The sequence below is a fragment of the Triturus cristatus genome, chromosome 8 (genome assembly GCF_964204655.1).
Source record: "Triturus cristatus chromosome 8, aTriCri1.1, whole genome shotgun sequence".
Lineage (NCBI taxonomy): Eukaryota > Metazoa > Chordata > Amphibia > Caudata > Salamandridae > Triturus > Triturus cristatus.
In genome coordinates this window covers 792,979,172-793,051,260 of record NC_140591.1, presented here as the reverse complement: position 1 = coordinate 793,051,260, position 72,089 = coordinate 792,979,172, and positions in this window count along the sequence as shown.

The following is a 72,089-nucleotide window of genomic DNA, read 5'->3' as shown; positions in this document are numbered from 1 at the left end:
AAAGTTGATGTGTGGGTTTCTTCTTTTTAATACAAAAACTCACTTCCAAGGACACAGGAACTGGAATTGGCATCACTTGGCAGAGTTGGGCTATCAGCAGAGGAGCCCAGGAGCTGCAGGCAAAGTCTTTGATGGCCCTGAGACTTCCCAAAAGAGTGCAAGCTCAACTTAAGCTCTTGGAGAGGCTTTAGACAGTTGGATGCAAAGAGCAAATTTGTCATCTCACTCCCAAGGCAGAAGCAGCTAGCAGCAGGCAAACACAGCAAAACAAAGCAGCAAGGTGGCAGTCCCTCCTAGCAGCACAACAGCTCTTCTTCCTGGCAGAATGTCCTCAGTCAGGAAGAATTTTGAGTATATGGTGTCAGAGGTCCAGTACTTATACCCATTGTAGCCTTTGAAGTAGGGAAACTTCAAAGAAAGTGTGTTGTTGTGTACAAGACACTGCAATTCCTTGCCCTGGCTCCAGACACACTACCAGAGGGTATGCAGCTGTTTGTGTGGGTACAGGCACAGCCCTATTCAGGTGTAAGTGTCAACTCTTCCCACCACTCTAGCTCAAAAAGACCCATCAGTCTGGTGATGGGCCATCAGGATATGCAGGGCACACCTCTGCTCCCTTTGTGTGTGACTGTCACAAAGCCTGACTGTCATCCAACCAAGATGTGTATTCTAGGCACAGGCAGAGGCACAGAATGGTTAACGTAGGAAATACTAACTTTCTAAAAATGTCATTTTCAGGCCTGTAATTTAAAAACTGCTTCCAATTGGAAGTAATACTTGTAAAGTGTTATAAGGCAGCTCCAATGCTAACCTATGGGAGGGTTAGCCCTTGCTGCAGCAAAAAAACAATTTAGCAATTTTTCACTACCAGGACATGTAAATCATAAAACCACGACTTACGTTTTAAATACACTGCACATGAGGCTACATAGGGCCTACGTTGGGGGTGCCTTACAAGTATTAAAAGGGAAGGCTCAGGCCTGGCAGGTGAACGTGCCAGGTTGACATGACAGTTTTAAACTGCACACCCAAGCTTTGCAGTGGCAAGCCTGAGACATGTTTGAAGGGCTACTCATGTGGGTGTCACAATCAGTGCTGCAGGTCCACTAGTAGCATTTGATGTACATTCCCTGGGCACATGTAGTGCACAGTACTAGGGACTTATAAGTAAATTAAATATGGTGGTCATGGAGAAACCAATCATACCATGTTTAGCAGTGGTAAAGTGCCCGGAGTCTTACAGCCAACAAAAAAATAGGTCAGACAAATGGGTTAAAGAAAGCAACAAGTTTGGGGATAACCCTACTAAAAAGGGCCAGGTCCTAGACCTACACCCACTAACATCTTTCTAGTGGACTTCAACATGATCTGGAAAAATAAGCAAAAACTGGCATAGTAAAACTGAAAGATATCCGAAATTTCTCAACTAATTGCACTGCCAACTTATAACAAGGGCCATATACTAGATGTAATCTTTTCACCCACAAACCTCACGAAGGGTAAATATTCGAACATAAATGACAGGTCAGATATCCACAGAGGACCTTTTTACAATATCACTGCACCATCAGAAAACGGTGATTAATTTGAAACAATAAAACACTTGAGCAGACCTCTAAAAGTTATAACCATAGAACAACTCTCTGAAAAACTATAAAACAGCTCAGTTTATTCAATCATCTGGAGTTTCACAGACAATATCACAAACTATTACACTGAAACCAATAAATAAACCAACCTCAAAAATAGTTGAGTTAAGCAGAAGAAAACATTTGGCACCACTGTCCTACAAGACTACACTCACGGAAAATAAAAAGTTTTAAAAAACTTGAAAAATGCCAAAAATTCCTAATACATCTCACAGAATATTCTCCAAAATAAAGGTAAAGGATGACTTAAATTGCTTGGGAACATGCTTCAAAACAGTAAAACAATGCATAAAACCCACTTTTACTGCAAAAATCTAGAGCACAACCACAGAGGCAAATTACCTTGCTAAATTGTTCTCTGAAAAGGTACTAATTATAAACGATGAGAACAAATGAAAAGCTCTGACTGAGTCTGTGTTCATCATTATAATAGAAAAATACCTGGTCACTCTTGAATAATTTGATTTAAAATCCCTGTTAAAAATAATAGCTACAAAGAAAATCTCCACTTGTGCAGACACCCCGACCTCACCAAACCTGCTATAATTCTGGGCTAACAACATCAGTCACTTAAGTCTCTGTGGCTCTGTGGAGAAGCAGACAGGTACAGCGTTATAGGAATTAGTGGGTTTTATTGGCAGTAACAGGCCAGCAGTATGGGTTCAGTACATAGTAAGCCAAAAAGTCAGGATCTCAGGGGTCTTGGCGTGACGTTCGCCTTTGATTCTCTCCTTCTTTCTTCAGAATGGAGACAGGAGTGGAGCCCCAAAGCGTCCGGTGTCACGGTATGCCGATGTAGCTCCCCAAGGTTTGCCAGTGTTCAGAACATAAAATGGAAAAAAAGAACAAAAATGTCCCGTAAGGAGGAGGTCTTGTCTGTGTAGGAAATGTTGGGGATCGGGGAGTGCAGGGAGTAATCACCCAGGACCAACACCTGTGAGTGTGCGCAGCTTTCGCGCAAGCAAGAACGGCCCCCTTAGGCAGTTAGCTCCCTCCACCCAGGCCGGGTTTTGTAACCCCGACGTCCCTTCCCCATGCAGTCCCTATGCGGGTCCGTACCTTGTTTTGCCACGTCCCTCCTGGGACGCGGCCGGTTTCTTGGCAGTACCAGATAGGGTCCGGTTCTCTCTCAGGGTTGTGGCGGGCGAAGGTGACCTCTTCTGCTGGTCCCAGTACTGTCTCGCTTGTGTCTTCAGTCCCTGGCGGGAACGTCGAACCCGGGGGTATGAGGAAGGCCTCGGTGCGTCTCACGTTCTCTTCCTGCTCCGCTCTCTTCGTCCTGGGGCTTCCTGAGGAGAACGCTTCCTGAAACGCCTCTTCCGGCTTTATCCAGACCGGATCTCTCGATGCGGTGACATGACCGGAGAACGAGCTCTTTGGAGGTGCGCTGTTAAAGCGGTAGAACCAGCCATCCTCAGAGGTAGGAGCCTGTAAGCAAAGGAGGGGACAGGGAGAGAGGTAAGGGGAGTCCGGTTCTAGTCCCGAGGACGGAGTGTCATTCCAGGGAGGTAGCGCTTCCTCAAAGTCTCATTATCATTGACTTCTCGCTCAATAAATGAGTTTTTCCCTCCTCCCTTAAAGTTAGTCAAATTACACTGGCGCAGAACCAAACACAGACCAAAATGGCTCTATAACCTAAGATTAGATTCCAGCTTACCATGTCCAGGAATCGTTGAAAAGACTGTTTCCTCCAGATGTTTACGGACACTGCAACGTGTATATTTTGTAGTAACAGCGTCAATCAAGGTGAGACACATGTGTTGTGTCTGCTAAATTTACTTCCGTTATATGAGATCAAAACGTCCTGGCGGCTCCACAACAATCCTAAATTGTTGTGGAGCCGCCAGGACATTTTGATCTCATATAACGGAAGTGAATTTAGCAGACACTACACACGTGTCTCACCTTGATTGACGCTGTTACTACAAAGTGAACTCTTATTAGGATCACAAATCATGGGAGGATTTTTTCCCAGGTTGTGACTGTACAGGTGTGATTTTACATAGCGGCATTCCATTTTTAAGACTGATCTGTCTTTTCGGAAATACACAAGTTGACTGAGCAACATGTTGCCGGTTTGGAATTATCACCGACATCACGTTTACGCCATCTGTGGCCTTCACCTGACAGTCACCTTTTTCTAGTGTAACAGAACCTTCTGTGTTGACTGATTTGTGCCCCACCGGGTTGGAATTATCACCGATTCAGGGAGTACACCGAGCTTGGATCAGACCATACAGACCTGAAGAGTCAGAGACCACTGTTTCTCTGATGAAACACGTCGGTTGGTTGCTTTCTTAACAACCAATTAAAGAATACCAAGATATCTCCGTTGGATTTTGCTCAATTTGCTTTTTATACACATTTGCATTGCTTGTTTTAATACTGTATGTGTGCACGGGATTGTTGATCTATGTCATGTGGTAGGGTTTCCCTGCACAAATTAAGGGGTTATTAGGGTTTCCCCTTCCCAGTTAGCACCATACTAATTTGTTTGAATCAGAAACACACTGACGTCAATAGGCTGAGCGCCAATTCTTCCTTAATACGAAAACCCTGTTCTTTTTGTACCACCGCAACGTGTAAGCTGACATAGCCTGGCCAGGTTCTCAGGGATGAAAACGGAGTGCAGAGTGGGTGATCCTATCATCGGGATGACCTGAGGCCGGCTATCGTGCATAAGAATGTAAGGCATGTTGGCAGATACTTCTTGTTTAATGATGTACTTGATAGTGTCCATAAAAATATTTCTTTCTTTTTAGCCTTGACAAGATCATCAATAGGATTTAAATTAATGTTAATCTTCATGGGTACTCATAAAGCAATTTTTATATTACTTGCTAAATGTATACAAAATTTTTATTTTATGAACCTTCGGCAGAAAAAACTGCTAGGACGCAAAATCACCTTGTCTGGGTAAAAACCGTGAGAAAGAGGTAAAAGCTAGCAAAGCCCCAATCTCACCAAACCATAGACCAGAAGAAACTGTCACCAAAAAAAGAACCTGTCACAGAAACTGGAACCCTTCACAGAAACCAGGGTCCCAAATGGAGGACCAGTCAATACCTGAAGCACCAAAGGGTAGTTCCCAAGCTTGGACTGGAGAGTGGGTGTAAGGGTGCTAAAGCGAAGGGATGCTGAAGCGAAAAACTCAGCAAAAGGTGAGTCACCCAGGAAGAGACTGAAGCCACAGCAGAACCCTGGAATGCAAGAATAGCAGCCCTTTGGGCACAGAGAGTGGAGGCAGCCAGACATATGACAAAACCATCCCTCAAAAAGTCAAACACCCTGACAGGATCACAGGAAGCAGAAGCCAGATGCTTCACATGACACCAAGAGTCAAGGATCTTCCAATGACGACCATAAGACTTCAGGGTTGAAGACCTGCAAGGCAACTGGATGGTCTGAACCACCTCAAGTGAACAACCCTGATCCCACAAAGTCAACATGGCAAGTGCTTTATCCCAAGCCAGAGGCGCAGGAGAGAGGATGCACGGAGAAGAGGAGCAAGCAGAAGAGAGGGGGACAGGGGAAACTTACAATGGAGACACACTGCCAAACCCTGAAGAAGGGTAAAGCAGGACCTCCGGGACAATTCTGGAACAACCAGAAGAACCTCTGCCCAATCCAGCCAAATCTTCCTGAGGACCCAGGAAATCAAGGAAAGGGGGAAAGGAAAACAGGTGCCCTGGTACCGCGGGATGGAGAAAGCATCTATTGGCCAGGCCAACCATGAAGGGGAGAGGATGTAAAGCTGAGGAAGAAGGGCTGTCTCCTCTGAGGCAAACAGTTCTAGTCAGGGAAGGCTGAACCTGGGGAGAATACGCCAAAAAAGAAGGGGAGACAAACACATGGCCACCGACAAAGGAAACACCCTGCTCAATTAATCCGCAGGCCCATTCTCCTTCCCCAAAAGATAGGGAGAGGAGATTCCTCTCAACACACAGGCTGATTCCCAGGGAAAGGAGAAACAGTGATGGGTGCATCCCTCTGCTGGTTGATTTGCCACAAATGACCAGGTTGTCGGTCTGAAGACAGACAGCCCGGCTCCGAAGGAGGGGACAAGCTAAAGAGGGGCCTGCCAATCCGCTATCAATTCCCTCCAGTTTGAGGACTGGAAGCCCCGAAATGGGAACACCTGCCTTGGGCCTTGGAATCCCCCAGAACTGCTCTGCACCCCGTTGCACAGGCATCAGTCGGCAAGACCACAGAGGGAAGAGGATTGAGGTCAAAATCCAGGATGACAACCACCACTGGAGGGATTCATGAATCTGTGGGATCACAGGAATTAGAGCCTCATAAGCCTGAGAAGCAGGATCCCATTGACGCAGCAGGTGATGCATGAGGAGATACAAATGGAGATGAGCCCAGGGGAGAAGAAGCAGTGTGGAGTCCATCTCTCACTGACTCTGCAACCGGGGACAGGCCAATACATGTACTGCAACAGCACCCAAGAGAGATGCTGGAACGTAGTCAAATCAAAATCAAATCAAAACCAAGCTTTATTCGATTTTAGGAATTAAAACCATAAAAGCAGACATATAGATAAAAACAACAATTAAAAAGCAAGACATAAGTTACATGTAAAAAATATCATTACGCATCACATAGAAATATATTCAGGATAATAAAGTTGGGTTCATGTAGATCATATAGTATTCCATAAGCAATGGTATCACCCTGACTGGATCAAACCTATAACTGATTTAACAGTTTAGTTGTTTAAATGTTTTCTGGCTCGTATCACACCCTTTAAAAAGCCCATCACTGAGCCGGTACAGTAACAACTTTCCAGCTTCTGTAAATACAAGAAGGCGGGGCGGCATTGCCTCCACCCCCCTTGTTTTAGGAAAGGGATCAACCATCTGCGTCTTTCATTAACATGAAATTTACAAAATAAAATTACATGTAATGTAGTTTGCGATGAAATGTTATCACATGGGCAGCGGCAAAGATTCCTCGACCAGTCGTTGATGTTTGGGTGAGTAATAAGGCGATGGAAGGACCCAAGTCTAAATCTGGTTAACAGATATCTGTCGTAACCTCCTGCCACACATGTTAAATATGGTTGAATCTCACTTGTTACAGAAATAATTTGGTGATGAATCACCGTAATTTTGTTCAGTTCCAGGGCTAGCCTGACTTCTTCTAGGTGGGTCATACAGATTTTTTTTAAAATCCTTTCTGTTAGTAGAATTCATATTATCGGGTGAGAAATTAAAATCTGGGCGTCCGATATCCTGCATGAACTTTTTGACATAACTGAGCCAGGGTATTTTATCCTTATTAACCAGTCGCATGGCATCAGTTAAAACTTTCCTATTGAGGCCCGTGCTAGCTGATGTCCAAATTCTGTGCCATAGCAAGATTGGTTGAATTTTAATTAGGTCAGTGATGTAAACAGCTCCTAATTCACTATGGTAGTTGAAAACTGAGGTGCTAACTGGAACTCCCAGGATATACCTAAAAAAACCATTTTCGATACATTGTATCGTCTTACAATCCTGGAAACCCCATATCGCAGCCCCATAGATTGCTATGCTTACGCATTTTGCTTGGTAGATTTTTAGCAGCATTACGGGCGGGCGTTTCCCCAGTTTTATCGAGAAGTTTTTTAGAGCGGCAATAGACTTCAAGAAAAGTAAGCTCCTGGCCTTAACTGCTGCAGTCCATGAGCCTGTTCTGTTAAAAAGGACGCCCAGATAACTGAACAGGTTAGTAGATTCCACCCGGTTACCGCCCGCCTGGTAACTTCTAACTTTACTTTTTATCCCCCCACAAGTCATGACAAAGCTTTTTTTTGCATTCAGCTTTAAGCCAAGCCTATCTATAAAACATGTGTAAAAGGAAAGGGCCCTCTGTAAACCAACCTGTGTGCGAGACATAAGTACTGCGTCATCGGCATAAAGGAGGGAGGCTATCGGGCGTGCGTTAACTATTGGGGGATCCCTAGTATGAGACACCAACTCCTGTTCCAGTGCGTTGGTATAAAGTGAGAACAGGAGTGGTGCCAAAACGCAGCCTTGCCTAACGCCCCTCTCTACCCTGAATGGCGCCGTGCACTCTCCCTTTAGTCCGTAACGAACTTTTGCCCTTGCGCCTCAATACAACTGTCTCAGAAAAAGTAATAAAACAGGATTGACTTTTAATTCATTAAGAACTTCCCACAACTTATTATGTATTACACAGTCGAAGGCGGCTGAGAGATCGACAAAAGCCAGGTAAAGTTTCCCTGGCTTTGCCTGTGTATATTTGCCAATTAATACGCTAAGATTCAGGATCTGCTCATTAGTACCTAGCCCAGCTCTAAAGCCATATTGTACATCGGTTAAACTATCATTTTCTTCTGTCCATGCTTGTAAGTGATCTAGGACAATTCTACCAGCAATCTTCATTAGGGAGTCCAGCAGGGATATTGGACGGTAACAGGCAGGGTTCCCTCGCCCTTTTTAAAAATGGGAACTATAATCGATTCTGACCAGGTGCCTATAAAACCCTTTTCACAGCATGCTTGTAGGACCCTTGTCAGGATGGGCCCCCAGACCTCCAGATTTGACTTATAGAGGTCTATTGGTATCCCATCGGTACCAGCGGCCTTACCTCCACTGCTAGCCTTCACTGCCGCATTCACATCTTGGAGTGAAATATGTAGATGGATTGGTCTAAATTTCTGTTTTCCGCTAGCGATGTCTTGTTCCTCATCGTTGGTCCCCACATCACCCTGTAATGAGTACACATTGGTAAAAAAGTCTATCCAGGTTCTCTCATCGATTGCTACTTCGATGGAAGGTGCATCCAGGTTATTGTTTAAAAATGGGGCATTCACAGCCCACCAGAATTTCGAGCTGTCTTTGCTCTCGGCTGCCTCGCAAAGATTTTGCCATACTATATCTTTCAGCTCAGTCACCCTAGATTTTCTTGCAGCATTGTACAGTTTTCTGCAAGCCCTGATCTCGCTGTTGTCTCTTTTAGAGCTATGTAGAGCTCTCTTCAAGTTTGAGTAGCATCTGGTGCAATTTTGGTCGAACCATCCCTTCCTGGGTTTACCTAAACCATTGCCTTCCCTGGACAGCGTGCTTTTCACTACCTCAGTGATGCGGTCAAAAGCTTTTAATACATCGTCATGCGATGGTTTATCACTTAAGCATGTTAAGATGGGATCTATTGCCTTAGAGACAATTTCGTTATTTAGCTCAGTGGGATCCCGGCTGGCCCATCGGATAGTGTAGCCGTTTTTCCTACCCAACTCTATATTCTGCACCCATGCAGATCTATTACATGATTTCCGGGGTACAGAGTTAGAGGCTGCTAAGTTCACACTAATTGCCAAGTGATCGCTCATTATATTATGATGGATTTTGTATCCTTTCACGTAGCTAGCGTGATGATTTGGAATAAGGATGAAATCAATAATTGATTTAGAACCTCTACCTATGAAAGTATGGCCAAAATCCACCTTGGGCGTACAAAGGCAATTAGCAAAGCCAAAGTCATTTTTAAACATGATCTCATTTAAAAGCTCGCCTTTTGTTGTATGTTGAAAATGGGCCAGGGGATCATTCTTATTCAAGGTCAGTCCACATTTTCCCAGATCCGCAAATGGGCACAAGCTGGTATTAAAATCGCCACCCCAGATGGGGATTAAGATTGTATCACCTCTTAGTTTAAGATTGTTAATGTCCTTATTAAGGTTTTCTAATACAGTCCCCAATTTATCCTTCTCTACATTATTATAAAAGTTGATTAAAACCAGGACGGTGCACAAATCCATATGTATTAGGACAATTTGGTAGAAAGTTTCTGCACGCACCATCTCTGAATTGCATGCCCCCAACATGTTCGATACAAATACACATAATCCCCCTTTCGATCTACCGAAAGTTGATCTAATAGCAGGTGTGTGAAATGTTTTGAAACCATTTATGTGGACTCTGTCAATAACCCAGGTCTCTTGTAAACATAGGACATCAAAACGACTAACAAAGTCCAACCAGGCCGGGTCGTTCACTTTGTGCTTTAGGCCTGCCACATTCCAAAAACAGACGCTACAAGTCCCTGCCTGGTGGTCTATTGGGTCCGCCGTGGTCCCCAAAGTGATGTTTATCCTAGATTCGGTACTATCTTCCTCGTCCGCTAGTTCTACCACGATTTGGTCCTGCAAAATTGTCGAACCCCGCATTATACTTATGGGAGGGGAGGGTGCCCTCTGGGGTTGTAGGCTGTTAAATAGTGGTCATTCGTTCTCGTCTAAAGCAGATAGGGGGCCGAATCTGTTTGACACTGCTAAAGTGTAGTGGGAACCCTCCTTATTCCCTCCGTACTGGGCTTGATTTACCACTGGATATTTAGATGGTAGGCGGTAAAAAAAGTCCAGCGAACGTACTTGGATACTGGTGTTGGAGAGGTTCGAGTGGTAAATTCTTGACAAGATTTCACTAACAAGAGCTGGTGAACCTAACGATAACACTATACAGTCTCCCTTATAAAGTTTACAGCTAGTTCCAACCCAGTCGACTCTCCTCACCATCTTGAATTCCCTAAAGAGTGCGTTTGTTAGGCCAGTCCTATTACCCAACCAATTTACGGTTTTATTTCTTAGGGCCGGCCAGGTTTCGGTTGTTGCTGGATCTAATGTGGGTACATTGACTAAGATGATGGTATATGGGGTAGCAGCCGGAGGGAGATTAAGTATTTGGGCTCTATGGTCCGCCATCTTGTTAATGTCTTCTCCCCCTTTACATTTATCAAGAGATTTATGACCTGCAATGCCCATCTCGTTATTCCTAGAAGGCTTACCGACTACAGGGGAACCACTAGTAGTAGCCGTGGGCCCATGTTTAAGCGAGTCCAGGCAACCGTCATGCCCCCTGGCTGCAAAAGCGCCCCTTACCGGCTCCAGAGCTGCACTGCTTAAGACCACCCTCTCTGTTTGTCCGCTACCGCCCAACGGCCTCTGGGTCCCCTCGCCTATCCCTTGAGCGTCGTTAATCTGGGCCGCTATCATTTTTTCCATCCCTTTTTCCATGCTTTCTAACCTAGTAGAAAAGGTGTTCATTGATTGCGTAACAAAATCCTTTAATTCTTTAATGATTTTATATAATTTAGCTGAATCGCATAAGGAGTCACTGCATGGCTTTTTCCCCTTTGGGGTGCTCATACTCTGTACATTATGTTTGTGTTTTTCAATTTCCCCATGCACTTTTTTGGCTGATTCTTAGTTTGTCTAGGGGTGGGGGTTGGATGGATTATAACCACTTCCTCGTCGGGGGTATTGTTTGCTAGCTTTGGGGTCGGTGCGGTACCTTCTTTGTTAGATGAGGAGGGGGGATCGCAAGCTGTTATTCCTGCAAGGGCAGCATCATTGTTCACCAGAATACACCCGTTGAGCTGTTGGGCGTAATTAGAGGTGCCAGGGAGATCCCTCGTTCCCGCCCCTTTATCCCTTGATAAGTTACTCTCCATTTTCTTTATTTGGGCTGATAGGGGATCTGCAGAGTCGAGATTTAATGTCTCTTCTACTGTGTTGATCTGTCTTTCGATGTCCCCGACAGCCCCTGTTAGGTAATTTAATAGAGTCATGTTGACCTTCCTATGTTTGCTTGGTACTTTAGGCGAATGATTCGCTGTCTGTTTTCTTTTCCCCATTGCAACCTTTTAGGGCGTCTGTGATCTCACAGGAATAGACAGATTTAACACTCAGACAGGGCTACAAAGCGTAATTAGCAGATTTAGTACCCTTGGAGCAAGTATATTCCCTAGGTACTCTTTCAATCGGTTGGTTTACTTAAGGGTCATTAATAATTAAAACAGTTTTAGGAAAACAAATATGACAAGTATGCGCACAAACGTCCAGGGAGGGGAATGTCCAAAGGTGCTAGTTGTGCTAAGTGCCCAATAGTTCCAACTTGCCCGAGTTAATGTCAACAAGCAAAGAAAGGGGGGAACAGAGAAGTGAAATACGCTCCCACAGTAAGAGGCAACGGAAATTATCACAGTACCTTAATCAACAGTCCAAGTGGAGGGGCAAGAATCCAGGAACATACAAGTTAGAGGGGTGGCCCTGCCCTGGCTCCGACTGGCGATGACGGGCAAGGACGGGCCCGCCCTTGGCCCGGGCTTCGCCCGGGCGCGGCCTGCACGCGACCCGCGTCCCGCGCCGCGAGTCTTTGCTGGCGCTTTTATGCGCGTTGCTGGTTGTTGCCGCCTCCCTCCTGGGAGCTGTGCCTCCTGGTAGACGAAGTCCCGGGAAAGTGCTGGTGCCTGAAGGTGCTTTGTGCGCGTCCCGCGCCGCCAGGCTTTGCTGGCGCTTTTATGCGCGTTGCTGGTTGTTGCCGCCTCCCACCTGGGAGCTGTGCCTCCTGGTAGACGAAGTCCCGGGAAAGTGCTGGTGCCTGAAGGTGCTTTGTGCACGTCCCGCGCCGCGAGGCTTTGCTGGCGCTTTTATGCGCGTTGCTGGTTGTTGCCGCCTCCCTCCTGGGAGCTGTGCCTCCTGGTAGACGAAGTCCCGGGAAAGTGCTGGTGCCTGAAGGTGCTTTGTGCGCGTCCCCACGTAGTCAACTGTCATTCAGGAGACAGGAACACCATCCCCAGATCCATACAGAAGAGCGCCTGAGGAACCTCAGCGACTTGGAGGGTTGAAAGGAGGACTTTCTGTGGTTTATCAGGAACCCAAGAGAATCCAGCAAATGAAAGACCCGATGCACATCCTCCAATGCCTGAGAGAAAGAAGGAGAAACAATCAGCCAATCATCAAAGTAAGGATACACTTGAATATTCAGAGAATGGAGAATACCCACGAGGGGGGCCAAGAGTTATGTAAAAACCCTTGGCACTGATGAAAGCCTGAAAGGAAGCACCCGGAGCTGGTAGTGCCTTGAGCCAGCTGAAAAACACAGAAACTGCTGATCTGCTAGATGGATGGGAACATGCTGGTAGGAGTCCATCAGGTCGAGGGAGGAGAAGAAGCCTCCCTGATCCACCGCTAAGGTACTGACTGCAAGGTCAACATCTTGAAGTGACAATGAGGAATGTGCAGATTCACCCTCTAGAGATCCAACATGGGCAGAAGTCTATGGGGTCCTTCTTCGAAACCAGAAAGAGGATGGAATTATAACCCAGCCCCCATTCCAAGTGCAGAACCTTGACAATAGCTTCCTTCTCCACTAGAAGCCGAATACCCTCCAGCATAGCTGCCCACTTGACGGGATTCCGGGGCAGAGGAGTCTTCCTGAACACCCGAGCTGGGCGAGATGAAAACTCGATCTGGTAACCGGAGGTCACTATCCGAACTGCCCAGACATCGGAAAGACCTTGCCATTGGTGACAAAAGAAGCAGGTCGTCACTGCTTTGGAGAAGGAGCGACAGAGGCAGCAGTGGATTGAGACCAGCTCTAGGGGCACCCCAGCCACGAACCCTGCCACAAAAGGGCTGGTGAGTACCCCTGGCCTGAGGAAAATTAGAAGCATGGTGATACCCAAAGCCCCTACTATGAAAAGGAGTGCAAACAGGAGCCACCAGTTTCCAATTTTCATCCGACTGCTTCACCAGCTCCTTCAACTGTGTGCCAAACACCTTCAAACAGTGGGGGCCGCCATGGTTCGTGTGTGGCAGGGTGGGTGCAGGTGCTTGGGGGAGGCGTGGGGGGAAAGGTGGGCAATTAAAAAAAAACAGTTGCCTTGCAGCGCTGGGTCCCGCTTCATCTATCCTCGTCCGATAGGGACAGGACGTACAGCCAGGCTCCCCAGACCAAACACAAGGCTATATGCAGCGTTTTGATTGGTGAGCACCCACGCTTCCCTGACCAATCACAATGCTGCAATTCAGCGTTGTGATTGGTTTTGAGCATCCTGGTTTGATGCTCAACCAGGAAATCTGGGCCTGGGGTTGTTCTCCATGCAGGCTGTAATGCAGCCTCCATGGAGAACGGGGAAAGTGCGCATGACTGGTTTGGGTGGCCCGAGAGGGCTGACCAAACTTTCACTGCGCACTTAGGCGTGGGCAAACCACTCCTCCCCTGCCCTGGTCGGAGAGAAGAGCAGCCCGACACACCTGCCCGACAGCAGAGAGGTAGGAAACATAATATGATAATAACTGTAAGTTATTATAATTTTATTTTTCTTCTTCCTCGCACTTTCTAATAGCAGTGGGGTGGCGCTCCTGTGCCATATCAGAATAGCCACCCCTGCCTTCAAACAGCAATTCAGAAGGACAGATGTCTGCGAGCCAGCCACCTTCCATGTCCGCATCCAGATATACTGATGAGCCGCAATGGAAGTCCCTGATGCCGCAGCAGCCGCACACAAGTTATCGAAGGAGATGTCGGACAAGTAGTGGACCTGGAGCTCCTTCAGAGCCAACAGAGAGGAAGTATCCCCAACCTCACTGGAAATCTTTCAAATGGTACTGAACCATATAATTGGTATAGACGTAGCATTGATGGCAAAATTGGAGGCGGCGTAAGACCTCTTCACAGCACCCTCCACCTTCTTGTCGACAGTGTCAAAAGGTAGGGCGTCATCCGAAAGTACCATGCCCTGGGAAGACAGGTCAGCCATCATGTTATCAACTTTGACTGAGGTAATTGCTCGGAAAACCCGTACAAAGCATTGCATTTGCATAATAAGCGAGAGAATGCAGCGTTATAAATGTCCGGCCATTCATGGGCAAGCATTTTGCTGACCGCACTGTGCAGAGGCAAAGAGTCTGGATCAGGCTGGTTGTACTGGCTAAAAAAATCATCCTCCAACTCTTGCACAACTGGAGAAGAAAAATTCAGATTGCTCCTGACATGTGCAAATAGATCAGATAGCTCAGCCCCCTGCACAAAGCAACCCATCCGCCCTTCTTCCTCATCAGGGTCATCCATGTCTAGATTGGAGTGCATTGAATTAGGGTGAGTCGTTTGGATTGGAGTTGGGTGGATTTGATTGGATTGGCCTTTTGTGGATTTGATTGAGTGGGGAGTTGGTGTCTGCCAGTCGACCAGGCCTAGGTACTATAGTAGGAGGACCATCAGCCTCCCTAACCCTGAATGCTGCCTCCACAGCCTCATTAGCCAAGAGGCACAGTGCATCAACTGCCATTCCCCATGCAGAACCACACGAGACAGCTGTCTCCATGATTGCCACAAGCATGAATACGGGCGATTCCTGCATTGGACGCATTTCTAAGGAAACACTCTCAGACCTCTTGTTGGAGCCACCGCCATGCAGGAAGTAACCTTGATCCCAAAACCAGCACAAGTGGGCGGGCACTTCAATAAAGAGGAAAACCTGGCAGCAGTGTGGCCAGATTGGGCTATTTCCAGTGCAGCAGTGCTACTCATTGGAGGAGGACCGACCCAGGGCCTGCCTGTGCACACATGGCCCCACCCACCCTAGTCTAAGAGCAGCAGCATGCATGCATCACGAGCGACATGTGACGGCGCATGTGAAATTGTGTGTAACACTGTAAGTGTGTAAGTGCAGGCGCACCTGCTTTGCACATGCGCTGCGTTGTACCACAGAGATCACCACCTAGCTTGGTAGTAGTGTGTGTGCGGGCCGATGGGGGTCCCCAGGGCCGTCAACCTTGTAGCGTGCGAAAGTGCTACCAATAACGGCCCTGGGCATCATTTTCGGCCAGCGCCCGCGTGGTTCCATATAATGCTTGGGTGACGTGCCAGATGCCACGCGCGCTCTTCCTATCAGTGCGCGGGTGGAGTAGTGGACTGTAGTCATCTCGTTTTTCTGCCATCGTCAACACGTCATGTGGTGGTCACTCAGGCGCTTGCAGCAGGCAGACTTTCTCCGGACCACGACCTCTCTTTGGTCTGGTGCCCTGTCCAGCAGTCACCTCACCGGTGGCCCAGTACACTGTACTGCACCCTCAGCCTCAGTCGGGAGCGTCAGACAGTCACTCAGGATCATAGTCTAGGCTATACCTGCTGCCTGCGCTGCTGCACAGTGCACCTCGACGGGCCTAGCCCCTGGACCCTGCGGCTGGCCGGCTGCCTGGCAGGACAATCGCAGGATTAGGCTGCTTTTAATCCGCACTGATCCCGTGGCTGAAGGAGGCAAAAGGCCAGAGCAGGGTAGGGACCAAACAAGTTGGTAAGTCCCGCTCTGAGTGACCCCCCCACCGAGCGAAGCTTCCTTGACGTACACTTGTGGCACGCAGAGCGTCGAGCACAAGGGCACGGAGGGCAGCAATGACCGACGCCATCCTCCGTCGCGGGGCCGAGGGCCTCAGCATCAAAAGGAACAGTGAGTACTTCAGAAAGCTAAGGGAGCGCCACAGAGGAGGGGTTTATGTGTGCACAAGTGCCTAGGGAGAGAGAAAGGGAGAGGCCTGGCTCCTACAGTCCATGTAGATCCAGCTTGTCCAGTAACACCGTATATCTACATGGTAATCTTTGTAAAATACCCTGTCGAAATAGGTTTTCTTTTTTCATTTATTGTGATGTCAAAAAGCATACAAATATATTGAATTTAATCCACGTACGGACAATAAAAAATGCTGCTTTTTAAAAAAATCTACTTTAGGAGAACACCTCCTCCATTAGATTTATTGTTAAATTTATCTTACCGTACGCGGATTGATATGATTGTTATGATTGAGGTGGAGTCCATGCAAGCACTTTTGCTACCCTTTGCAACTCCACATTCTTTAAACAGAACTCTCTAATAGCTTGCAGGATTTAATACTTCTGTCAATGCTTGTTACATTTAGCTGCGAGAACTTACCCTGAGCCATTAATTCATTGAGTCATCTTTCGGGCTAGAGATCTTCCTCAGGCAGATGAGACAAAGAAGGTGTGAACAGAATCACTTAGAATCTCGAGAAAAAAAAAATAAGATAAATAAGCAGTGTAATATAATGCATTTTTTGGTCTGTTGAGCGCAGACCACTTCTGTTGTCAGTTTGCATTACAACGTCGATTTGGTGCAAGACAATTGGAGTGGGGCAGATTGTTTTAGCTTGGAATGGGGCAGATTGGGATGTGGAAGAATGGAGTGGGGCGCACTGTTTTGGATTGGAGTGGGGCAAATTTGAGTGGAACAGATTGGAGTGGGTAGGTTGGGAGAATTGGATGGTGAGGGATTTTAGTGCAATGGATTGAGGTGAATAGTTTGGATTGGAGTAGGGTGGATTGTATTGGACTGGGGTGGATTTGATGGAGTGTGGACATAGGTGGGGTAGACAGACGTGGACTGGAGTGAGGCAGATTGAAGTGGGGTGCATTAGGGTGTACTGCACGACTGTGTTAAAGCAGCATTTCAGAAATTACAGATAATACCGACACAATGATACTTTGCAATAACCGAATTCTCATCGTTTGAGAACAGCGCCCACATGCAAAAACAAAAGAAAACATGAGTGCGATGTAAGAAAAGAAGACTTGGTAAAATAAAAGAAAGTTAACTATTGAAAATACATCTTTGCAAGTGTGTTTATCCTGCTGGGCAATTTTTTGCCAGTCACAAGCTTTCTGTTTGCAGGGTACTAAAAGTTAAATGGAACAAAATAGTATCTCAATCATGTCGAGAGCAGCGGATGGGTACTGAAGGGTGCCTGGTCCCTGCTTCACAGAGGGGAAGGGAAATTATTTTAGGCCTGTCTTGATGAATTACGAGCCTTTTGAAGAAGATTGCCACACAAGCCAACAAATGGTAAGCAACAAGCTGGCTCCAAGCCTTTTTTGTTAACAATATTGTCTCGCAAGCGAGACGCATGCGTTAGTGCATACTCTCGCAGGCTCAACATTAAAAACAACCAGCATGGTGAAAGAAAGTTTCCAATTGGAACGCGCAATCCACCAAGATAAGGGATCCCAGTGTCAAAGAATCAGAGCAGAAGGGAGCAGCTCGCCTCCTTCACACCTAGTCTGATGGGATTAGTCAATGGGAGAAATCGAGGCGGCAGCTAAGTAAGTTAAGTATTTTGTTTCTATATGCTAATGCATCTAACTCCTTTGCAAACACCTTTCACCTCCAGCTTCTCTCAATATTGCCAGGTGCTATATTTTCCCTGAAAGTGCTTGAAAAGGTGTTAGTTGCATTAGCATGTCAAAAGGCTATAGGAAGACACAAATATGATTGCATCAAAAGCCATATTACTTGCACTATTACTTTAAGCAAACTCATGAAAACGTCTTTTGTTTAGTGGAAGTAGACCCTATTAGATGTACCAAACCTGGTTTACTTCAACTTCTATTTTAACACACCATTTTGGCATTTAATATCTTGCACCTGCACCTGGACTCAGACTGAGTGAGTCCTGAACCCCCAAGAGGTGTCCCGCAAGTCCTGGACCCTTTTGTTGTGGTGCTAAACATTTTCCAAAACAGAGGACTTAGACAAAAGTTGCCCAAAAGTGCTCTGAGGACCAGGAGAAGACCGGGACCACTTGCTTGCCTATCTGCCTGAGATGTAATATCGGTCAGATTGACTTCACAGCTTCACTTCCTACATTCTTTTCCTCCACCAGAAATCTGTTTCAGCGGCCCTTTGCCAAAGAGGTATCCAACCTAGTGGGACTGTCTTCGACTACAGCCTTCTGCCTCGTCCTGCTGGAGTTACCCCACCGCTGCTGCCCCTGCGGCCCTTCCATCTCCTGCATGTTACTGCTCCCACCTCCCAGCTGACCTGCCCTCTCCCTACGTAATGGCAGCCGTGCGCAGCGGGCGGGCCGCTGGCCCACTGAAGGCACATCAAAGGCAAGCCCTTCTGCGCCCATCCATGACCCAACCGCGAGCAGCACCAGGAACCCTGGTCCTCTGACCTGCCAGCGCTACAGCTCCATGGTGCTCAACTCACTCAACACCGGCATGAACAACAACTGCAAGCCCTCTTCACCTATCGACAACCATGAACCCTTCTCCTGCCGAATTAGCTGATACTCCTTTTCCTTCTCCTCCCTCCAGCTATAACTCCATCATACCATCGTACCCAAGTCACTGCATTGCATCCTCCTCAACGTCTGCTCCCTCCACAGACATGCCATGGAATTCTGGAACCTCCTCGACAGCATGGCCCCCCACCCCCTGGACGTCCCCTTCCTTAACGACACCTGGACTAACGCTGCCTCGGGGCCAGACATCGCAAACGCCATCCCTGAAGGATACAAAATCACCTGGAAGTACCACCCCAACTGCCCTGGGGGAGGCATCGCCATCGCCCACAAGGCCAACCTCCATGTGAGCACATACACTGACGGAACTGCTGGGGCCCAATTTTCTTGTTTTCCATTAGTCTCCAAGAACCCACTCTAGCCGATTGAACCTTTTTACTTGCCCAATAGCGTGGAGGGAGCAAACACAATTATCAGAGAATACTTTCCACAATTTGACATAATTAAGGATTCGAAACTCAATCTCTATTGCTCTCGGGATTTTATTATCAACATAAACATCTGCAGATAAAGGCACCTTAGCACAAGGCACAACAGGTAAATAGGCACTAACACAAATGCCACTCTACGAAGAATCCGCATTCGACTAAATATAAACAAAAGTACAGCTTCTAAAAGCATGAGGTAGATAACTACCAAGCCAATGTCAATATTAGGAATCATTAATCAATAGCATCTCTGTCCCTACTCTATGCTAGATGACATCCCTACTTAGCATTCCCTTAAGTCCCAAGAAATCATGAAAAGGTGTCAGAAGTGAAACTCCCTAAGAAGTCTTCACTTAGAGAGCTCGATCTAAAAGTGCTCCTTCTAGCTCCTCGCCCACCTCTTCTCTCTACTCTCTCTCCTCTCCTCTCTCCTCTCTTCTCTCTTCTCTTCTCTCCTCTCTTCTACTCAACCCACGGGGCGCTGTCCCTAATACAAAACCCCAAATCATAGAACACGCCCTCCGGCACACCTCCTCAACCAGGTCTTCTTCCAGTAATTTTCCATCCAGAGCTGTCCACCCTCCATCTTCCATCAGCTTCGCCTTGGTCCCAGACACCGTCCGCGCTAGAAGTTGCGATTGGCACATTCCAAAGTACTCCCATGTCTGGCTTCCCCCATAATTCAATTCTTAGACAAAGACCTTTTCTACTAACAAACCAACTGTCCTTGCACCTGCGGTGAGATCATGGGATGGAGAAATACTTCGCATCCTTTAACTTTACAATTTGCTGCAGACCAAAACCTCTACCAGAATAAATCATTTGCAGCCTACCGCATTCAGCTAACATAGGAAAATAACAGGCCTTTCTTCTCAACGATATATGTGCATTCGGGCCTCTACTCGGTTAAACACGCTATTAAATCACATTCTAAGCATTAGTGCTTTTACTTTCACATACATGAATAAGCGACCTACATGAATAATTTTAATCAGGTTACACGTTTAGCCTAATAAATTGCATTGAACGGAAACTAATCATCATGCATTTTACTAAATACATTCACAATACGTTTTCACATCTCTAACACTTCTATGTTGCGATATAGCTAATACATTTCTTAATACATTTCGCACGACACATCTAAATATACATTGATTATATGCGGGTGCCACAGACCTGATGGAACATCTCCACTTCAAGATACAGACCAACTCGTTCACCACCCTCCAAGGCACCCTTATATACAGACCCCCGTACCTCCACCAACTACACCCTGATGGGAGACCTCAACTTCCACCTCAACAACCACCAAGACCCCAACTCCACCTCCCTCCTGGACAACCTCCACAACATCTGATTGTTACAGAACCAACACTCAGCAGGACACACCCTCGACCCTATCTTCACAGCAGGGAACTCCATCACCTTTAGCCACACCTCCGAACACCCATGGATGGACCACCACTGCATCCACTTCACCTTCAAAACAAACCCCTCCTGCAGACATCCACACCCACTCCAGCGCAGGAATTGGAACAAGATCACAGACAACCAGCTCGCTGCCGCCCTCAGCAGTTCCGCTCCCACCGCTACAGACGATGACCTTTCCACCGCCACCCTCACACTTCATCACTTCCTGTGCTTCTCATGAATGCGATTCCTTTGTTTCAGAACTCTTGCGAAGCATATAGTAGACATCTAGTGAGAATTCAATGCAAAGCTCGTAAGTCAAACAAAAACACTCTTATCTTGTCTGCTCAAATGATTTTATGTTGGTGAATTTTAGGACTGGACTCTTGAAACAACTTTCATGGCTACTCATGAAATTACATCAACTCATAGTATAGAGCCCGGTATTGCAACTTTTAATTAGCAGATTATCATCCAAATGCACCTGAAATTTATCTTTTGGCAGGTGTGGTGCTTTCATGTCAGCTCAACTAAATGTAAAACAGTCAAGTCTTTCAATGGCATAAAATGTTTTTCAAATGTTGATGGGCATCTTTGATTCAAGCAAGCCTGGCTGAAGACGGCTGAAATGCCAGAAACCGGTCCTAGGAAGCTTGTTTCCGGTCCAGGGAAGGCGTGAGATTCAAGCAAGCCTGGCTGAAGACAGCTGAAATGCCAGAAACCGGTCCTAGGAAGCTTGTTTCCGGTCCAGGGAAAGCGCATCTGAACTGGGGTGGCAGAGTGGGCTAAAGAACGGTGATGGATCAAACCCAGATCTGTTGACTGGGTGTGAGTGTTTGATTGGTTCTGATGCTCCGTCCATCACCACCCCCTTTTGTACATCTTTGAATATGTCTTGACTGAGATAATTGTGGTACGCGCAGAAGGCGTCATGACAGTGTGTAACACGTTAGATTCAACTACTGAAATGTAATTTCATACAGAATAAAATAGGTATGCTGTTGTGGATAACATAGTGAGTCTAGGGTGAGTAAATCTGCTAAATTCCTGTAGGCTGATTTAACTCCCCATTACCTGTGGGTAAGGGTCTTCAGGCAGGCCGACTTGGTGCTACCAAGGATGTTACCAGATAAGGTTGAATATTTGCAGTCAATTGTTAGTAGCAGAGCTATACTTCATGTGAACCCTCTAAGCGGGGAGCAGCTATTGTCCAACTTTTGACTGGTACTGGTTTGGGGAGTGTAAAAACATACATTTTCACAAAGTTAGACAATAGCTGCTCCCTGATTAGAGGGGTCACATGAAGCATAGCTCTGCTACTAACGATTGACTGCAAATATTCAACCTTATCTGGTAACATCCTGCGATAAGAACAAACACAAAAAGCACACACAATAAGGGGAACAGGGATATGGAGCACTCGGCTATGTACAAACAGCCTAATGAATTGAATATGAATATGAGGTATGAAACTTATAAGGATACACTCCACAAATTGGCTAGCACACATCAGGGGCACAATGCAGGCCTGTATGTAAATATATGTCAGCATGGAACAGTGTTTTCTCTTTATCCGGAATTAATTGACCCAGACCATACTAAAACCCAGGGGACAGTGTTCCACCTAATGTGGGAAACAAAGGGATCCCCAATACTATTAGTCCTTACGAAAGCTGCTGACATGGTGGGGGCGGCAGGTGGGCTGAAAAATGTAGACCAATTTTTACTGTGTGATGTGAGGGACGCATTATATGTCCCAAGTGCACATCCACTTTCTGTTTTTAATCTTAATCCTATTTAGATTTTTAATAAATCATTTTTCTTTAGATAAGAGGTCATTTTAAATCGCTCATTCTTATGTGGATCTCAGCTAATCTCTTCAATGAGGGAGATCACCTTCTGGTGGAGGAAATAATACCCTATAATGATGCTACCAACTACTAGTATGTCAGTGGCAAAGCATATGCTATAGACTGAAAAGAACTATGGCCCTACAAAGGTAGGGGAGTGTTATAATTTTCAGCAACCAGGACACAAAAGGGGAGATTGTATGTGGTCAAAGAAATCACCCACTGGTGATCATCCTAAGAGCATTGCTAGTGTAGGGATGGGGTGAACGTTGACCCTGGGAATTCCAGAGGGTACACTGAGGTTGCCTTAATTTCAGTGGGTGGGAAGCAAATTGAACCCGTGGCCCACTGGCCTCCAAGTATGGAAACGTATAGGCAGTGGCCTAAAATCAACGAGTCATGGCAAAGCTGGTTTACCTAGACCAGATAATTCCCAATGATGTACACCAGACAGTCAACTCTGACAATTATAACTATTACAGAGAATACAACCAGCACTGAAACCCCCAATAAGTTGTGGTTTATTTGTATGAAAGTGAGCTACAACAGACAGCACGTCTGCTGCAAAGAAGTGTAATTATGGAAAAGGCCAAAGGGCAGTACCAAACATCACTTTATACATTTGTCTAGAGCACTCAAATGAACAAAAAAAATGGAATAATTCAAATCTCCAATCTTTAGTTGTATAGTCAAAAAGGTTTTCAATCACATATAAAAAGTATTAAAAATTGATATAATGTCAGCCATTCACATTACAAGATAGCTATTGATGTCCGCTAAGATACGGACACAGCAAGTGTGGTATGAAAAGAACACCCAGCATGTGTTTTTTCTTTTTTTTGTTTACATATGTTCAGCGTGTCAAATTCTCCATTTGTTGTTGATTTGGACATCAGGGACATTTATCCCTTATCAGGGGGTTTCTCTGGCAATAAAGCTTTGGTATAGGTTCACCCATCTTCCATATTTTGAAAAATATTGCTACCTTTCATCTTCTTGGTGCAGATAGTTTTAAGCTACTAGTTATTCTGTTGTTAGGAACACCTACGTTATGCTTTGATTATGTTCTCCGGAAACTATTGCCTGATATAGTTCTGTTTATACTTTAGAAGCCCCGATGAAGTCTTGCCTAAAAAGAATACCGTGTTGGCTGTTTTCATGACACATCTGTGTTGTAAATAAGTCTCAGGAAACAGATAGTGGAGAAGTACCAGTTTATTCCTGTGGATCCTACGGCCTCTCGCTCGAGATGCCAACATTCTAAGAGGAGCTCCAGCTCCAACATTCTAAGGATGGGGAAGCCCATTAGGCGAGGGAGAGGAGGGGGGGAAAGAGGGGGAAGGAAAACAGGACCAAATTACAACACATCTCCCTGCAAGGCAGAGAAAATAAACATGACTTAATATATATATATACAGATGGAAGTACCCCTTAGCCAACAGGCAGAAAGGGGGAATGTAGAACAGTACATTTCTTTTCCGCAGACTAGGGCACCTGGAATACCGTTAGATAAGGTTGGGTAGAGAAGACAAAATGCAATCCCACAACAGTTCCCCTAACCTCAAGGCTGTCTAACCCAAGCGGAAAGGTAGGCTGGGACGTGGGAAATTTAATGACCCATTTTATAGTCTGATTGCCAACTTGAGGTTTACGTACCCTTGCTACTTTGAGTTCACCACTATTGGACGTTTCAGGACTATGCTCTTTCTCATCAGTAAGTTCGGAACCAGTAGTGTTTGGACAACTAGCTATGTTGTCCATACTCCACGTGCCTCCGTCTTCCAGCACAACTGAATTGTTGTTAACCCTCGTTATCCTCAGTGGTTTGGAAAACGAAGAGATCTTGGATTTAGACAGAGACGGCCTCTTAACGACCACCCACTGGCCTTCACTCCACTTCTTTTGTGAGACTCCCCAATGACTGTCGGACCTGAGCTTGTACTCACGTTGATGTTTGTGAGTTTTCTCCAACACTGAGTCTCTATCCACCCACACCGGAGTTCTTCCATTTAGCCAGTTAGGAGTGAGTTTGGAACCCGGATTCCTGCCTTTGAGAGAAACAAACGGTGACACTCTGGATACAGCATTAGGCGATGTATGATATGACCACAGCATTTTCCTTATGGCTTCCTCCACCGGAACCTGTGAGCTCATTGCCAGTTGGATGGTGTCCTTTAACATCCTGTTCGCCCTTTCCACCAGTCCGTTGGCTTTGGGACAGTAAAGTGGGGCCTTGATGTGTGAAATGGACAGCGTGGACATGAACTGCTTCATTTCCTCTGAAGTGAATTGAACTCCGTTGTCCGTTATTATGACCGCCGGTATGCCTTCCTTGGAAAAGGTGTCCCTCAAAAAATTCAATAGCGATGCTGTGGTGATGGAAGATACCATTCTCGTTACAATCCAATGAGAGTGGTAGTCTATAAGAACAAACATGAACCTATGAAATTGGTTCAGTAGGTTTAAGGGACCAATTATGTGCAATCCCAACTTCTCCCATGGTACAGAGGGAACCTCCACAGGGATTAACGGTGCTTTGCGGACAACTTTGGTTTTGTCACAATAACCGCAAGCTGCACAGTTCTTTACTTGATCTTCCACTAGCGAATCCATCTCGGGGAACCAATAGTGTTGCCTGATTTTTAGGGGTGGGCGGAATTTGCGGATGCGACTTTCGCAAATTATCGCGAAAATGTTAAAAATCTCCGCAAACAAGCGGAAATATCGCGAAGATGCGGAAGTTTTTATCCCGCCCGTTCGCGATATTTTCTGCATGGTTGCGGGTCGCTAACTTACCCCTGCGGTTGCTCGCGGGCGTGGCCATCTTGTTTTCAGTTGTCTCGCGGTGCATGATCGCGAGAAGAAAGACATCATCGCGCGACGCATGACGTCACTGCGGACGCGAACTGTCGCGAGACAGCGCAAATGGCTAAAACAATACAACATCTCATGGAGAACGCGACCGGATCGGGAAAACTTGTCGGCGAACGCGGGGATTCAGGTAAGGCGATCGCGCGCGCGCGAGAATGTATTATTTTACAGCGCGAGCAAGAACCAAATTATCGCAAAGCTGCGGAATGCGGAAATTTTGACATTTCCGCGCTCTCCGCGGAACGCGGAAATGCCAAATTATCGCAAATTCCGCGAACGGAACGGAAATTTTGCCCAGGCCTACTGATTTTGCTTTTTGTCATGCTCCTCCCTGGGTGGCCCTCATGGGCAATCTGTATTATTCTTTCGTACATGTCCTTCGGAGGAATGATCTTACTCCCTCTGCAAATTTGGTTCTCAACAATAGATAATTCATCTTGCACCGGCCAAAAATGGCGCATAGACTCCGGCACCTCCTGCTTGTCGACAGGCCAACCCTTTCTAATCAAGTTCCTCAGTGTGGCGAAATCACTGTCATCTCTTATGGATTTCTCCCACTCCTTCCGATTGATGGCTGGAATTTCGACCAACAGAATTGTCTCATCCGGTGGGTTTTGCATTGGATTCCCATTGCCATTGGTAGTCTGGAAAGACAGTCCGCTACCCTATTTTCACTCCCTGGGACATATGTCATGGTGTAATTGAACCCTTGTAGACTCAGCACCCATTTCGATATGCGTGGAGTGGTATTTTCCAAGCGCTTAGTGGAGAATAATGGCATTAAGGGTCTGTGGTCCGTCCTCAACACGAACGGGATGCCCCATAAGAAATACTTGAAATGGTTTATGGCCCAGTAGCATGCCAATGCTTCTTTTTCTATAGTTGAGTAGTTCAGCTCGGCATCTCTCAAAGTTCTGGAAGCAAAGGCGATCACTGTCTCTTGACCGTTAAACCTCTGCGTAAGTGAAGCTCCCAAACCCTTCGCGCTGGCGTCTGTGGTGAGAGTTGTTCTGGCATTAGGATTGAAAGCACTCAGAATAGGTGCATCAGCAATGGCCTCCTTGATAAGTTGGAAAGCTGATTGGTGATCTTGCTTCCAACCAAATTCGGACCCTTTCTTCAGCAACTCTCTGAGGGGACGCACCTGATCCGCGAAGCTTTTGACGAACTTTGACATGTATTCCGCCAACCCCAAGAATTATTTGAGTTCCTCCTTGTTGGTGGGTGCAGGGGCTAGTTTAACGGAGTCCACCAGACTGGATTTGGGTTTGATTCCTTCACTTGAGATGGTGTGACCAAGATAAACTACGGATTCCACTCCAATTTTACATTTGTCCTTCTGAGTGGTGAAACCTGCCTTACTAAGCCTGGTCAACACTGCTTCCAGGGTTTTATTGTGTTCTTCTGCTGACGAACCGTGAATCAGGATGTCATCCTGGAAACAGAGCACTTTTCCCAGACCTTGTAGAATGTGTTGCATGACACGTTGAAACACTGCTGCCGCAGATGCCAGGCCGAAAGGCAGTCTGGAAAATTGATATGCTCCATGCGGGGTTATGAAAGAGGTGAGGGGCTTAGAATCCGGGTGGAGAGCGACTTGGTGGTACGCCGATGATAGGTCAAGCACAGTAAAAACTTTGGCTCCATGGATGGCAGACAGCATTTCATTGATGTTGGGGAGGGGATGTCGGTCAACCCAAATGTTGGAGTTCAAGTCCCTAAGGTCAACACACAGACGAATCCCTTTGTTACCACCTTTGGCTGCTACCACGATGGGCGCCAACCATTCAGAGCTCTCAGTCCTCTCTATGATCTTGCACTCTTCCAACCTGTCCAGCTCCTTCTTAAGCGGTTCCCTCGTCAGCAGCGGGATAGACCTAGGTTTGTGGATGATAGGTCTGGCATTGGCTTTAAGCTTGATTTTGTGGAGGAACCCTTTTAGGAGTCCGAGTTTGTCTGTGAACACCTCTGGGAAATGATTGCAGATTTCCATTCCAACACAGGCCCTGTCGATCAGGTACACAGGTTCCTGCGCGTTGGGGTCTAATTTGATTCCTAAATCCCTTTGGTGTTTCCACCCAAGTAGGTTGGAACCATTCCTTGTGATGTAGACTTTTCCCACGGTTGATCTGTCCTTAAAGTTGATGTTCATGAGTCGCATCCCAACCAGTGGTATGGGATCTTGATTATAACCTCCTGGTTTGATGTCTGGGGGTGAGAGACTATACACACTTGTTCCAGAATTTGCCAGAAACGTGGCTTCATTTACGAGTGTATATGGGAAACAGGAGTCAGCGTAGACCTCATACTTAACATTGTCCAAAAATATTTCACACTTAGGGTAGGAAGTGCTGTTGCATTCTGAAAAATTGGAAACCTGGAAAACTATATCTTCGCTAGGTAGTTGAGGATCGTGCTCACTGCCAATCATGTGGGTGACACTGTTTTTTGTATTGTGCCATACTTTTGAGAAATGGCCTCTCTTGTTACACTTGCTGCATACAACCCCTTTTGCAGGACAACTTACACAGTTGGCTAGATGATTGGGATTTCCGCACCTGTAACATTTCGGCTTGTTCCCCGATGCAGTATGTACTTCAGGACTGGAAGGGGAAGGTTTGTGTTTGTAGTCTTTATTGGAGATCTTGTGTACACTGCTCTCCACCACTTGTTTTACCTCCACGGCTTCCTTCATTTCATTCATACAATATGCTCTATGCTCTATGCTCTTGGCAATATCAATCGCACGTTTTAAGTCCGGGGCTTCTGCAAGAAGTCTTTCTTGGATCTTCTTGTTACAAGTACACCTTACAAGCTGATCTCTAATTAGTGACTCAGTTAACGTACCAAATTCACATGTAGAGGCCAAACCCCTTAGAACAGCAATGTAATTTATCACCTTTTCATTTTTTCCCTGAATACGCAAAAAAAATTTGTGGCGTTCCAACACAATATTAATCTTGTCACCAAATTGAGCTTCCAGTTTCAACAATGTTAACTGATATACATCATTATGGACATCCCCCTCACCTCCCACACCCTCATTAGCATTTTCAACAATAGCATCAGGCAAGTCATCAAAAATATCCCTCCCATGTTTTCCCAGATTGTGCAGCAGGACATGTTGTTTGCGCACAGCAGAAAACCTATCCCCCCCGATGGCAATAAGGTAGGATTCGAACAGGTTTACCCATTTTTTCCACGGGATAACAGGATCCTCACACTCATCCAGGAATGGAGGGGGTTGAGACATCGCAAATGCGGACATTATGAAGAACGGAAAAGAAGAAAATACAGAAAATAAAATGTGAAGGAAAGGACGAAGGAAAAAGAATGAGAAAAGAAGGGGTGAGAAATGGAAGGAAAAGGAATAGCAGAAAAAGCAAAGAGGCGATAGAAAGAGTTGAACTAGTCACAAAATACCAGTGATATGAAATATAGGAATAAATACAAAAATCCTTGACTTGCGTGAGCTGAGCCTGTCAGCGGTAAACTTGAAACAGGCTGGATGATGAGGGAAAGGTTGGAGTGAACAGTTAAAGTTTCCCCCAGCAGAGGGAGCAGTACCGGCGAAAACCAGAGAGCAGTGTCTTAACACGGAGCAGCCTCCGTTGCAGGCGTTCTGTCAGAAGAGGGGCGGAAACGCTGGCGAAGGAAGAATCTTCTGAGAGGAAACGAAGGCAGGGACACCCACGCTGGTTAACCAGATTACGGCGCACAGGAACGACGTCGACGCTGCCAAGATAGGGACCCTGAAGGCGGAGACACCACCACTGAGGGGAAGCAGCCCACAGGTTCCGGCGCACAGCTTCTGAGACACCACCGCTGAGGAAAAGCAGCATGAAATCCTAGGTACGCAGCTGCTATCATCCACAGCGCTGATCAAAGCCACTACCAGCGGACAACTCGCTACGGTCCCAGGAGCAACTGATGATGCCTTCGGGCTCCACTTCAATTTGCACAGCGCCGATCACCTCATTCACCCGGGGACTCACCACACGCCGCTTGACAGGAGGAGCACAGGTCGCGCCACAGCATTCATGACAGCGGGCAGCGAACCCAGAAGCGCCGGTCACCACAGCTGCCAGGGACGTACCAGCAAGGAGTCGCCACGGAAACAACCCCAGGTAGAGTCCCAGAAACAACGGCAGCAACCTTTTACTTCAGCAGCAGAGGGGAGCAGCGCCTAGAGGCTTGGCAGGCAACTCTCCAGCTCGGGGTCAGCAGCTATGCAGGAACCAATCCCCCTTCGAAGGAGGTAAGGAGAAGAGACCACCGCCAGGAAGGATCAATGAGAGGCAGAAGGCACTGGGGGAAGGATCCAGACCGTCCCCAGCACGGTAAGGTATCTCGTCGCCAAAATATCTGTTGTAAATAAGTCTCAGGAAACAGATAGTGGAGAAGTACCAGTTTATTCCTGTGGATCCTACGGCCTCTCGCTCGAGATGCCAACATTCTAAGAGGAGCTCCAGCTCCAACATTCTAAGGATGGGGAAGCCCATTAGGCGAGGGAGAGGAGGGGGGAAAAGAGGGGGAAGGAAAACAGGACCAAATTACAACAATCTGCTCTGTCCATATCATACTGAGACATCAATCACTATCTTGCAATGTGTGTCGCTGACATTATGTACATTTTTTATACTTTGTGTATGTGAATAAAACATTTTATGACTATACAACTAAAGATTGGAGATTTAAACAATTCAAAATTTTGTAAGTCATTTTGGCTCCAGACGAGGTGAACTGCAGAGGCAGATATCCCTCAACGAAAGAGCTATGGGGAAGTCTGCTGTTTCAACTTCTGAAAGTCACTTGTGAAGCCCTTTGGGTTGACAAATGCACCTACCACCTCCCAGATGTTGGTGAACCGAGTTCTTTCAAGATTAGAGAGTTTCAGCGCAGCATATCAGACGATATTGCTGTATTTAGTTCCTCATGAGAGTAGCACCTGGTCCACCTGAAGGAAGGCTCTGTACAAACTCTCCAACCCAAGACCATTTTGGCCTGGGAAGCTCCTAAGACACAGACCCAGGTCATAAACGTTCTTGGCCTGACTGTGTAATATTGGAGGTTTGTGAAGGAGTATGATACCATTGTGGTACCACTGACAGAATTCATGACAAAGAAACAACCCTCAAAAATGCATCTGATAGGAGCAGTGCTAAATGGCTTTTAACACCATAAAGTGCTCGGCAGCTGTCTTAAAGACACCTGATTTCAGTGAAAAGTTTATTGTCCAGACAGATGCTTCTGAACATGGTATTGGAGCAGTGTTGGCACAGGAAAATGATGAGGGTCAGGATCAACCAATTGGCTTTATTAGTAGGCAACTTCTCCCCAGAGAGCAGCATTGGAGTGCCATTGATAGGGAAGCCTTTACTGTGGTTTGGTCCGAGAAGAAGCTGAGACCCGACCTGTTTGGGATTCACTCCAGAGTTCGAACTGATCATATAATGCATATGTGTATAATGCTGTCATTTAAGAAATTGAAGGAAACACACCTGCATTAATATTTTTTTTTCAAATTTGGTGCAAGCTTACATCATGATAATGTACATAATGTACACTTACACTAAATTTGACATTACTCAAAATTCATAATATGTTCATACAGGTGTGTTTCATTATTTTTCGTAAAATATCAAATTAGAAACATATGTATAATGCATATGTGTATAATGTTGTCATTTAAGAAATTGAAGGAAACACACCTGCATTAATATTTTTTTGTTCAAATTTGGTGCAAGCTTACATCATGATAATGTACATAATGTACACTTACACAAAATTTGACATTACACAAAATTCATAATATGTTCATACACATGTGTTTCATTATTTTTCGTAAAATATCAAATTAGAAACATATGCATTACACATTTTTTGAATAATTTAAATGTGACATCATTCAGTAATTGCACTAGACAAGGTAAAACATTTAAAAAAAAAATTAAAATCAATGGTAGTTCTAAACTTAAATCATAATTTGTATTTATTAATGTAACATTACCCCTCGTCTAGTGCATTTTCAGTATTTCATTCAATTGTTTTTCCTTCTCTAAGGTGTAATGCATATATGTTTATGTTTTCACTTATTAGGTTAACGTAAACACACCTGTATTAACACTTAAAAATATACATTTCATTTTTTTGTGTAAGTGCCCATTATTATGACAAATGCTTGCACCATTAAATTTTTTTCTAATGTTTGGACTTTACAAATATGTCATTAAAAAATCTTTCTCATTTTCTGTTATAAATATAAGTAAAATATGTATTTCACATTTTCATCCTTAACATTTTTAATAATCAATTAATTGTAAATGAATGATAGTGTTAAGACAAACTTTGTCAAATTAATATTTTTTATTTATAATTGTGATCATTCTCCCATGAACTATTTTCTATTTAAAAAAGAAAAGAAAAAAGGGTTTTCCACAACAACACTTTGTGGCATTGTTGCCCATAACTTGCCTCCTAAACATAGTTCAAATGGTAACCTGCTCATGAAGGGGCATCTATTGGGCACAGAGCAGGCACCTCAAAGATTTATTTGGGAGGGGTGGGTTTAGCTTTGTAGGAGTTAGGGACAGATAAGGGGTGAATTTGGAAGGAGGACTAAGGGTAGGAAGGGTAGTAGAGGATTTGCTTTTGAAGGTAGAGGGAGCTGGAATGGGTGATGTGCTTGTGTCTGTATGTTTGCCAGTTATATGTGGGTCTGGTGTTTGTTGTGTATGTTTTAATGTGTGGTTTGTGGCTGGGGCTTTATATTCTGGTGAGTGTGTGTGTTTGCTTTGGTTTGGTGTTTTGTGTGGAGGTGTACTTTTGTGTGAGTGTGTTGGGTTTTGATGAATGTGTTTTTGTGGTTTTTGGTTTGGTTGTGGTTCGGTTGTGGTGCTTGTGTATGTATATTTGGCAGTTGCATGTGGGTCCTGTGTTTGTTGTGTGTGTTTGGATGTGTGTTCCTTAGCTTGTGTTTGATATTCTGGTGATTGTGTGCATTTGCTTTTGGTTGGTGTTGTTCTGTTTGTAGGTATGCTTTTATATGAGTGTGTTGGTTTTGATGAGTTTGTTGTTGTGGTGGTTGTGATGCTTGTGGGTGTGGTGGTGAGCGTACTGGTTGTGGGTGTGGTGGTGGTTTTGGTTGTGGTGGTTGTATGTGTTGTGCTTGTTGATGTAGTTTTAATAGTGTGTGTATGTAGTTTGTGTGTTTGTGTTTCTTTGTGTATTTTTATTTATGTGTTTGATTGTGCTACTTGTGTCTGCTGGAGGGTGTGCCTGCAAAGACATGAGTGTGATTGGGATTGGGGTGGGAGTTTGGATTTGGGTTGAGGAAGGGATCCGAGTTTGAGCAGAAGGTTGGGCTGGCTGGGATGCTGGGGTGAGTGAGGAGGCTGCTATTTTGGCAAGCAATCTCTGTATGCCAGACATTTTGTGTAATTTATTTACACCCATTATTTTTATTAAGTTTGCGGGTGGGATACTTCCCAGGAGGACTATTTACTTATAATGTGGTGTTTACTTTTCTGATGGGGAGGTGTGGTTGCGCAGCAAAAATTTCAGTCTAAGTTTCTTCAGAAACTGACGCTGTTTATATCAAAGGGGTGACAAATAAAAACGCAATTCATAAAATATCCCTTAAGCATGGCCACACCCTCCATTTTTTTCTGCTATAGTTTGTAAAAGTGTTGCCCCATATTCTTGATAATATAAGAGGGCATGAGTTACTTTTAGATAAAGTAGAAAAGAAGTGCTACAAGAATCACTCCCGCACTACATCATCTCAGGTCACAAGAACAGTTAAACACAAATTACTTTTTATTACATAGAAATGTACGCTTTATAATTTTTTACAAATTCTATTAACTGAGAAAGTATCTATGCAAACGATCTTTTTTTGAACTGCAATTTCAAAAAATATTCTCACTGTAAAAATATCTAATCAAGTCAGTTATAAAGGTCAGTAAGCTGTATTTCAGATGGTTTACTCCTGGCGCCGACAAATCTCCAATTCCTGTTGTGTAAAAATATAACACTCTATTACAATATAGACAGTGTCACTGATGCCACACAAAAAGGAAAAGGAAAATAAAGTTATGAATACAAAACAAGATCAATAATGAAATACTTTCCAGTGGTGAATATGTTCAGAGCTTCTTTTCTACGGGACTTCGAAATCTTTCATCTTCACGCCGACGGGTCATAAACTCCTCTGAGATCATAATGACTGTGAATATTTTAATATACATATTCACACTACATGATCCCAGGGGGGAACCAAAGTAAGAACCAGAAGATGCTGACATTATATATATAGCTTTAGTCTTCGCGCCGACGGGTTATAAAATCCACTGAGCTCTCAATGACTGTTAATATTATAATATACATATTCACAGTATATGATCCTAAGGGGGAAACAGAGTAAGAACCAGAAGTCGCTGACGTTACATATAAATCTTTAGTCTTTGCGCCAATGGGTCATAAACTCCTCTGAGATCATAATGGGTGGTTATAATAATATACATAATCACACTATATAATCCCAAGGGGGAAACAGAGTAAGAACCAGAAGCTGCAGCCGTTACATATAAATCTTTAGTCTTCGCGATGACGGGTCACCAACACCTCTGAGGTCAAGTACAGTGTCAATATTATGATATACAAAGTCACAGTATATGAGCTCAAAGGAGCTAGAAAAGGAACAATGTTCGCTGTATTCTGTCTGTTTCTGAAAACAAGCTGCTGACGTTATATATAAATGGCAAAAACAACCAATAACACTTTTTTCTAAATACAAATGTTTAAATATTGACAAATAGCTACGTATTATAAATATCTAGTATGCCATAATCAAACAACTTACAACTCTGGAATATGTTTTGTTCCCACAAAACAAGAATCCAACGCTTGAAAAGGGAACCTGCATCACAGAATGGACACTCGTAAATATGAAACTAATTGAACAACGGGTGTGGTTTATATACTTTTTGGTTATTGAGTAGTCTATGGAAGGAAGATGCGGCTCCGTCCATTTACCTGTCACGTTTTACAGTTCACATGTGCTCACGTTTTAACTGTTTAACTTGTGCACGTGTTGTGAAAAGTTACAAAATGGGAAGCGGTAAAAGTTTAGATTTCAATCCTAACACGTATAAGGTCCTTAATATGTACATACATTGGAGAGCTTCAAAACTGTTACCCGGCAAACCGTGTCATTTCCATTCTCATAACTAAAACCATCTATTAATTGCCGTAATTCTAAATAGAAGACATTAAAAAATATATTGTTCAGAATAGAAGAAAAGAAAATACGTGCTAATTTTCTCATCACTTTGGTTTTAAATAAAAAAAATGCCAGCATTTTTAAAGCATACAGCTACCCCTGGAAAGGTGTGCCTGCGCTTGGGGGCATCGAGAAGATTAAGCAAGGTGTTGCCCACAGTGACATAGTGGTGGGCTAACGTGCCGCTGGAGCCAGGAATAGAACTATGAACGCTATTGTTCGAAGTCAGGTATCATAGCTGCTATGTCACACTTTTTCCACACTTATAAGTTAATTAGTGGTAATTAAGTTTTAAACATTGTTAAATTATAACTTATAACAGACTACTGTTACAGTTAGTTTTTCACTACAAAAAGTATGCACGTCTTTTTAAAATTTACTTAAAAACAATATAGGTTTCAGGGACATTGTAGTTAGAAATTAGCATTTATAAAACCTTTGAAATTCACTGAAAAAAACATAGGTTTCAGGGACGTTATAATTAGTTGGACATTTCAGTCATATAAAACCAGAGAAATTCCACCGTTATAGTTAGTTCAGCTAACTATAAACCACGCACCCGCAATGCACAGCTCATGACGTCACATATTACATCATTCATGACATGGTCAGTGACATCACTGATGACATCTCAAATGACATCACTGATGACATCATCCACATGAAATCTAATGCATCTCCTCACACTCTAATATAACCTTTAATACATCCACTGTAAAATACATACAACCATTTTCAAAATCGTTAACCCCCCCCAATGCCAGTTAGTATATACGCACTCACTGATTGCTAGGTCTACACACACATCTACTCATTTATCCATACAATCACTCATAAATGCAGTCACTCATAAATACAACACTATCATATGCACTCATACACCTATACAGACAATCACACACTGCCACTTATCCATACAGTTACTCACACACCTACTTACTCATGAAAAGAATCTATCACAGTCCCATTTTCTCACCTATACAATTATACACACACCACCTCACTTATTCATACAGATACTAACGCATACTTGCTCTATTATATAATCAGTGATACAAGTACAGACTCATCTTTACAGCCAGTCTCAAAATCACCGACTATCATGTAGAGTCCTTTATATACTTGATCTCTCACATACACTGCCTTTTACATATGTAGTTACTTGGACCTGTACCACTGAGACATCCATTCACTCACCAACACACCGATACACACACTCACTCACACATTCAGGTGTTTCCACATGCACTGTTGATCCTATACAACCATTGAATCAACCACGCACACATCTATGCACAGAGTCACACACCTGACACCCACCCACACACACACTCAATCTCCCCCCAAAATACTCAGACAACCAATCAATAACCTATATAGACACTCATATAGCTACTGCCCAACCCATGCAGCAGCTTGCACAACAACAGACAGACTGATACAGACATTCACACAGTTTAGTCACTAACCCATACATTCAGTAAGACACATTTAATCACTCACTTATACAGTCAGTCACTCACCTACTAAATCCTCCATCCAGACAATTATACACCCACTCATTCTTCAATACACCTAGGAATATATCTAAAACATATTTAAAAATTACAGAAACACACAGTCACGGGATGATGTCATCTGTGATGTCATTTGAGATGTCATCAGTGATGTCATCAGTGATGTCACTGACCATGTCATGAATGATGTAATATGTGATGTCATGAACAGTGCGTTGCGGGTGCACGAGTTATAGTTAGCTGAACCAACTATAACAGTGGAATTTCTCTCATTTTGTATGAGTGAAATGTCCAACTAATTATAACGTCCCTGAAACCTGTGGTTTTTTCAGTGAATTTCTTATGCTTTTTTAAATGCTAATTTCTAACTATAACGTCTGTAAAACCTATGTTTTTTCAGTGAATATATATATATATATATATTCCAAACTAAATTTGCCATCCTCGAAGGCAAAATCAAGCCTAAATGCCTTCTTTGCATACTGAAAGTCTTAAAGTTAGGATTTTTCTCAGTTTAGGAGTAGTAAAGTTAGGACTCCTAACTTTACTACTCCTAAACTGAGAAAAATCCTACCTTTAAGACTTTGGGTATTCACAGAAGGCATTTAGGAGTCATAAAGTTAGGAGTCCTAACTTTACTACTCTTAAACTGAGAAAAATCCTAACTTTAAGACTTTCGGTATTCAAAGAAGGCGTATAGGAGTCCAAAAGTTAGGAGTCCTAACTTTACTACTCCTAAACTGAGAAAAATCCTAATTTTAAAACTTTCGGTATTCACAGAAGGGATTTAAAAGTCCTAAAGTTAGGAGTCCTAACTTTACTACTCCAAAACTGAGAAAAATCCTAACTTTAAGACTTTCGGTATTCACAGAAGGCATTTAGGAGTCCTAAAGTTAGGGCTTCTAACTTCTGTGAATACCGAAATGAGTAAGTGCCTTCTGTGAATACCAAAATGGTAGTAAGTTTAGGATTTTGTCTTAAGTTAGTTCTATGAATCGGGCCCTGTGTGTCACTCATTCATGCACCTATGCACTACGTAATACCCCCCACCGAACCATACAGACACTCAGACACTCATACTGATACTCAAAAAATCAACTAATAACCTATATAGACACTCATGTAGCTACTCACCAACCCATGCAGCCACTTTTACACAAAGTGAGAGACTGATACAGATATTTACATATTTAAACATTACTCACTAAGCCAGTTATTCACTAAGATACATTTAATCAGCCAGTTATACAATCAATTTTTCAAAAACAAATCATCCATTTAGACACTTATATACCCATTTATTTTTCCATCGACCTTGAGATATACATATATAAAACATATGTCATTTTCAGAAAAACACACATTCACTGGATGATGTCATCAGTGATTTTATCAGTGATGTCATTTGAGATATCATCAGTGATGTCATGAGTGATGTCACTGACCGTGTCATGAGTGATGTAATATGTGACGTCATCAGCAGTGCATTGCGGGCGCGCGAGTTATAGTTAGCTGAACTAACTATAATGGGGGAATTTCAATGGTTTTGTACGAGTGAAAAGTTCAGCTAACTATAACGCCCCTGAAACCTATGTTTTCTTCAGTGAATTTCTAAGGTTTTTTAAATGCTAATTCCTAACTATAACGTGCCTGAAACCTATGGTTTTTTCAGTGAATTTCAAAGGTTTTTTAAATGCTAATTTCTAACTATGCCTACAGAGATAGGACATGTGAAGAAAGAGGTAAAAACGCACAGAAAGAAAAAAAGAAATGCAGAAAGAAGCAACAGAAGTCCTCAAAGACGAAGAAAAGTGCAGGAAGCAGGATAACATGCAGAAAGAACAAACAGAAGAGCAGAAAGAAGCCTTGTTGCAAAATCATCCTGTACCCTCAACTTTTTCAGACGGATACTGGATGTAACTGAGTCTGACTAACCAGTCCTAGAGCCAGTGCTATGTTAAAAGACACTCAGAATACAGTGAAAACACCTACATACACTAGGGAACACTATGCGTTGGGGTCCCCCTGTGATTAGCATGACCTCCTCTGTAAGCCCCTAGTATATAATAGGACAGGGGATTAAAACTACCTCTTAAAACGCGCCACAGGGCGTGTTTGCACACATCACCTCAGACCCCGTCCCCTCCCTTCCCCACTGTATAAACACGCCCTGTGGCCGTTTTAAGTTGGGAGATTAAGTCCCCTTGAATCCTGAGGGTCCCCAGGGTCCAACTAGACCACTAGGTGCCTCCAGTAAGCACCACAGAGCTGCGTTGCAGAGAGATGTAAAAAGGGGCACGGCCTAGACCCCCTCTCTGTAACTCAGTGCAGTGGTGCTTACTGGAAGCACCTGGTGGGCTAGTTGGCCCCCAGGGTCCCTCAGGATTGAAGGGGAATTATTTCTCCAACTTAAAACGCGCCACAGGGCTTGTTTGCACACGTTAACTCAGGCCCCGTTCCCTCCCTTCACCACTGTGTAAACACGCCCTGTGGCCATTTTTAGTTGGCAGATTAAGTTCATTTGAATCCTGAGGGTCCCTATGGTCCAACTAGCCCACTAGGTACCTCCAGTAAGTGCCAAAGAGCTGTGTTGCAGAGAGGTGTAAAAAGTGGCATGGCCTGGACCACCTCTCTGCAACGCAGCTCAGTGCCGCTTACTGGAAGCACCTGGTGGGCTAGTTAGCCCCCAGGGCCCTCAGGATTGAAGGGGAATTATTACCCCAACTTAAAACGTGCCATAGGGCGTGTTTGTACACGTCACCTCATGCCCCATCCCCTCCCTTCCCCACTGTGTAAACACGCAATGTGGCCGTTTTTTAAGTTGGGAGATTAAGTCCCCTTGAATCCTGAGGGTCCCTAGGGGCAAAATAGCCCACTAGGTACGTCCAGTAAGCGCCATTGCAGAGAGGTGTAAAAAGGGGCATGGCCTGCACCACCTCTCTGCAATGCAGAGCAGTGGCTTTTACTGGAAGCACCTGGTGGGCTAGTTGGCCCCCAGGGTCCCTCAGGATTGAAAGGGAATTAATTCCCCAACTTACAACGCTCTACAGGGAGTGTTTGCACACGTCACCTCAGGCCCCGTCCCCTCCCTTCACCACTGTGCAAACACGCCCTGTGGCCGTTCTAAGTTGAGAGATTGAGTCCCCTTGAACCCTAAGGGTCCCTAGGGTCAAATTAGCCCACTAGGTACCTCCAGTAAGCGCCACAGAGCTGCGTTGCATAGAGGTGTAAAAAGGGGCGTGGCCTCAGAACACCTGTCTGCAACGCTGCTCCCTGGCGCATACTGGAGATACCTGTTGGGCTTGTTGGCCCTCAGGGACCCTCAGTATTGAAGGGGAATTAATTCCCCAACTTACAACTGGCCAGGGGGCGCGTTTGCAGAGTGCTGCAAGGAGGGGGCGTGTCCTCTGGTGCGATGCCGGTCTTTTATTTATTTTATTTTTTTAAGAAGGAGGGCTGTGTGGTCCCCCTTCTTTTTCTAATTTATTGGCCCTGCACCCTCATTTTTTTTTTTGAAAAAAATAAATTTGGCCCTCCCAAGGCCTTAATCTGCCCAGGGTACCACAACCCCGAGGTCATGGCCTTTTCTTTTTTTTTATTCTTTAGGAGGGGGGCTGTGTTGCCTCCCTCCTCAGGCCACTTATGGCCCCGGGAACCCCATCCCCCGGGGCCGGCCTTTGTTTTTTATTTTTATTTTTTAAAATATATTTATAGAAACACCTAGGACATGCTGGACAAACCGTATGTACCTATCACCATGACGATTTGCGTGATATTCATTAAAAGGTGACTATGCATACAATGAATCCACGTGGAATGTATTTACACCGCTAGTGAAGCTCTGACGAGTCTGACGCCCTACCGTGCCTAATCCTGGCAGCCCCGCTGGTGGGTACTCTCCAAGTAGACACCCTTGTTGTTTATTTATACAAACATGGGTAGCCATTGACTGGCACAATTAATACACACGCACACCAAGCCATTCAAAGGGGATTCGACAAAAATTCGACCAAACTATGCAAGAAACCCCCCTCACGGTTAATAAAACACACATCCACCGACGGATGTGTAATACTTTTTATTTTACTCTCTGGAAAGGAGACGAACCTCACTTGAGAGTCACAGCGTGCTCCTGGCTGAGCCCAATGCTGTGTTACACCCGCCAGTGCCTGCCGAGTGCCACACACCTCTGTGTTGTATTCAACCAGCTAGTGCGTATGCTATGACACTCTCTAGCCCATGTGCACTGTAACACCACCACCAACATGAATATGTCATGCCACATTTGCCTTCGCACAGGTTATATTGCCCCATCTAACGTGCCTTCCTCGATGCCTATGTTATAACGCATAGCGCTATGCCATACATATTACAATCTGGGATTTATATCTTTGTCACAGTGCATATGCAACGTTACACTCCCCAGCACATATTTTATATTACAACTTTAGAGACTAGTTAGGTTACACTACACTGCCCTGTGCATATTACACTCCAAGGCACATATCGCATAGCACGCGCTAGTGCCTGTGCTATCTTGCACTCTCCAATGAATCTGTCATTGCGCACAATGTATTGCATATTATATTTCACTCCCCGGTTCATCTTATATCACACTTTTTGGTGCATAGTTTATACCATATACTATATCTAGTTTTCATTTTCAATCGTGCTTTCAGGACTATGTTCTATATAACACTGCGTCCACCTACCCTTTTCATGGGCATTACATTTTGCGATGAGGGTGGAGGGTCGGGGGTGTTTCTGCCAAGTGAGCCCGGAGTCACAGTCACAAACGTCCTCTTCTTCCTGAATAAAAGTGAGATTATGCTGCATACTTGTTCATATTTTAAGTAGTTCGCACAGACACACATTTTAAAAACAATAAAGTTCCTAATACCCACCTTCTCTGAACAGTTAGCTTGCTGCCCCATCCACCTCCTCCCTATCCATCTGTTATCTGAATCCATGGACTAGCCTCCTCCCTCCTGCCATGCATGGTCTGATGTGCTGCCACTGCCCTCCATTTAGCATGATGTACCAGTCCACTCCTCCTGCCCTCCATTGCCAAATTCTATGGCCCATCATTGACCTCCTGCTTAACCTCTGTGCTTAGCTTGCTGCCCCTATTCTCCTTCCCCCTGCCCTCCGATGTCTTTGTGCATGCCCCTGCTCCATCCTTTTTGCCCACCATGTTCCATGGACCTGCCACTCCTATCTACTGAGTGTTCTGTTGAGCTGCCACTCCCATCTCCACCTGCCTAGCATTGTCAGATGACTGTAACCTGTCCCTGCCACCTCCACCCTGCCTGTCCACATGCCATGCCCCTATCCCCTTCCTCCTGTTCTCCATGGTCCATTTGACTGCCACACCCTTCCGCCCTTCCTGGTCTGTGGTGCTGTAACTGCTCCTCCTGCCTGCCCCGCGCGGTCTGTTGTGAGGCCCCTTCCCCTGAACTCTCTTGTCTGTGCCCAGGTCCTGACCCTCCCTTCTATCCTCCATGGTCCTTTGTGCATGCCCCTGCACCCTCCTTCTTGCCCATCATAGCCATTGTGCTGCCCCTATCCCTCCCGCTTGCCATGCATGGTCTTCTGTGCTGCCATGGCCCCTCCCACCTTCTCTGTGTGGTCAGCTAGCTGCCCCTGACCCCCTCCCACCTTCCCTCCATGGTCTGTGTGTATGCCATCATAGTCTCATTGTTGCTCTCCATGGTGTGTCTTGTTTCCCCATCCTGTCTGACCTCCATGGTCATGTTGCTGCTCCTGCCCTGCCCCCTTGCCCCCAGCCCTCTGTTTCCATGTGCAGACCCCTATTCCCTCCCTCCTGGCTTATCTGTTCCATTGTAATGCCCCTGATCCGTCCCTCCTGCCCTTTATGGTCTGTTATGCTGCAGCTTTCTCTCCTGTCTGACCATTATGGTCAGCTAGCTACCATTGCCTCTTTCCCCTCTGTTCTCTGTTGTCCATGTGCATGGTCCTGTCCCCTCCCTATTGCTTCCTATGGATTGTTGTGCTGCACTCCCGTCCTGCATGCCCTGTGTGGTGTATTGTGCTGCTGCAAACCCTGATGCCTGCCCTATAGGGTCAGTTTGGTGTACCTCTCCATGTCCCGCCTTTCCTCTCTTATCCGAGTCCATGTCCCTACCCCCAATTCCTCCTGCCTACCATGATCCAATGTACCATACTTGCGAACATTTTGAACTTGGTAAGAGGGAGATTTTGAAAAAAAACTGGGGTATTGATTTTCCTCTATATTGAATAAGAGGAGATTGTAGACAGGAGACAGATCAAATAAAGACCATTTGAGCTTAAAAATATTGGACGTTTCCTGGCTGAAACGCGTCTGTTGGCATGTATGGTTGTACTACCACTGCCTCTTCCTTCTGCCCACAATGGTCTATTATATTGCCACCGCCTCTCATGCCAGTCCTGTATTGTTGGTTTGTTGCCCCTGCCCCCCTTTCCACTGCCCTCCATAGTCTGTTGTGCTGCCACTGCCCTTCCTGCCTGCCCAGCGTGATCAAATTGTTGCCTCTGCACTCTCCTACCTGCCTTCAATTTTCAGAGTCCGTGCCCCTGGCCTCTGCCTCTCAACAGTATCCCAATGAACAACTAGTTTGCTAACATTCTATATTTATTACAAAAGTGTGGAACGCCTGATGTCATCTTGATGTAATCAAAACTGTTATACCTAGAGCATTTCCTTTAGAAATGACATATATGAGAGGGTCTTATTTGCATCAAAATTATGGTTAGTGCTCTAAAAAACTAAAATGAGGACATATTTTCTGAGTTTTCAAATAGCAACAAAGAACTTTTAAATTATTTTTAATGTTTATGTTTTTTTATCCAGTTGACCACTTGATTAAATGTTGCACCTAGGGGAGAGGATGTGGTGTTACTTCCAGAGCTGCAGAGTTTGCAACTGGGGAACCAGGTTGGAGTTTCTGCTTCAGCTCAACATTCTGTGATTCTGGTCAAATCACTTAATCTCCCCATGTCTACAACCAAAATGAATTTGATCTTGTGTGATGTAACCAATGCTCATGTAAAGCACTCCAATACCTGACAAGTCTGCACTATATAAAACTGCAAATACACAAAAAATATGTGTTTTGCACACTTCTGTCATTGGGCTACATGTGGGCTACATCTGGGTGATATGTGCGCTGCATTTGGGCTCTTTTGTCTTTGGTGGCCATCTTGGGAGATTTATTTGTTATGAAGTTTCCTAATTTCCTCATTTACTGCAGTCTCTTAAGTAGGAAATGCTTTCAGTTTTTTACTTTGAATCCATCAAGAAGGTATTCAGATATGTCACACATTTGCCATAAATTCTGAATGTTAGCACTCTAGTTGCTCATTAGATCACTGTAGTAAAGCTACTGCTCACTAGGGGTGGGCGGAATTTGCGGAATTAACCTTCGCAAATTATCGCGAGAATGTTTAAAATTATCGCAAACAAGCAGAAATATCGCGAAGATGCGGAAGTTTTTTTCCGGCATGTTCGCGCGATTTTCTGCATGGTTGCGGGTCGCCAACTTACCCATGTGGCTGCTTGCGGGCGCGGCCATCTTGTTTTGAGTTGTTCTCGCGGTGCATGATCGCGAGAAGAAAGACGTGATCGCGCGACGCATGACGTCACTGCGGGCGCGAACTGTCGCGAGACAGCGCAAATGGCTAAAAACAATACAACATCTCATGGAGAACGCGACCGGATCAAGAAAACTTGTCGGCGAACGCAGGGATTCAGGTAAGGCGATCGCGCGCGCGCGAGAATGTATCATTTTACAGCGCGAGCAAGAAACAAATTATCGCCAAGCTGCGGAAACCGGAATTTTTGACATTTTCGCGCTCTCCGCGGAACGCAAAAATGTCAAATTATCGCAATTTCCGCGAACGGAACGAAATTTTTGCCCAGGCCTACTGCTCACCAGGGAAGTCTGCTGCTGGTATTAAAAGTGCATGTTTCAGTCTGCATATCAGAATTTTTTTATGACATAGAAGAGGATTTGAGAAGTCACACAAAATGTGCCCTAATTTTTCTTTCTTCAGCACTAATCATAATTTCTATGGCAAAATGAACCCCCTCATTGTGTTCCTTTTTAAATTAAATGTTTTAAGTGTTACCAGTTTATTCCAATCAAGATGGCTTCAGGTGTGCCATACTTTTGTCATAAGTGAGACAGTAAGCGCTCTAGTTGTTCTTAAGGACACTCTGGGACATTCTGTCATTGGGCTATACTTGGGCTACATCTGGGTGATATTTAGGCTCTTTTGTCTCTGGTGACCATCTTGGGAGATTTATTTGTTATGAAGTTTCCTAATTTCCTCATTTACTGCAGTCTCCTCTGTAGGAAATACTTTCAGTTTTTACTTTGGTTCCATCAAGAAGGCATTCAGATGTGTCACACGTTTGCCATAAATTCTGAATGTTAGCACTCTAGTTGCTCATTAGATCACTGTAGTAAAGCTACTGCTCACCAGGGAAGTCTGCTGCTGGTATTCAAAGTGCATCTTTCAGTCTGCATGTCAGAATTTTTTTATGAAATAGAAGAGGATTTGAGAAATCAAAATGTGCCCTAATTTTTCTTTCTGCAGCACTAATCATAATTTCTATCACAAGATGAACCCCCTCATTTTGTTCCTTTGTAAATTAAATGTTTTAAGTGTTACCAGTTTATTCCAATCAAGATGGCTTCAGGTGTGCCATACTTTTGTCATAAGTAAGACTGTTAGCGCTCTAGTTGTTCTTAGGAACACTCTGAGACATTCTGTCATTGGGCTATACTTGGGCTACATCTGGATGATATTTGGGCTACACTTGGGCTCTTTTGTCTCTGGTGGCCATCTTGGGAGATTTATTTGTAATGAAGTTTCCTAATTTCCTCATTTACTGCAGTCTCCTCAGTAGAAAATACTTTCAGTTTTTACTTTGGTTCCATCAAGAAGGCATTCAGATGTGTCACACGTTTGCCATAAATTCAGAATATTAGCACTCTAGTTGCTCATTAGATCACTGTAGTAAAGCTACTACTCACCAGGGAAGTCTGCTGCTGGTATTCAAAGTGCATGTTTCAGTCCGCATGTCAGAATTGTTTTATGAAATAGAAGAGGATTTGAGAAATCAAAATGTGCCCTAATTTTTCTTTCTGCAGCACTAATCATAATTTCTATGGCAAAATGAACCCCCTTATTTTGTTCCTTTGTAAATTAAATGTTTTAAGTGTTACCACTGTATTCCAATCAAGATGGCTTCAGGTGTGCCATACTTTTGTCATAAGTAAGACTGTTAGCGCTCTAGTGGTTCGTTAGAACACTCTGGGACATTCTGTCATTGGGCTATACTTGGGCTACATCTGGGTGATATTTGGGCTACATTTGGGCTCTTTTGTCTCTGGTGGCCATTTTGGGAGACTTATTTGTTATGAAGTTTCCTAATTTCTTCATTTGCTACAGTCTCCTCAGTAGGAAATACTTTCAGTTTTTTACTTTGATTCCATCAAGAAGGCATTCAGATGTGTCACACATTTGCCATAAATTCAGAATGTTAGCACTCTAGTTGCTTATTAGATCACTGTAGTAAAGCTACTGCTCACCAGGGAAGTCTGCTGCTGGTATTGAAAGTGCATGTTTCAGTCTGCATGTCAGAATTTTTTTATGAAATAGAAGAGGATTCAAATGTGTCCTAATTTTTCTTTCTGCAGCACTAATTATACTTTCTATGGCAAAATGAACCCCCTCATTTTGTTCCTTTTTAAATTAAATGTTTTAAGAGTTACCACTTTATTCCAATCAAGATGGCTTCAGGTGTGCAATACTTTTGTCATAAGTATGACTGTTAGCGCTCTAGTTGTTCTTTAGAACACTCTGGGAAGCTGCAGTAGAACACAAAGGAATCAACTGACAGTCTCTGCCCTTGTTGGATGTACATGTTTTACTGAGAATGTCAGATTTCATTCTCACATGACTGAGAAAGATAATGTGAATTTACAGAAAATATGCTCTCAGTTTATCTTATAGATCACCTTCCAAACCTCTGTGGGAAAAGCATGAGAACATTGTTTTCTCTCAAACATGATTCATGATATCACAGCAGAAGGCTTTTTCACATGGTAAAATCACCTTAGAACACACCACAATTCCTAAAATGAGTATGGTACCATCAACAAATGATTTATAATGTAACTAAAGTCTTAAAACCTTCTATTAACTGCAATGCTTTTTAATGAGGTGCTATCATGTATATTGGTCCCAAGATGGCTGCCAACCCTTTTTGGATGAAGTACTGACAGCCAATCAGATCTCACGATGAGATGTGTGGTTAGGCACAGCCCAGATATATCTATCTTTTTAACTCTAATTTTCTCAGGAACTACTGAACGGATTTACAACATTTAAGCAAAAGGCACAAGTCTGAACTGAGGACTACCTCTATGTCAAATTTGGTGTAATTCCGTTCAGCAGTTTGGGCTGTAGCTGCATCAACAGGTCCTATGGTAAAATGCATGGGGAAAACGTGTTTTGGGACCCCCCTTTTTTCTCGGCCCCTGCTTGACGAATCACCGTGAAATTTTTAGGATAGAAGCGGACCGGAGCTGGCCAAAAGTTTGGAAAATTTCGCAAAGATTCGTCAATCGGTGCCAACGTTATTCCAAATAGAATGTTGCGGATTTCCTATGGAAATTGGTCCTAACTATAACTACCTACTGGCGACTGCCAGTAGGTAATATATAAGAGCGTCAAACACACAACACATTCTATTGTTGTGGTGCTATATAATTTAAATGTGATTAAAAATACACACCATCATTTTTCTATGTAAATAAAAATAAACAGAAACTTCACTTCAATCACTACACTTCACTCAGAAACTTGATTTCATGTTGTGGTAACTGGATGGGGCTGCTGATGTGTATCATCATTGAAGAAAGAACTTCTTGCAGCACACCACTGAAAGTTTTTATTTTTTTTTTATTTTCCAAAACCTTTATTAGAGAAGTACAAGTCAAACAAAGTTCACTGTGCCACAGGGCCACTAAGATCTTCACAGTAAACAACCAAGTCAAATGGTACAAAGGCAAGTTATCAGCGTCTTGCAAGAAACATAAACATATTGAGCCTGAAAAAAGAAGCATCTCTACACAATGCTCCCAAGCCACAGGGAGAACACACAATCGACAATAGCATCGAGTGGAAGCGCCACGGGGCCGGGGAGGGCCTATGGGTAAAGAATAACAAAAAGGGGGAGGGGGGGCGGTCAACCATCAGCACCGGCGGCCACCGCGGGCACAGGGCCGGCAGGGAGCGCGGGGGAGGCAGCGTTACTTGGGGGAGCACACCACTGAAAGTTAGTTGTGACATTCCACCAGATACTCTGATACTGCAACAGTGTATTGGCATGATCATGTTGCCATAAAATGGAGCACTGAAATTATTTTAACTTTTATTTAGTGGTACTGATGTGAGATTCCTAAGTGGGATTTCTATTGAGAGGAGGCAAAAGATCTGGCTACAGCTGAGGCCAACATCAATAATAGTTTGCCTATTTAATCTGAATTATTTTATGATATCCCATTCTTCAATGATGGTAAGGTCTGGAACTTTAAATGAAAACATAGCCTGAAGTGTTTGGAATATGTATGGGTTGTTATCTATTTGACCAATATGAAAAACAATACTTTATTCCAATTTAATAGAATAATACTTTTTGATTTGTTGTTTTTGTCATTTGTTTGTTATTTTTAAAAAATGTGAAAAGCATTACTCACATGTAATTCATTTATGAAAAAACTATGTTTTTTATTTGAACTTTTCACAAAGTATGATGAAACAAAAAAAATGGACAAATTGAGAAAATAAATACAACACAAGTCTCTGAATTTGTAATTTCTTTTTGTAATTCAACAAACTAAAAGAAAAAACAAGATAAAAAATACAACCATAAGAAAAGTCGTTCATGGTAAATGAAACTATTATTGAAGAGCCAAAATTATTTGAAATCCAATGTACAATATACAACTGATATCAATTAGGTAAATGTGTTCAGAAAATCATCCACAGAGCAAATGCTAGTCACACACTGGAGGAAATTAGGTTTTATGCCTCTTGGTGGTGGAGGCCTTGCCATCATCTCCAGCTGGTCGGGATGAATGTCCCCTCCTGAGGGCGACTGGTGGATCCACAGTTGCTGGGACTGAGGTGGGGGCAGGTCTTTCCTCTTGTGGCAGGGCTTTCCTTTCTCTGGCTGAGGCAGATATAGTAGGTCCAAATGTTGTTGGACCACAGACAGGGGAATATATTGCTTGAAAAGCCCTGCACATGAGGGTCAAATATTCCTGCACCACACTATTTAGGGACCCCAAATTCAAGTTGAGATTTTCCATCTGAAAATTGTGCTCCATCTACAACTGGTTCCTCTTCCAGAACTCTGTAAGGACCTGGCCCATCATGCCTTGAGACTGATTAAGGGATGCCAAGACTTGGTCAAAGGTTGCCTGGGTGACAATGAATCCAGTGGCCTCACTTAGCTAGCCCACAGATTCCTTCCCACGATCCCTACCACCACAATCCCTGTGTCTTTCACCCAGTGTGCCCCATCGACTGGGTACTGGATGAACTGGAGTTGGTAGTGGTGTTGGACCAACAGCAGCCAAGACTGAGGGACACAAGATTGGTGTGGTGTTCCTTTGGACACAGGAAGTGGAGGTATCCAGAGGTTGAGGTATGGTAACAGCTGGGGTGGGAGGTGTAGGTGTAGGATGTGGGCCAAGCAAGACTCACTGGAGCTGTCTACCTACGCAAACCAGATGCACCATCCTGCCTCTCATCATCCGGATTTGCAGTAGTGGATTTCTCACTGAAAGCTTGTTCCTGATCTGGAATGAAGGTAGCATCAGTAGCAGTGGCGGATGGTTGTCCGCGTACTCTGGATGTTGGACCTATAACAAATTTCCAAAAAATAAAGTTTTTAAAGTCTTGATTATGCATCAAGTGAGTTTGAAGCAAAAAATAAAGTAAACTAAAGGGAAAAAGAAAATTAATCTGCATCTGGAATACAACCAGTGGGCGGACCACTGGTCCAGCCAGTCTAAGTAAGCCTCCATCTAAGGTGTGCTCCAGAGAAGAGCTCTTGAATCTACAATTGGAGGGTGTGCATAACCATTGCAGAGCATTATGCTTTGATGAAATGTACAACCAAAGACACAGCTTGTGTATTACCTGTGGTTTTAAGACATCACTTCCGCCCATTGGTTCACTGGACAACTTTGGCTATAAAAACTGCCTTGGTAACTGAAGATACAGGGAGGGTGGAACCCACTTTTCAAGGACTCCTAATTAATTTGAGATCCATGGTAAAACATAAAGTAGAACTAGGAGACTGCTAGTCGACACACAACCCTGATTGTGTTTTCATGAGCCAACGACGCCTCCGGCCCTGACATAGTGGATGCTACCCTCCAAACTTCCTAACTCTCAGACTGGATAGAGTAGGCAGGGCAGTAGGATGCTTGATTGTGATTTATAAAGCACAATACCAATGCCACCTTAAGGCTAATAGATGTAGCAACTTTGTGATTTGCTCTTTTTTAAGATCAAATCCTCTCTCTCTAGCTACTTATCTGGTATATTAATTTATGGACCCCCCTGGTTCCAGGACGTCTTTTTCATCTAAAATAGCAAACTTTACAGAGCCCCCACTTGAGAAATGGAAACTTTCCCATTTCCATTTCCAACGAATAAAGATACCATCGCTCTTAAAGAGACCCTGGCCTGTCTTGGGCTGCCACAGCTGGTCTTGAACTCCACTCATGTGACTGGACACACTCTTGATGGTATCTTCTCTAATGATCCCCAGCTGGCTTTTCAATCTCTGCTCACCCTCAGCTGGACTGACCATTCAGTAGTCTCCTTTTTCTTTGATCTGCCCACCCCCATATGAGGGACACTCCGGTCCACTCCAAGATTAAGGGGAGGGGCTGGAAGGGGGTAACAGCTGAACCCCTCATGAATGTTTTGGGTAGCCTTCCCTTGGCTGTTCAGAAGGATGTGGACAGAGGGGCAGAGGATCTCTCAGCCTGGCTAGGTGACTCTGCAGATAAGGTAGACCCCACCCGGGAAGTAGAGCTGAAGGGAAAAGCTCCCTTTGCTCCCTGGTTCTCAGACAGACTGGGGTTGCCTATGCAGGCCTGCTGTTGACATGAACATGTCTGAAGAAGGAATTATGAGCAGCAAGAAAGGACTGCTTAGAAGTCTATGATCAATAAATATAAGAGGGCTCTTACTGAGGAAAAAGCTAAATACTGTACTAAAGTAATTGAGGCCACAAATTCTTGTAAGAATCTTTCTAAAATTGTAATGCAGTTATCTACACCTTTGATTACTGCAGTGACGACAGGCTGACAACAGCTATGCAGCCAGCTTGTGGATTTCTTTCAAGAAACAATGCTAAAATCTATAAGGGGCTTAAATCATGAATAACAGCAGTGGACAATCCGGTGCCCTTAAGAAGAGAAGGAAAGTCAGAGCCTTTAATTATTTCTGAATGTTTGGAAATAACCACTAATAGGCTCACAGATTTTCCACCCTCACAACAGAACTGGTGGAAAAGCCCCTACTTATTACTAAGGCAGGCTTGTCCCTTGATCTCTGTGCTTCTAAAATTCTTCATATGGTGGCGAGGTTGAGAGCACAGCCCCTCTCATCCATAATGAACAAAGCCTTTGCTTCCAGATGTTACCCTTGGCTGCGGAAGGAGGCAGTAGTGCAGCCTCTTCTCAAGAAACCTAACCTGGATCCCAACGACCTTTAAAAAACCTCCAACCTATCTCTCTTCTCCCAGTTCCTGCTAAGATTTTGGATAAACATCTCAACAGCTACTTGTTGGCTCATAGGGAAGAGCAGAACTACTTGGATGTGTCACAGTCTGGATTCGGTAAAGATAACAGAACCAAAAATGCTTTGGTTCTGGCTACGGACAGTGTTAGGCCGCTTATGAATGCAGGACATGGAGCTGCACTGATCCAACTGGATCCACCTGCAGCCTTTGAAACCATCTCTGCTGATTGATCACCTACAGGAATTTAGTGTCTCAGGGAGAGAGCTGAAACTACTGTCCTCTATCCTCAAGAATAGATCCCAGAGGGTTTCAGTGAACCACTATCTATCAGACACTTTTTCAATGCTGTACGGGGTGCTGCAGGGCTCATATTTAGCCCAATGCTTTTTAACCTGTATGTGCCCCTCCCCCCAGGCAAGATTATGCTTTCATTTGGGCTTCAGGCTGTGCCTTATGCCAATGACACCCAGCTCATTGTGTTAATTTCATAAGACACATTAGATGCAGCAGCTAATTTCAATCACTGCATGAGAGCAGTCGATGGTGAGATGGAGAAGAACTACCTGAAGCTCAATGTGGAGAAGGCGGAGGTACTGCTCTTTGAGGCGCTAACCCCCATTTGTATAATAGTTGGCAGCCTGAGACTCTGAGGACTATACTTATGAACACAGAGAGGGCAAAGAACCTAATAGTGTTGCTGGAATGTAAGCTCTCATTGAATCTTCAGGCCAACCACATTGTGTAAAATGTATTTAGCCTGATTAAAATATTGAAAATATTATTTCCCTTTATTCCCCCTTAAGCATGGAAATAAGGGGCCTTGGCACTTTTCATGTCTAGAACTGACTACCGTAATGCCCTATATCTGGAGACCAATAAGAACGCTTATGCCAAATTACAGTTAGTACAGAATGCGCTGGTGAGGCTCATTTTGGACACTTCCTATAAGCAAAAGGATTATGTTCAAGGCCATCTGTTTAGTACACATGGCCCTCTTTCAGACCTGTCCAGCAGTAATCTAGGATATGTTTCATAGTTACAGCCCCGCAAGATCTCTCCGCTCAGCCCACCTCAATCTGGTGACAGTGCCCAGATTTAAAAGAAGAAATGGGGAGGCAGAGTCTACTCAGTCATGGCTGCAAGGCTTTGGAACTCGCTGCCAATCCATCTGATGAAGATTTAGCTCACTCCCCATTTAGAAAAGCAGTTAAGACCTGACTTTTCATGCTATAGGATATCTCTGTTATGTCCATTGGTTTTACTCCATGTGGGCGGTCTCATACCTCTGTGACTATAATGCCTTGACGTCCTTGGGCATTTGTTGTGCTTTATAAATCCCATTGAAATCAAAATAAATCAATCGTGGACCAAAGGGTGGCTCCAGGAAGACCTCTGTCAAAGGGTCAGCTTCACATCATCCTTCAGTATGTCCAGCATCTTGTATCACTTGCATGTGGAGCACTGCATTAATGTCTATGGTGGTTCACCCATAAAGCCTGAAACTGGTCTGGATACTGCTTTGACTTCAAGGAAACTATCCTACCAAGCATCATAACCACCTGTGACTTGCTTTCTGCAGGTGTTGGTCACCCAAAGTGAGCAGGTTTAAATAAACACCTTTTTAAAGGCTTTAGAAGTGACTGCTAACTGAGGTAGTTGCAAAGCTTGTTAATCTGAATGAAAAGCAGTGATTTAATATTTTCTAACAATATATATTTTCAGAACACTCCAGATGAATTTGTTTGTTTTTGTGTCTAAAATTCATAAAAATAAGAGCTATTTTTATGAATCGATGTTATTTTTTTCTTTGTGTCATCTTTCTTGCTTATTCAGCTCTTTTTTCTTTCTTCTAAGTGCTTTCCACTTTTTCCCTTGTCAAAGCCTGTTTTTATGAAGCCACAACTACACAGTGTAGAGCTAAGGTTTTGCAAACAATCCTGATTGGACCCAAGATGGGTCTGTGTGCAAATTTAATACATGGTTAGGTCACACAACCACACCATATAATAAACCTCCTTCCTCACAACGCTCTTACATACTTAACAAAAGGATGTGTGTCCGCTGCTCTTGGATGTTTGTGTCAAGGGTTTGTCTGTCACAGGTTTCTTAGCCATTCCTAGCAGTTCTGTGTTTCCCTCTGCCAATCTGTGTATAGAGCAAGGGTATGCTCAGGGTTTATGTATGTGTAACTAAAGTGAATTTAACCCAACGGTCATGTGTGTTCAGAGCAATGTTATGTGCCTTGGCTTTTCCTATGAGTTTAGAAGAATCGTGTGTTTGTTAGATGTTTAGGGCCTAGGTGTGTGGGCCAGTGTGCATACCAAAGGCCTTGTTTACAGGGATTTGGCGTAGGGAAGCGAGTCATTTTGCTGTGCTGCCCTATGCCAAAGTAAAATGCACCGTAGTTATGCAGTACAGTGCATTCCTGTCCTTTTCCCTGCCATGGCGCAATTTTGACAGGTTATTGCCAATGTAGACACCCATGCACCATGGTGCAGGGGTGACTGTGTTTTCCGCAGGATTGTTTATCTGTAGGAAGAGGCACCTTCCTACACAGAAACAATCCTAAGAGGTATTTTTCTCTTTCTATGTGTGCTACAAAATGCAGCACACATAGATAGAGGAATTACTTATGAGAAATACAAATATTTCTCTTCATTACATCTCACCTCAGGATGGGTAAGGATTTGGCACTTTCCAAGGTTGACATGATCTTGTAAATCTGGGGCAGCATCAAAGTCCATGGTTGTTGTGCGGGAAAACCCACTGCAATGCCCATGGAACGCCTCTTGAGAGTAGAGTAAGGCAACGCAGCGATTTGCACAGCCTTTCCTTACTCCATATCAATGAAGCCATCCAAAGCCATGCGTAGTGCCATTGCATTGCCTCATTGCCTCATAGATATGAATTTGTAATTTGTGAAACCGGAGCATCACAAAAAGTGATTTTGTGATGCTCCGGCAGCTCAAAGGGCTCATAAATATGCCACCAAGACTGTGAGGAAGTGGTGCTGGAGCCCGTGAACAACTGAAGCCAAACATCTCAATTTCTCAAAATGGTGCATGCATTATGCAAAAAGGAAAGACAAACTCTTGTAAAGAAATATATATGGCAAGATTCCACTAAAGCACATGAATCCGCCAGCAACATTTCACTGTGATGCCTGTATTCTTTGAACATTTTCAGCATTAGATTAGTAAAATGTCATCCAATTTAGTATAGAACATGATATAAAAAATTAACAACTTAGGCAAAGTACATCAACTTTTAGATAAGTAGTACTCTGTTTATGCCCCGCTGGAATAACTTAAAAGCAAGTCTTATCGTATGCTTACTAGACATGCCTATGGGGAATTTAACATAGGACCTGATTTTGACTTTGGCAAATAGTGTTAGTACAATCGACAAGAAAGAGTATTTTACACGAGGCATGGCGAGGGTGCTTGTAAGATAGTGGTATTCGTTGTGTAACCTGCTCAAGTCATGGCTCTACAATTTCTCCTTAAAGCGACCCAAACACCACATGGTAGCACTTGACTCTCTTAGAGTAGTGGAGCAGAGCCGTCCAAGACCTAGTCAGAGGAGGTGGTGTGGCTAGCACGCAATGATAACACTCAATAAATGATTCTCCAGTCCATACCTTTTTCTTTAGAAAAACGAAAAGTACATTTATTACACCCACTATGTAGTAATTTGCAAATATTTGCATAGGGAGATAGAAAATACCATATATGACAGTGCATAATCAGCTTTGATCCCTTAAAGGGGTTTCACACATACAAAGGAAGTCTATTGGCTTGGCCAAGGTTCAGTAGGAGTAAACTACTTGTTGAAGTCATCATTTTGTACGTAAATACAGCTGTCATTAATAATAATCATGTGTAAATGCAGTTATTACTGTTAATAAAGTAAATTCACTGCAACCCATAACGACTGCCAACATTATTATATCAATAAAACATTTAAAGTTGAGCAAAACATGTGTCTGCATGCTTTTTCATAAACTTTCCAACCATGAAAATTGAATCATAAGAACAGCCCCTAGAGGGCTTCACATTTTGATTACATAGTCCCGCAATCATAGACTTAGCCCCCAGAGGGCACTGTACACATGTACTTTCTATAAACACATTCAGGCTCAAATAAATAGGACTATAAAATAAGCTCTTAGAAGGTGCTGCACTCCCAAGTATAGAGCTGAAGATCCTGCTTGGGGAGTGCTTTGAAACATTAAGGAAAAGCCCAGAGGGTCATGCTTTCCTTGACCCTGTAAACATAGGGTCAGTACTTTGTAAAATGTATTTAGGGGGAGCTGCTGTGCCCCTTCCTTTATTTCTGTGGTGGTGCGCCCTCCATCCTGGGGCCACCATTGCTGAATAAGGATTGGCAAATGAGAACGCCCCGCAAGGCATTATGGGGCGCTCCAGCTGGAGAAGGAAATACTCAATGAGCGGCTCTACCACTAAGTCAGGGAGAGACACTCCTTTACTTTTGCCAAGCATTCCCTCCTTTTCATTTTGATTTTTTGGGGGGGTGCCTGGTCCCACCTGGGCATCCCTATGCCTCCAATCGTTGGGGCAGCTGAGGTAGCCCATCTCTTGCTGTACCCCGGCTTCTGTTTGGCCCGCACCTCTGTGTGCAGCTGCAGGAGCAGACAGCTTTTCTGTCCATTCCCACTCCTGCTCTGTTCGTGGTTGCTGCCCACTCCCCCAGACACAGGCATTAGTAGTGGGCTGGCCCCACATGTTCAGAAAACATAGTAGACATAGCCGAGCTGAGTTTCAGGTAGTTTATTAAGTCCATAAGAAGAATAGATACAGAGTCACACCAGGAGCGGCCTGCTAGCTGCTCAGCCCATATTCCAACTGACAACACACACCAGACACCCAAGCATTCCACTCATGTTAATCATACCAACATTCAACACAAAAAAACTCACACCGGCTGAGCAGCTAGGGACAAGTTGAGAGGGAATATAACAGCATAACATGAGAACACTACACACTTGGAGCGGGAAATCCACACCACCACTGGGGGAGGCAAGACTGTGCTACCCCTGTCCTCTGACGCTCGAGCTGGGGTCTTGATTCCCTCCTTCCCAATTGTAGCCTTAGGATGGGGTCCGCGGACCTAGTAAGAGCCTGAGGATGGGGCCCCATTCACACCCCAAACCCAGAACATTTTTAAGCATCAGCCCCAGGGGAGTTTAGGGCCCCTGAGGGTGAGCACACCCTCCCTTAGTGTAAATAAATAAAATCCAACCTTGTGCCAACCCCGGGACCTTGCCCACCCTGGGGATAAGTTAAGAAATGACAGTGGAGCCCCACATGCTCGGTCAGTAAAAAAGTCAAAGGTTTCCTTTCTTTAAAATGCCATAATTCAGGCCTCAGTGGACTGATTTGTATGATCTTGTGCTGATTTTGCTCCTCGTGGCTCTAGCCGCCAGGGCAGTTGCATAAGACCTCCTCACCACCAAAGTGGTGGAATCCACACAGAGCTGGTTCATCTGGCTCACTGCGCCAGCATTCTGCCTGGTCTCTGTCTCTGGGTGCAGAAGGCAAGGGCTTTGCCTCAATTGGTCCTTGGAGGAATCACCAAGCAAGAGAGAGTCTCCTTCTTGAACACAAGTGTTTAAAGGTGAGTGGAAGTTTCCAGAAGCCAGCCACCCTTGGCCAATCCTAGGGTGCATCGTCACCTCAAAATGGCATGATCCAGGAGTCGCTAGTTACATCTTCTCTAGGGAACTAAGCTCCACCACTGAAATCACTGCCAGGGACTCTCTCAGTAGGTTTTCAAAGTGGTGCCCAGCTCTGTAATGGCTCCAGAGGTCCGGTCTCTCTCCTTTGCTCAATGGACTTGGGCAGCCCCATCAATGGTACAGTGTGACAGTGATTGATTGATGCAGCTCCTTCAGCCCCATCCTTTCCTCCTTAGGAGCTAAGTGCATTACTGCTAATTTCTCCTTTTGTGGGGGAGGGGTGCTTTGTTCCTACTTCTGGAGAGAAATTTAATTAACCAGGCACAGCCGGTTGACAAAAGGCCTGGACTCAGATTCTAAGCTGAGCCAGAAAAATATGACATTTCTGGATGACCCATAAGTTATGCAGATATCTTTTTGGAACTTGCAGATTTGATTTTCCTGCACAGGCTGCACCCCATTTCGATATGTCACAGGCCAATCGGAAGCAAAACTGCACTCTTAGGCAGTTTTCTCCCAATGTGTATAATAAAGTGTCACTACAGACAAAATGGTAAATGACACTGACTTTCCCTATTAGTGTGCGCTAACAAGATAAGGCTTACTTGAGGTCAATATCTAATCCTGAAGGATCCCCTCTGAGCCTGCCTACCTGTGTGCTGTTACCAAGCTGTACATGATGGTAGTCTCATGCCAGCCCACCAATATACGCCACACTTGTACACACATGTTCATGTGTAACCATCCAGGTGCCCCTTGCCCTAGTTGCTTCGCAGCAGCCTTATCTTAAATGCGGGCACTAGTGGTAAACATGCGCAGTCCATTTGCCATGCAATTAACGTGGTTGAGACTCTTTATTTATATCACCCACAGTATTTACTCCAAAATCGCGTGATCCAAAAAGCAACAAAATCCAGGCATACTGAATGACCAGAACCCAATTGCACCAAATTTAGAGATGTCCACCAGCCCAAGAAATGACCACCTTGCCATGGGAGTTTTCTCCCTAGGGGTGGGGGGTCATTAAAAGGGTTTTACTTTTACAACCCACCATGTTGTAGGTGGCTGTTTGTAAAAGTAAAAACCATGTGTCTGCCAACTCTAAATTGAGCGGGGAGACACATGACACATCCTCCAGTGGCCCGTACTCTGTTAGGTCATTGGAGAGGTATTTCAGCGGCAAAGTCTAAGTAATCTCTACCGTTTAAATACTGACGGTCTGTCCATCTGTAAATCAAATGGGCAGACCTTCATTGCTGCATAGTGGGTACTCTGTCAGTTTTGAAATAGAGTACACTCTCTGCTGAACTCCAAATCAGGCCCTTAGTCTAAAAAATGTGTAAGTAAAAATATAAACAGAAAGATGCTTTCTGCTTAAACTCCACTTAACTTGAGAAAAAAATTAATCTAATGATTAATAAAAAAATATTGAACAATTAAAAGTGTTTGTTCATGTTGCCTTCTGTGTAAACCACCATGCCTGTTGGTGGCTTACAACAAGTGCTAGTTTTAGAGTGGTGCTACCGGTGCAGCAGCACCTGGCACTGAGCTCAGGCGGAGACGCTGCATAACACATTACTTTAAAAACACCTGCTGCAGAGTTCCTTATGTGTCCAGGAGGTTCCAGGCAACAATAAAAATGTCAAGATAGTTCTCGTTATTAATGTTACTGCTTGGGAGAGATTGGAGTATTATCTAGTTGCAGTTTTGACTAATTATAAAGTAGTGCAGAGAGTTAAATTACCTGTTGCAAAGAACGTGTAACATGCAGATCACAGAACTGTATTGTATGTGGATAGCTCAGTGGCTTAATGCTTTCGCCACAGAGATCCTTGCAGTTCACAAGTTACTATGCATTTATAGTACAGTGGGCCATGAATTGTCCTTGAATAGTTGCATGGTATAGGTTAGCATGTCATGTTCTTTGCCCAGTCTTCCATGAGCCTAATGTTGTTAAAAAGGGTTTGTTTAGGTAAAAATACATTCTTATTAGTAAAGTCAACCCCTGCCACTGTGGTACATTTTAAATCCTGAGCGTGTTCTTCTCCAGACCAAACACTCTTATAATATACTGCCTAGTAGTATGGATGAGTGAATCCTGCACCTTGTAATCCTCGTTGTCTTATGTAAAATTCCCAATAAACAGGGCCTCTGGGGGACCGATTTTGTTACGGGGATGTTTTTGCAGCGTAGCTGCAATATCGGCCCTGTAACAAAATCGGCCAAAACCAGCCCTGGCAAAGAGCTTGCCCCCCCCCCCCCCAAACCCGGGGGGGGGGGGCCCGCAGAGCACTTTGCCAGGGCCGGTTTTGGTTCCCAGTCCGGTCCTGCCAATAAACTGATTTACACACATATGACTCATTGTTTTTGTATAATGTATGTGTGCTGTAAAGTGCTCTGGCACTATAAAACAAATTAAATGCATGTGAGAGAGGAGCTATGGTGAGAGGAGGGGCACTGTTATAGGGTGGTGGTGAGGGAATCTGTGTAGAAGGAGTTCATGAGGGTCCGCCCAAAAATATTGTTGCACTGGCACCACCAGCCCTAAAGCCGGCCCTGCTAGCAATTCATCATTTGAGTGGGAAGAAGGTGGGATTTTCCAAAATGGATGCTCATCCAACAAGAGATTAGCTATTGTATTTATTAATAACTATAACCAAATTGGTCTCAATGATCGTTATTGTTATCTATAGTAATGTTTCATTGATGCTGTTAATTTCTCATAATGTTTAACCCAGATAACTATATGAAGAATGAAATATAATCATGAAACTAAAGTTATTATGATATGTAAACAATAATGCACATTGATTATATTTTATTTATGTTATTTTCCACATGTAGATTGATGAAGCTCTACTTTTGAATAAAAATTGATCTGCCTTCAAAATGTACTGAATTATCAAAAATTATTGTTTGGCTCCCAATGTATTGCGTACAAACACAATCGACCTGTACACATCTGTTTATTACCATGCGTTTTACTTAATCGTTCAGGATTATGGCACTCTTACAATTACAACTAGCAAATCAAGTACAATATGAAACTCTTGAATGATTTACAATAGGAGCGCAGGTTGCCCAGCAGTATACAAAATGAAGAAAGTCTTCTTTAATTGTGTGGTACGATTAGATATTCTGTATATATTTCATATCTCAAATATATAAGAGTTACCTTTCACAGCAGCTTTTGGAAACAGAAATAACCATTGAATAAATCATTTGATCCACTGATAAGAGCGGTCTCCTCTTTAGCGCCCCTGGTCGACGATAGAAGGTTCTATTATCTTGGCGCTTACATTCACTTAATTATATATTCTTTCTCACTTTCATGGTATCCAGAGTGGAATATTATTCTAGTTAATATGATACAGTTAATTTAGCATACATTTTTGTTTTTTGAATATATATGCTTTTTTACTTTTATATAAAATAGTTGCTTACTTTTTTACATATGCCACACAATCAGTGTTCAGGCCACTTGCCCTTTCTGAGCATGGATGCGCCAACTCTGTTGGTGGTGTTCTCAAGACCCATGCATTTCTGACTACTCATAGAATCCTTTGTGATATGGTATTTTTTCTCTGCACCACACAATGGCGACATGAAACTCACAAAGGGGTGAGGCACAGAACTGCAGCATTGACCTTGTCAGAGCCTTTTCAGAGTTCCTCTACTAAAAATCTTGAAATAAATAACAGCATGGCTTTAGGTTGAATTTTGCAAAATGCCTGACACTGGTCAGGGTAATTTACAAGCACAGGATTCAATTCAATCTGTTAACATGCACAATAATAGTAAACTCTTCAGAGTGAGCCTCCATTCATTCATAGGTAGTTCTGTGATTCATCGCTTTAAATAGGTGTACCCCACTCTATGAAAGTAGTAACAAAAGATAGTGATAGACAGTTATATTGCCTATACCTGGTGCATCAGGGGCCGTATAAGAGAAGTGACCCAGAGGCGATACGGGCATTTGCACCCGCTTTGCACTTCCTCAGAGCACTGTGGTATTACAGAAGGGGCCGCATACGCTCGTGTAGCACCTTCTGTAATACCGATAGTGCTGGCGCACAGAGAGTGTCAGCGTTATCTTCAGAGGCTGTTCCCTCATTTGCATGGGAATGTTCCCCATGCAAATTAGGTAATCCCTTTGCCTGTGCGTCCGCGTCGTATTACAGCTGCAGAGACAAAGAAACTCGCAGGAAGCACACTGTCAGTGCGCCCTCGGGAGGCAACCACCTGGAAGGGGTAGAGTGAGTCCAATGGCCACCCAGACATCCCCTTGCAGGCGGGTGCAGCCACTCACTGCACCCTCCTGCATGGGGATCTTTAATCCCCTTTAAAAGTACATGGGGGTCTCGCTTGCACAGAGAACACATGAAGCCGCTGTAAAGCAGCTGTTTCGTTTTTCACCTGAATGCGCTGCCTAGAGGGCAGACCAAGTTCACGGCTACAGCGCAGTCTTCATAATATGAAGCATTTTCATAGTTTGAGCTGGGTGCACCTTTTAAAAAGTGCACCTGGCGCAAACAATGAAAATGCAACATTTTGTGTAATACGGCCCCAGGTGCCCCTTTCAGTAGTGATAGCTGGCTGTTAAAATCTTCCCAATATAAAGCATGCAGCAGCCTATGATGCCTAGATCTATATGAGATACCAAGTAATCAGTTTGCCCATATGGCCTATAAAAGGAAATATGCGACAAATAATGCAATTTTTACTAGAAGGACGTTCTGCTATTTTGATGTCTTGCTCCATTAGCTTCCTGAATTTTGTTGCTTCTTCGCATTCTGATGCACATAAGAGACCCACTCATTGGTAGCTTAAAAAAAGCCTATTAAAAGACCAATCATTGTCTTTGCTGATGTAAACAGAGACACTGATTCTTAGAATGGGTCATCTATATGTATTGCTGACACAACCCATTAAGTCCAACCACCCCTCTATTTAAATCAAATGAGTTTAAAGATTTAATACTAATGAGGAGCCAATTCTTCATGGCAATTTACTGCAGACCCTAAACGCTAGTGAGCAGGCCTCTACAGGGCTTGTAACTAAATGTGTCAAAATCCATTTAATTAATCCCACAAAAAAAAATGATCATCCATTTGTTTCTCATCACATTTGCCACTCTAGTAATTGACCAACAATTGATAACATTCTTAAAAAATACATGGCAACACCCCAAAAAATTATAAACCAGATTGGTCATTCTCTACTGAATCTTCAAGATGAAAATGATTCTGCAACTCATGGAATCTTTAATTCCTAGGGAATGATTTTTGATTTGGCAAATTAAATTTCAAAGAACCCTACCATTTTGTTCCTATATTTAGGGTTCACACAGTATTATTCCATTTCTAAGTGGAGGGGCAGATATGCCCATTTCCTCTGTAATTTGCTTTTCCAGACAACTCAAACCCTTCACTTTGGTTATCTTTGCTACAGGTGTTCACATGATCATATAAATAAAGAAGTTACTTATAGCTCAGGATCAAACTACATTAAATTAAGTTACCAATAGACTTCCACCAGATTCTTAGCTTTGTGATGAATGAGTGAAAGTTGTAATTTCAGCCATAGGTTTTTGGATGTCTTACAAGATTTGGAGAATATAATGTTCCAGCTGCTGGATACCACCATTTTAGTGATGATAAGTGATTATCAGGGCCAACAAAAATATGTCTATATGGACTTGAGGTGTCTAGTCAGAATTATAGGTCTCTTGGTAGTCACCACCTAAGCTACCATCCTGATGTTTTTCATATCTGGAGTTTCCTGAATCTAAACATTGTTCAACTTCCTGGAGACATTTTACATAAATACATAATTCCATTTCATGTTGAGGCTCAAGCAGAATTAAGCTGAAAGCTGGATCTTCAAAATGCATTGAATGGCACAATTCCTTTTGGTTCATATCAAGATCTGTCCTAGAATCCAATGAAATCAAGTTGGTTTCAAACATTGACTGAGTCCACTTCTTGACTGACAATTCATGGTAGGAAATAGAGTCAAAAATCCATATCAATTGTTTTGAGGTGCTTACAGGCTTATTTACTATGGATAGACGAATAATGTTTCACTACATCAGCCGGTCGGAGTTCAAACCTATGGTGTCAGTTGGAAAGCCTCTGACCGGCGGCGGTAGGCTTTCTGACTAACATCGAAATCAGGCCCTATGTTGTTGCCATAAAAAGATAATTTTACAGTGCAGAATGGAAATGCTCCCAAATCTCTGTCGGTTAAGTCTAATTTGGCCACTAATCCATCATCAAACACTCATTTTCTGTGTCCCTGTTCCTGAGCAGGTGGCTCATAGCATTATGTATTCATGTAATAACTTCAGTTATAATACAGCTGCCTATGTCACACGGCTTCAAGTACATTTAAATTAGGCAGTTAAAAATTATAAGATTGGATGGATTCAGAATTGAAACATCTGACATCCTTGGATTTAATTTACTATTGATGCTGGATCTTCCAGGTCTAGAATGGGTGGATTGGCCATACATTAACCCTACATTGTGCAGAGGATTATCATTTCTGATTAACTGTGTGATGTCTAAAGTGAGGTAATTATTAAAATGTGACTTCCCACTATCATGTAGTCTTTTCCTAATTGATGAGATAAATTGTAAGGGGAACACTACTACCTGTCAGTTATGTATCTATGTCATTGCCATATTATCTTCTGTGGTGAAATACCTGTGCTTATAATGCTCTTGAAAGACAGGAGAAGCACTGGGTCAATTAGCTTTTAAGAGCACAAAGGTAAGAGCGAGTGTTTAGATATCTGCGTATCATTCTTTTGGGCACATCATTTGAGAACCGCTGCCTTTCCTACAATGAAATTTGTATTTATAAAGCCCTGTAGTTTGGTAAAGAAAATTTCACAAACAAAAGCATTGGCCTCCAAATACTGTGGACAGAAGAATAATATGCACGGAACTGTTAGCTTTCACCCAACTGTATATGTACAGGAAATGGATTTTCTTTTCCTTTGGAAAGTAAAGCAATGTGAGGAGAGTCAAAATCAAAAAGACAGTCTTATGACTATATAGTACCAGGCAACATAAAATTCGGACAACAATATTTGACCATTTGTTTTTTGTGCAAAACTCCTTGTTTCGCTATGACTGAATATTTTCAGTTTCATAACAATAGTACCAGCGGATTACCTCGATGTGCGTGCAATTCAAGAATATATTTTGAGCAATATTCTTGAAACATCCAGAGGGTATAGGACACAAGACGTGCACGAAGGAATTTAGTAGTGCACAGTGGGTGTTTTTAATTGCCTTTCCGAATTTAGGGGGTTGGCTTCACTGGATTATTTTTCAGACATTTGAAAGTTACTAGGAGACTAAGAAAAGAGCAGAACTGTGTTTACATCGACATATTTATTTGAGACATTTAAACTTCGTTTAAATGTGTGACAGATGGGGTTTATTTTTTTGTTAAACAAATAGCTACGGGTCCAAATTCCCTGAATTTCACTCCAGTGAATGACTGGACTATAAATTTCACTCCCCTGGGTGTTTGGACTTTGAATTTCACTCCAGTGATGTTTGGACTTTGAATTTCACTCCCCTGGATGTTTGGACTTTGAATTTCAATCCCGTGGATGACTCAACTTAGAATTTCACCCCCTGGATGTTTGGACCTTGATTTTCACTTCTGTGGATGACTGGACATTGAATTTCAATTCCATGGATATTTGGACTTTGAATTTCACTGCCCTGGATGCTTGGACTTCGAATTTCACTCCCCTGGATGTTTGGACTTTGAATTTCACTCCCCTGGATGTTTGGACTTTGAATTTCAATCCTGTGAATGACTGGACTTTGAATTTCACTCCCCTGGATGCTTGGACTTTGAATTATACTCCCCTGGATATTTGGACTTTAAATTTCACTCCCGTGGATGACTGGACTTTGAATTTCACTCCCCTGGATGTTTGGACTTTGAATTTCACTCCCCTGGATGTTTGGACTTTGAATTTCAATCCCATGGATGACTGGACTTTGAATTTCACTCCCCTGGATGTTTGGACTTTGAATTTCAATCCCGTGGATGACTGGACTTTGAATTTCACCCCCCTGGATGCTTGGACTTTGAATTTCACTCCCCTGGATGTTTGGACTTTGAATTTCACTCCTTTGGATGACTGGACATTGGATTTAAATACCGTGGATATTTAGACTTTGAATTTCACTCCTCTGGATGCTTGGACTTTGAATTTCAATCCCTTTTTTTTTTGTTCTCATTTATCCAGTTTTGCTTTCGTTTATAAGAAGTAGGGCATTACACAAACCAAAATGAGGTATTAATATTTCCCGGTCACTCCACAGAGGAGAGGAAGATAGAAAATCTCGGGTCAGAGATTTTGCCTCTTAGATTCGGAAATGTCTCCTAATATTTTGCAGGCAGGTGCTTTAGTTGAAAGTGGCCCAGCCACTAAAGCAACCTGTATTGCAAATTGTTAATCATTGGACCATAACACAAACAACCGAAGTGTATCCGAAGTACCCAAGAAATGTAATTCAAAAGCAGAAGAGAAGGGAGAAGAAAGACCTCTAATCCCCAAACAAGTAAAAAAGGAGCAAAATACAAGGTTTATGCAACTAAAGATGACCCTTAATGAGATGTGTTAGAAACAATGGTCTTAACCCAGCCATCCCAAATTTCCCAGAACGTATTTTTCTAGGCCTGTTTACTTGCACTGTAAAGTCAAGAGACACTATGAAAGGAGTGAATCCATTCATTCTCTGTTGGGGGACAGGGTAAAATCCACTTAACGCACAGTTCCCTCCGGGCAAGCAGAATCAAAACAAAAAAGAGAGCTTTATGATTTTTTGTTAGAGTTCGATTAACCACCCCCCCTAGAGACACTCCAAAAATCACAGACGGTGTAGTCAACTTAATCCCTTGACCCATAATACCTGATATGGTCTTACCCACTTTCTGCCAGAAGATTGAGGGACACCTCCAAAACATATGGACCTCGTCTGCGTTGTCTTCACCGCACTTCAGGCATTTCTTAATCTCTCGACTCCCCAGCTGTGATATTTTCTGTGGGGTCCAATATGCCTCATGGACTGTAAAAAGATAGGGGCATATTTACAAGCTGGCGATAAAAAATTATCTCCGCTTTTGCGGCCGTTTTCGGCCGAAAAGCGGCGATAATTTGATCGCCTTATTTAGCAAGGCCACGCTAACGCGTGAAACCTTGCTTTAGCATCAGGATTCCTAACTCCGAGCTTTGCATCTCTAATGAGATGCAAATTGGGCATTCCTGACCTAACATGACAGGAGAATTGTCGCTAAGCGACATTTCTCCTATCATCAAGCCTCACGCTATGAAGCATAGCGTCAGGAAAAGTAGTGATAACCCCTGTTATCGCTACTTTCCTTACGCCTGCTTCAGGACTGGCTTAGCCATGATATCCTATGGAAGGTGGATATCATGGCTAAGTTTGTGAGTCCCTATCAGCAAGCTAACCCCAGACTACGTGAGATTCCCAGCAATAATCTCACGTTAGGCAGTTAGTGTGAGGATTTTTATCGCTGAGGAGATAAGCGTTGCTAATAGCACGCTATCTCAGCGATAAAAATCCACGTTACCTGGCGATAATTATCCTCACGCTAAGAGCGCTGAGCGATAATTATCGCCGGTTGTTGCTATATATGCCCCACTGTTCTTTTTTAACGGTGCAGGTTTCACATAAGACCATGAAAAAGACATAGATGCTTGCCCTAATTTTTCAAGGTCTGCACCCGGCAGGTCCCTGTTCCAGATCTCTGTAAATGGGTCTTGCGTATCTTCTCCACTTTGGGTTAACAGCCAATACCATTCTGCAACCTCTTTCTGAATTGTGGAGCATATGCAAAACTTTGACACCAAGTCCCCTTTCCCTTCAAGTTCCTTCCCTAAAGATTTTACCCAACTTGACAATTGATAGTATTTAAATTTTGAAACCAAGTTCTCACAAATTGCAGAGAAGTGCTGCCATAAAATTAATTCAGAATCCATAATAAGCTGTCCCCATGTGCAAATGCCAAAAGATCGAAGCAGGATGGCAAGGGCATCCATTAAACAAGCCTGAGTACCAGGTGAGTCCCAAATAGGTGTTGCATCACTATAATAGGGAATTTTTAGGAGTCGTCTCACCTGTGCCCAGAGCTTAACTGCAGCCACAAGAACCTTCATTCGCACCTTCTTAAAAATTTAGGGTGACCAAGTTTTAGAAGAAAAGACTGCCTGGTGGGGCACACTGGCCGTAAGGGCTTTAAAGAGCGGGAAAAAAGTCGAACTATCCATCAGTAGTTGCTGAAAGTTCTTTAGGTGGAATGCACAGTAATACAGGTATAAATATGAGTTTTCTTCCTTCTAAGTTTATTTAGAGATATTCTTGGTTTTTTATTTCCCCAAATAAAACTAGATAAAGCCCCTTGTACTTTCTTGAACCAAATCTTCGGAAACTCTAACGGAATATTATTTTTAAAAAAAGTAAATTTGAGGAGAATCGACATTTTTAGAAGATTCGATTTACCCAGAAACGAAAGTGGAAGAACCCCCCATCTTTGTAGCTGTAATTCGACACTCATGGATACTTTATCAAAATTAACCTGTGCTATTTTGTCGATGTTATGGACAATTTGGATGCCTAGTTATCTAAGTTCACTCTTTGTGAGGTCGATCCTGTAATGCATATTCCATTTCATTAACTCTGTTTTTTGTTGGTTAATCATGTATCCCGATGCCCTTCCATAAATCTCCAGCTGTTTCCAAATCGCAGGAAGCGACTGCTCTAAATCTCCTCTCAGAATCATCAAGTCATCAGCATATAATCCGATTTTCTTTTCCCTACCATTACATATAAAAGGGTAAATGTTCCGGCAGGCTCTTAATTTACATGCTAAACGTTCAATGTATATATTTAAAAGGAGGGGGGAAAGAGGGCAACCCTGCCTAGTCCCCCTACCTATTTTTACTGAGCTTGTAAAGTTACAATTAACAAGGACCTTAGCAGATGGAGTCTTATAAATGGCTTTAACTGCTGCTAAGAAAGTTTCCCCCAGGTTAAACCGCTGGATCACTTTATATAAAAACAGGCAACTAACCCGATCAAATGCTTTTTCAGTATCAAAGGTCATTATTGCTGATGGGAGCTTCTATATTCTTGCCATGTCTATTGTCCCATTAGATCATGCGTTTATTCATAAAGCTGCCTCCCTTTCATAAAACCTTTCTGATCTGGGTGAATCAGTAGTCCTATTACCTTGTCTAGGCATTTAGCTAGAATCTGAGTGTATAATTTGTGATCACTATTTATAAGTAAAATAGGCCTGTAAGATTCACAGGATCTTGGATTCTTGTTTGGTTTTAGGAGAATTGTTATAGTGGCTTCATCCCATGATAAAGGAAGATCTTGACCAGAATTAAAAGCAGAGTTGAACAGTTGGAGTAGAAATGGGGCAAGCTCTTCTTTTAAAATAACATAAATTTCATTTGGGATGGAATCTGGACCAGCGACTTTCCCCTTTTTTAAGGTGATAATAATTTGAGCAACTTCCTCCAAAGTTATGGGGCCACTTAGATTTATTTTTTCTGCAATCTGGAGTGAAGGGAGATCCAAATGAAATTCCTTCATGTAATTTTCACTTAATGTTAGATCCTCTGCGTAGAGGCCTTGGAAGAATTGAACAAAGGCATCTTCAATCCCAGAATCGTCAGTGATGATGTTACCAGAGTTTAAACACTTAAGATCTTTTATCACATTTCTGGATCGGTCTGCCTTCATCTTCCACGCAAGGAATTTGCCACATCCCTCCACATATTTGTGGTGAGACAGCCTACTAGCTTCCCATTTTCTTTTAACTATCACTTCCCGGTAGTCCGCAAGCTTGTGTTTCGCTACTGTTAGATTTTGTGAAATAATCAAATTATCAGGAGTTTGTTCTAACGCTTCCTGGTTAAAATGTACTGCAGCCTCTAAAGCTCTGATTTAATCTCTTACTCTCTTGGTTTGCGCAATAGAGAGAATTATTAGAATACCTCTCAGAAAGGCCTTATGTGAGTCCCATACCTCGTCCAAGGATGCAGAGTTAAAATTAAATTTGAAGAACTCATTAGTTACTATTTTTAGCTTTTCAATTATTGCAGTTTCCAAGAGTAGTGAGCGATTTAGGGTTCACCCACAAAATAAGGGTCTATTCGCAATAACAATTTCCAAGGCTACAGCCGAGTAATCAGACAGGTGTTCCGGGACATGACTGACCTTAGTCACTTTCTTACAAGTGAAAGCATCGACCAGGAAGAAATCAATCCTGGAACGATGCCTGCACTTTTTGTTATGAAAAGTGAAATTTCCTCCTGCTGTCCCTACCTTACGTTCCATCTCTCTCCAAACGTCTAAGAGACCCATCTCTATCATCAACTGTTTTAGAGCTATTCTCATATTTTTAGTTGCTGCCGCTGCTCTACTTTAGGTTGAATCTTCGCTAGGATCCAAAACCAAGTTAAAATCACTGCCCAATATAATCTAGTAATTTATGTTGATTAATTGGAGGAATAGAAATGTAGGGGCAGATTTATGAGCCCCTTGCGCCACTTTTGCGTCACTTTTAACATGGGAAAAGTGACGCAAAAGTGGCGCAAGGGGCTCAAAAATCTGCCCCGTAGTGAGGCCGGATCATCTATATTTGGTCCATAATAACCCACTAAAGTCAGCCATGAACCCTTGATTTTGGCCCTGACAATTGCCCACTTTCCCAGAGGATCAACGGTGGAATCCCCAAGTATAGCTTGGGGTTTTTTTTAAACATAAGAGCAACCCCTTTTACTGTATACAATTGTCTTTTGCAGATACAATGTTCTACTCATTTTTGATTCTTTAAAATCGACGTCCATTCCTTTTTGAGCAAGTGTGATTCTTGGGTAAAGAACACATCGCTATCTGAAAATCTGAAATATTCTAATATTTTCCTTCTTCTGGAGAGAACCCTAAGACCATTTACGTTCCATGACAATATTTTCAAAATGTTTAATTTCTCTGTCCTAACTATATCTGTCATGTAAAATGTATCTAGATACATAATAACTTGAGAACGAAAAGTTTATGTACGCTACAGATAATTGAAAAGGTAAAGGGTACAAGCCAATTTGCGATGATTGGTTATTCTTTATAAATGAGGAACATTTTTATTTTTTCCCACATGCTCCCCCACCCTGTGCACCAGCAAAACAACTTTATTTTTAGAATGTTATTTTTATTTGTGACCCATCCCACACCTTCCTTCTCACCCCCCACCCCGGGGGACCCTCCCTCAATACTAGAGGTATACCAAGAATAACTCTACTTCGGGCTCTGACTCTATCTGGACAGAAAATTAAACATGTATCATTTGGATGTGCCTTTGATCTAATCAATCAAGGAGCTGACTTCGAGGTGGTCCTTAAAGTTGTACATTTTATTGTTCCACATCACCTTCAAAGAGGCTGAGAATCGTAGGTTTGCTGTGGTGCCCAGGCCCCTTAACACTTGGATATATTTCCCTAACTCTCACTGCCTATCTTGTGTGGTGCGTGAGATATATGACCTGACTCGAAAAGACCAAGCTCCTTTATTATATACTCCTGCTTTTAACCCTCCAGCCACGATCTTTTCTTTTACTGAGTATGTTTTAAAATTTACTAGGATCCTTTTCTGGTTTTTTTCCCAGGTCTTTTAGTATAAGGGTCACGATGAACTCTCTGAATATCTTCTTCCAGGGTCTGTCTTTCTATGTCAGGGTAGAATTCTCTCAAAAGGCTAATAGCGAAGGACCTCATGTCCCCACCCTCAACGTCTTCTGGGACATTCAGGATCCTAATGTAATTTCTTTTCGTGCTATTCCCTAAACTTTCTAGTTTGTCCCTCAATTCTTTGTCATTGTCTTTTAGTCTTGAGATTTCAGATGAGTTTTTTCCACTTGTTTTGAGAGATCTTCCAGGGCTGTCTCCATTGCTCTGACTGTTTCCATCATATTATTACATTTTTCTTCCAACGTTTCGCAGACTGTTTGAGTTTTCATTTGATTATTTTCAGAGACAGCACATATTTCCCTGATTTAGGTGAGAAGCGTAGCTGGAAGGCCCTCTGTGGGTGATTGGGCCTGTACGTTGGCGCCAGAGGCGTAGCAAGAGCTCGTGGCGCCCGGGGCTATCCCTCAGATTGCCGCCCCTGGGGGGAGGGGTGCTGGGGAAAAAGGACGGCAAGCACTTGAAAGAGGTCCGAGAGACGCGTAGTAATCGCTGCTAATAGTTACCTCGATCATGCAAGTTACATGCACATACATGACACGGTCCAAAGCTACACAGTTGAATACACCAGTGACCGGCAGTACAAAGGAGAACACACACACTGCTTGATTTATCTGGAGACTCAGAAAAACTACATGCGACATCCATCTGAGAGCTGCGTGAACAATTACAACACGAAAGGACTGCATACCCCATATCACCTCTACATGAAGTTAGAATTTTTGAAATCCTGTTTTATGCTGCTAAAGTTTTGAGAAATTTCAATTTTATGCTGTTTGAAAAATTTTCCAAGGTAAGTTTGTCTTTACCTTCCTTACGAGTTTTCATTAAATTCTGCTATGTGCGGTAACTCCTGGAACCACACTTATTGGACTTATGAGTTTTGGAATGAGAATCATGTTCCCTTGATAAATGCTTTCAGGCCAAATCTACTGATATCTATCAGGGGAAAAGCAGAAGATGGCATTTAGGTGCAGTAAGCAGCAAGATCTGAATGTTAGTCCTTATTACTGGGGGAATAACCACTCGTAATGAAGGGTATAGCAACAACAAAACAACAAAAAATTCAAAATCCTCCCTTCTATCCCTCCACTACACTTTTTCAATCCAAATAACAGACTAACATGTCCACTACTCAAATAAATGTCCTATTTCACTATACTAATTCGCCACTAATCCTTTATGGGTTTCGGAGTAGCGTGCTACTCGCCGAAAAAGCACATTAACACCTCAACAGGGGTAGCAAGCGCTATATAAATGCAAACCTTTTTACCTCTTCTACCCCTTCGGTATCCTTCTTAATCCAAATAATTGACTAACATACCTACCACTAAAATTATTAAAAATGACTTGCATATTTCACTATACTACTTCACCACTAACACTGTACGGGTTCCAGAGTAGTGTGCTACTCGCCGAAAAACGCTTCAACCCCCCCATCAGAGGTAGCAAGTTCTAGATAAATCCAAACCTTTTTTCCCTTCTCCATATCTCCACTATCCTTCTCAATCCACATAATCTGACTAACATATCCACCACTCAAATTACTTTCAAATTTTCACTATACTAATTCACCACTAATCATTTATGGGTTCCGGAGTAGCGTGCCACTCGCTGAAAAAGCGCTTCGATGCCTCCTTATGGGTAGTGAGTGCTATATAAATGCAATTACAATACAATACAAAAAATAATTGCAAAAGTGCCATCAACACCCTCAAGCAACCAGGCAAAGGGAAACTATGCAATCAAATTTAAACCCATTCTTCCAAACTCCCGACCTCCACAAAGAACGTTGGTCCATATCAGTGTGTCAAAGGCAATATTGAAGCTACATGAAATCAAC